The sequence below is a fragment of the Nomascus leucogenys genome, chromosome 5, assembly GCF_006542625.1.
Source record: "Nomascus leucogenys isolate Asia chromosome 5, Asia_NLE_v1, whole genome shotgun sequence".
Lineage (NCBI taxonomy): Eukaryota > Metazoa > Chordata > Mammalia > Primates > Hylobatidae > Nomascus > Nomascus leucogenys.
The window spans coordinates 89,876,835-89,948,923 of NC_044385.1; the positions used below are offsets into that span (position 1 = coordinate 89,876,835).

A 72,089-nucleotide genomic window follows, 5' to 3' on the forward strand; every position below is an offset into this window, starting at 1 on the left:
TTTCTTTAGGTCACTGAGTATCTGGACTTCTATAGGAAAAGTTCTAATTAGCATGGTAAGAGATATTATTTTCACTAATTATTGTGTTTCAATAGTAACTTTATAGCATTTTTAATACATGCATGAGAAATAAAGGGCCTCTTAGTGTGTTAGGTTATACAAAAAATGGTTCGTAGGTGAAGTCAAGCATACTACCTTCTCATCTTCTACAAGTGTGACAACCTAGGTTTTAGAAAATAGAGTTATTTTACTTTATCAAAAAATATAGCAAAAGAGCTAAAATATTATTGTTTTGTTTTTTAATCCATCACTTGAGACCTGACGTACAGTGTGGCAATAAGAAGATAGGCCATTATTCTTGAAAACTCGCTCCAGAAATGTCGTTTTTTTCTTTTTCTTTTTTTTGAAACCGAGTCTCGCTCTGTCGCCCAGGCTGGAGTGCAGTGGTGCGATCTCAGCTCACTGCAAGCTCCGCCTCCCGGGTTGATGCCATTCTCCTGCCTCAGCCACCCCAGTAGCTGGGACTACAGGCGCCCGCCACCACGCCCGGCTAATTTTTTGTATTTTTAGTAGAGACGGGGTTTCACCGTGTTAGCCAGGATAGTCTCGGTCTCCTGACCTCATGATCTGCCCGCCTTGGCCTCCCAAAGTGCTGGGATTACAGGCGTGAGCCACCGCGCCCGGACAATGTACTTTTTTTCTGATAAGATTTAGCATAATCTATTGTTTAAAACTCACTTTTCTGAAAGTTGAGTAGTTGGGTTCATTGCTCAACCCTATCACTTATTAGTCTAACACTTTGGGCAGTGTTCCTTATCTGGGGGAGGTCCCAGTCTCCTCATCTGGAAAATGAGGAGAATAATGAAACTTACCTACCTTATAGGTTGATCGAAAGCATCAAATGAGGTAGTATGAAATACTTAGAACAATGCCTAGTTCTTGGCAATGTGACAATTGCCACATAAAAGTGAGCTTTGCTTACCTTCATGCTGCTATTTTAGTTTGAAAGTCAGAGACAAATGGTTGCATTTAAGAGTGTATATTGTTTCACTGACAAATTTAAAATGACCCCTTGGGACTGGAAAAGAAATAATATAATTGGTTTTCTCTTGGGTTATTATCATGTGGAAGGTCTGGAGCTTCTAATTGTATAAATTCATATCCAGGGACTTAGTAGAAAATCTGTATAACTCAGCTATTATTTTGGCATTTCATGGTGATTCAAACACTGTATCTTTTTCCTGGATGGTGTGTATAACAACGTTTTCTCCTTGATACAAAGTTGGGGAATATTTAAAAAAATAGAACTAACACTAACTTTTATGATACAGTCTCAGGATTAAAATATCCCCTGTGTTTAATATGCAGATACTTTTTGATTTGGAAAATTAACCTTGCCAGAAATAACAGTAGTATTTATTTTATTTCAACAAACATCATGAAAAAATGATCGATATTTCTCAAGCGTTTGTTATCAATTATAATCCAGATAAACTAATCACAGCCAACCTTATTCTTTATGATTATTATGATTGAGGAATAACATATAAGCCAAGACAGAGAGCAATGAACACAGAATATAAAAATATATATTCTTCCTGAATATTTCCTACACCATGTAAGTCAGGATCCGTATCAACCCTATTCCATGTGAGCGGATTTCAAAGTATTCCTTAAATTTCTTCACTTACAAGAACTTCCAAAGTTGACTTGTGGAAATGTCACCTCCCTTAGAAAAAAACACCATGAGCTTAACCACATCTATTGGGATGATGGAATTTGGAGGCAAACTCAAGAAATAGATTGCTACTAACAACATTGTCTTTTTGTATTGGAATGTCTCTGACCTGAACCCATCCTTTGAGCTCTTGGAAATATAAGCTGTTTTTGAAATGCATAAGTCTTGAAAAAATTTAGATGTTTAGACACCCTGGGACCTACAACAAACTCCAGAATTACTAAATATATATTTCAGATTTGTTTGAGAGTAGTTGTGGGTGAGACTTAAATGAGCCATGAGCTTCAAGTCCCAATTTCCTGATATAGAATATCATACACATTTAAAGCCAATCTACTTTAAGTAATTGCAAACATTTTTGTTCCAATATTTTGATCGCCTTCTAAATAACATTATGGCAAAAGCCCATAATTTCCTCAAGTTCAGATAAGATGATAGTTATAAGCATCTTATGTTCTCTCCCTTTGATACATATAAAAGAAACATTATTTCTTTTTTTTTTTTTTTTTGAGACGGAGTCTTGCTCTGTCGCCCAGGCTGGAGTGCAGTGGCGTGATCTCGGCTCACTGCAAGCTCCGCCTCCCGGGTTCACGCCATTCTCCTGCCTCAGCCTCTCCGAGTAGCTGGGACTACAGGCGCCCGCCACCACGCCCAGCTAATTTTTTGTATTTTTAGTAGAGACGGGGTTTCACCATGGTCTCGATCTCCTGACCTCGTGATCCACCCGCCTCGGCCTCCCAAAGTGCTGGGATTACAAGCGTGAGCCACCGCGCCCGGCCAAAGAAACATATTTCTTAATTAGACATAAGTATTGTCTAAATTTTGTTCTTGAATATGAACACTTGGGAATTGCAAAAGTTATCAACAATTGCAGAAAGACACTTTTGACATTTAGCCACCAGTTCAATTGGTTATTTCACTGTGGACCCCTAAGATAATCATAAAAATAGTTCTTCTACTTGGGTAGAGACATAATTTGCAGAGTAATTCAAGAAACAATTTGGATCTTTCTTCTTCTAGTATTGAGAGTCAGAGATGTGAGGCTGTGAAATGGCAACACAAAAGTGAAACATTTATAATATAGAAAATAATTGCATATAAATAAGCACACAGCAATTTCATCAGAATAGAGGTAATTATCTAGATTCTTCATTGTAAATCCCAAAGGTAATTTTCATCTGTCTTGTAAAAACATGTGAGGCCACAGTTTATTTCGGAAAATGAATGCCTTTATTTTTGCATTTTACCTAAGGATGATTAAAACACCTTTTAAACATATGACCATAACTTCCGTGAGCAATCACAGTATATGTACTATTAACTTGGAATATTTACAGTCGTATGTGGGGACTCAAAACATTTAAGAAAAGTTTAGAAAAATGATACAATATTTTGGATATATAATTAATATTTTACTATTGAAAATTCCTCCTATTAAATCTATTATAATTTTGTCCTGATACTTCGGTTTCAAAATGGTTAATCTAATAAAATTGCATATCAAATTGTTTAAATATTAAATAACAATATAAGTATAATAGTTCTTATTTTCATAATATATGTAAGATAAGAAATAACAAAAGGAAACAAAAAATATGGTCTAAGATTCTAGAGCAGTTTTTTTCAGAAAACAGATCTAACACTAACTATTATGATAGATTCTCAGTAACAAGAATCTTCTTTTGTTTGACTTAATAGGAGTATCTTCTAACGAAAGCATATAATGTTCAAGGGTACCAATTATTTTCTTAACAGGATAAATAATGTGCATTAAGAATATTTTGTCTCAGATAACAAAATATAAAACCACAGAAGAACATTCAATCATTTTCTGGGTGTTAAGAGATCAATTTGGGCCGGGCGCGGTGGCTCACTCTTGTAATCCCAGCACTTTGGGAGGCCGAGGCAGGCGGATCACGAGGTCAGGAGGTCGAGACCACGGTGAAACCCCGTCTCTACTAAAAATACAAAAAATTAGCCGAGCGTGGTGGCGGGCGCCTGTAGTCCCAGCTACTCGGAGAGGCTGAGGCAGGAGAATGGCGTTAACCCGGGAGGCGGAGCTTGCAGTGAGCTGAGATCGCGCCACTGCACCCCAGCCTGGGCGACAGAGCAAGACTCCGTCTCAAAAAAAAAAAAAAAAAAAAAAAGATAAATTTGTGAAATCACTTTTGAGAAAACTTCAGTTTCTTCCATGAGCAATACAGTAGTTTCCTTCTACCTGCGTGTCTCATAATCTTAAATTTCATAGGGGATACAAAAGAAAAAATATTGTTAGATCAGATGAAACTCTGGAATAGGAAAAGTTATATAATTACAAAAGAGCCTTAAAAAGCTTTTTTGTATGATTTTCACAAACTTAAAATGTAATTTGAAATAATATGTGCACATTTCCCCTAGGAATTGTTTTACATTTATGATTATTTTATGCCTAACACTATTCTCTCTTTCAAATATGAACATAAGATTTGATCCTCAGCAAGCATCTCATGAGTACATGGTCTTAAATATTTGGGATAATGTTTAAATTTAATACATTATAACTACAAATATTAAAAATCAAAAAATAATTTTAATGAGAAAAAGGTCATTATTGTTATTATCCCTATTGTTTTTGCCAAAGCAGAATTTAGCTTTTTAATAAGATCAATATAAACAATGCATTATCAATATTTATTAAGTAATTAGAGAACTGAGCTATTCTATGTAGGATAAAATCATATTTTTTTTCTGCTCAAGAACTTTCAAAGGATAATGTTATTTATTATTCATTATTTAACTAAAAATGTTTGGCCTATTAAGGTCTAAATATTTTGTCAAAGATCACAAAGACAAAATGACAATGTCTAATTTTTAGCATAGGTCTTATCTCTGATTCTAGTCCTTGAGTATTAAATAATATATTTAAAACATCTACCTCAATATTCTCAATAATAAATTCTGTCATTTTATTATTTTTAATTTTTATTGTACAATATTTCATACACAGGAAGAGGATAAGTAGCATACATATTGATAATTGTAAGAAGACAAGTACCACTCAAAATAAAAATAAATTTTACACATTTTTCTGTGACACAGAAGAAATCAATATCCTGGCTCTTATGTAGACCATGACCTTACTTTATGCACACACTCACATAAACACACACATACACACATGCACAGAAGTCACAACTGTAGAAATTCCTAAAAGAACGAAATACGCTACTGAGTTTTAGTTGACTTCATAAAGAAGATGTCATGCTGTATGCACTTTTTGGGATTTACTTCTTTGAGCATTTTATTACTAGGATTCATTCATTTCTTTTGACTATTGTGTGATCTCTGATTATGGTGATCTCTGATTATGGCAATCATGGTGGTAACAAATCTACTCGTCAGATTTTTTTCTTAAATATTTTATCATTTTTATTAGGTATAATTTGATACAACAACATTGACCATTTTTAGTGCACAGTTCTACAAGTTTTGAAAAATAGTTGTGTACCCATCAGCACAAGCAAGACAAAAAACAGTTCAGTCACTCCAAAACCTCTCCATGTCAACTTCTTGTTAGTTTATAGTCAACATCTCCTCAACTAACAGCCTTTGGCAGCACTGATGGTTCCTGTCCTTATTGTTTTTAGTTTTCCACAAAGCCGTATCGATGGAATCATAATATGCATACACTCTGGAAGTTGGGTATTTTCACATAGCATCATGCATGAGATTCATCCATATTATTTCTCTTTAACATATAAATATGCTACAGTTTATTGATTGACCAGTTAAATGACATTTGAATGTTTTCCAGTTTTAGGTGATTATAAATAAAGCCACTATGAACATTCACTTACTGGGTTTTGTTTGAACATAATTATTTTATTTCATTGAGTAAATATATAGAAGTGAGATTTCTGGAATTTAAGGGTTGCTTATGGTTGAGCTTATAAAGATGCTGCCAAACTGTTTTCCAAAATGACTGTACTATTTTACATTGCCACCAGAAATATATTACAGATCCAGTTGTTCTTCATTCTAGCCAAAACTTGGGATGGTCAGTGTTGTTTTTGTTCTTATTTTTTTTAATCTTAATATTTGTGGAATGATATCGTACTATGGTTTTAATTTGCAGTTCCCTTTTGACTAATAAAGTTGATAATCTTTTTTTTCCTTTCTTTGCTGTACTTAATTTTTTTAAATTTTATTATTATTATACTTTAAGTTTTAGGGTACATGTGCACAATGTACATGTTTGTTACATATGTATACATGTGCCTTGTTGGTGTGCTGCACCCATTAACTCGTCATTTAGCATGATAATCTTTTAAGTGATTTTCTAGTTTCTAATCCACACATGGTGCATTATAGGCATTCAAAAAACATTTTAAATTAAAAAATACTATTTATGTACTGAAATCATATTGTACACCAGAAACATATGAAATTATTATTTGTGCATTAAAAGTTAAACTTAAAAATAATATTCTAACAATTTTTAGAACATTTTTCTCAACTTTACCTATTATAAGAAAGTAGTTTTTTTTCCATTTTCTCCACAGTGAGTCAACACTTCTCACAGTTTTGTACTAAAATGAATACCAAAATGCCATTAGTCAACTGTAGTGAATGTTGAAATAGTAGATCTCACCGTAGGAAGTATTCTAATAATATTCTACCAAACATATTATTAAACACTTTAATTCTAAAAATTGATATTTATGAGAGAAATGATTCATTCATGGATTAGAGAAAAATACTACAAATAATTAAGAAATAGAAAATATCTTAATAAACCTGAAATTTAGAATACTTAGTCAAAATCAACAAATTATGGTTGTTGAGCTATGCTAACATAGGGAGCATTGTAAAAATTGAATTTGTTTGAATTACACTGCTGTTGAAATTTTAGTATCTAGTGTTAATCTCCGGTTAGTAACCATAGCTATATCTGACATTTTCAAGTTGTTTACAGCCTGGAACATAAAATAATGCCCTATAGACTAATTGCATCAGAAGAACATTTAAATGCTGTTAAGTTCTGCTAGTTCAAGTTTGACCCACATTTAGCCCAGTAAAACTAATCAGCCACAGAAACTTAATCAGTGAATCTAAACAGCAAAGAACTAGACTATGCTTCTACACACTAGACTCTTTCACTAGAAACATGAAGTCGTATTTTAAGTGAGTTATAATTAAAAACAATAAAATATTTTAATAAAACTTAATCTAGTATTAGCCCATGTTCTAGAGTCTGACACCCATCAGATAAGAGTCAACCATATTAATACATTTTAAAAGACGTTATAAACTATTCTCTTTATATTACACATTTCATGTATATGCTATCAACCTGAGATGTTTTGAGAAAAACAGTTTTATTATGGAAATAAAGTGGTATTTGCTTTGTTGCTTTTTCTTGAAATATCTATCTCCTCAGCCACAATGCATTGCATAAATCAAGTGAAGTAATTGAATTACAAAAGAATATTTTTGCTTCATTTCCCCTCCATTTCATTCAACTCTAGTCAAAAAAAGTCTCTTGAAACTAAATGGATGAATTCTTTGAGGGTATATAGATAAATTAGTATTTAACAAGGTAGAAAACTGTTAGGTTTTAGATAAAACAATGTCAGAGTTTCACTCTATGTTCATAGAAAAATCATGTACATATAAACATACTTAAATGCAAAGATTGGCCACATCATCATAAATTCAAGGTAAAAATATTTTCTCCCATATTTATCATGAACATGAAAGTGTATATGCAGCCACAGTACTTGTTACTTCATAAGCCAATGGAGTCCTAGATAGTGAATGAGTCTAGTATAGAAAAGTACATAGTACAGTGATATATGCAGCAATATCACAAACTTAACAGCTTCATGTTGTCTATTATTTAGTTCATTTTGCCTCCTAAACTTCAAAGGGCAGATCCTACATTACAAAAATTATATTTAAATATATAGTTTTACTAGTCACTGCACAGTTTGAAACATAGCTGGCACAATAATTTGTAGAGTATTTGCTGAAATCAGTGGTAACATCTATTGGCCCAGAAAATATATAAACAGAGGGAAGCTGCTGAAAGTCTGTAAGTGTCAGAATTCAAGTGCACTCATAGTTTACCAAGTTTCTGTGAATTAACACCTAATAAAGTCCTCTTGTGTATATCAATATATGACAAAATATTTCCAGCAAATACTGCTTATTTAAGTCATAAATCTTCTGACATATCTTGCCAAAAATGTCTATTTACTATGGAGCCATTTCAACAAACACTACATCCCTAGAACCATATTAACCACATCATATATGATGAATAAGTTCAGGTCTCAATATAATTATATAAGATAATTTTTTCAATTTTCAATTACACAAGTGGTAGTTACTTATCTGCTTGCACATAATACTGAGTGACAAATATAGTCATTGATTCCAGGTAAATCTGATTATCAAAATCTGTGATTTTCTTACTATGCTACAATATCTTACTTTAGCCTACTATCTTCAAACAGTGATGAAAGGAGAAATTTTTGTGCAACTTGAAAAGCACGAGGTTGCAGAGTATGAAAAACAATTTTGAGTCACAGTTCCTGGATATATTAGGATTTCTCAGAGAAACCAAATAAATACCAACAATGTGCATGTGTGTGTGTGTGTGTGTGTGTGTGTGTATATATAAATTTATTATAGGGAATTAGCTCACTGGTTATGGAAGCTGAGAAGTCCCCTGATCTGCCATTTGCAAGCTAGAAACCCAGGGAAGTCAGTGGTCCCAGTCTGTGTCTAAAGGTCTAAAAATCAAGAGAATAATGGTATCCATTCTAGTTCAAGCCAAAAGGCATGAGAGTTAGTAGTATCTAAGACGTAAATCCCATGTCCCAATAAGACCAATATCCCAGCTGAGTCATCAGGGAGAAAGAGAGAATTCATTGTTTGTTGGTCTTTGTGTTCTATTCAGGCCCTCAGTGAATTGGATGATACCCACCCCACTGAGGAGGGTATTGCTCAGTCAACCAACTCAAATACTAATCTCTTTCAAAAACACCCTCACTGACACCCTCATAAATAATGTTTAACCAAATATCTGGGTATGTTGCAACTCAGTAAAGTTAACACATAAAATTAACCATCACGTTAGGTTAAAATCCTGCTTCTGCTTCCTTTTATTTGTGCAAGTTACAAATATGTAGATAGTGAATTAAAAAGGAATTTCTTAACTTGTTTGCACCTTACATTTTTCATATGTAAAATGGAAGTGATAATGAAAATAACCTAGCACAAAATGTTGTTGTAAAGGATAGTTAATATTTAAGTAATTAAAACTGCTTCATGAGAGAGAGATTTAAGTATGGTAGTTTGAGTAGCTCTGTGGACATATTTCTCTGATAAGCTGATAAAATTTATATACACTTTTAAAAAACTAAAGTCTGGAAATTTTCCTTAGTATATACAACAAACAAAGAAGCATTTATTCAAGAATATTTACTGCAGTTTGATAAAGACAACAAGAGTCTATGCTACTTGAACTGAGACCTCTCCTCCTTCCGCTCCCACTCAGTGAGACAGAAACTCTACTGATGCAGATCCCTCTGCCCCAAGTAACAATAAAAAGACTATCTTTCCAGGAGAGACAGAATTTCAGAAGTTCTCATCCTGGCCATACCTACCTGTTGCTGAAGCTATATATACAAATAATAATAAGTATTGTAGATACAAATTAATTTTTATTTTTAAATTTATTTTTAAGAGACAGAGTCTCTCTGTCACCTAGGTTGGAATGATCATAGCTCACTGAAGTCTTCAACTTGTGGGCTCAAGCAACATTGCTGCCTCAGCCTGCCAAGTGGCTGGGACTACAGGTGCACACAACCACACCTGGATATTTTATTTATTTTTTATTTTCTTTAGAGACAGGGTTTCGCTATATTGCCCAGGCTAGTCTTGAACACCTGGTTTCAAACGATCCTCCTCCCTCAGCCTCCCAAAGTGCTGGGATTACAGGTATGGGCCACTGTGCCTGGACCAAAATAAATTAAATAATATAAATGCAATAGAGAAAGTTATTTTTGTATTTTTTTAAAAAATGCTAGTTCTTAGAGACACACAAAATATTGACAAGCTAGATTAACCAAGGAAAAAAGAGAGAAAACATAAATGACTGGAAAGAGAAATAAAAGGCCATTACTCCTGACTTTGGAGAAATAAAAGTAATTATAAAGCAATAGTGTGAATAATTATATGTCTCAGCTTAAAAAGTATAGATAAATTTCTAAAAAGATAGACACTATCAAAATTAAGAAAAAGTAGAAAATCTGAATATAAGTGTGACAAATAAAAAGGCTATATGATTAAACAAAAACAACACACAAAGAAAAGCTCAAGCCCAGATGGCTTCATTCCTGAATTCTACCATATGTTTACAGAAGAAATAATACCAATTCTTCACAAACTCCTATACAAAATAAAAAAGACTAGTATCACACTGATCAACAGCGACATTATTAGAAATGTATAGACAAATATATCTTATGAATATGGATGCCAAAAAAATTAAATATCAGCAAAAGGAATCCAGAAACATATAAATAATTATATATCAAGATCAATTGTTGTTTATCCCAGGAATGCAATTCAATATACAAAAATCAATTGTATCTGTATACGCTTTCAATGAACAATCTAAAAACAAAACTAAGAGAAAAATTCCGTTTACAGTAGCATCAAAAAAAGACAAATAACCCAATTAAAAATGGGCAAAGGAGCTTAACTGACATTTCTCCAAAGAAGATATACAAATGACCATTGAGTACATGAAAATGCAACATCTTCATTTATCATTGTAATGTAAATCAAAGCCACAGTGAATTATCACTTCACATCCACTTAAATGGCTAGATTTTCAAAGTCAGATGAAAACGAGTTCTGGCAAGATTACGGAGAAATCACAACTTTACCATGCTGTTGGTGGGAATATAAAATGCTGCAGGCCCCTTGGTGAACAGTTTGGCAGTTTCTGAAACAATTATGCATAGAGTTACCATATGACTCAGTAATTCCACTCCTAGGTATATGTCCAAGAGAAATGAAAACATGCCCACACAAAGGGTGTACATGAATATTTATAGTAGCATTATTTATAATAGCCAAAATGTGGAAACAATCCCAATGTTCATTAATAAAGAAAGAAAATAAACAAAATATAGTATATCCAAACTATGTAATATCATTTGGTCACAAAAAAGAATAAAGTACAGAGACACATTACATGCCTTTGATGCTTACAAACTTAAGCTAAGTAATAGATATTGGTCACAGAAAACACACATTATATAAAATATTCAGAATAGACAAATCTGTAGTGATGGAAACTAAATTAGTAGTTCCTTAGGATGGAGGGGAAAGAATGGGGGAATATGGGGGTGATAGGAAAAGGGTATGGGTTTTGTTTATATAATTAAAATGTTCTAATATTGACTGGGATGATGGATTTACATATGCACAAATATGCTAAAAACCATTTAATTGCACATTTTATTATATGAATTTTATGACATGTGAATTCTATAACAATAACTGTTTAAAAAAATAAAACTGCTTGACTGCCAGCAAAACATCTACAAGCATTAGCTTTTGTTATTATCTGTTCCTTCTGAGATGTAGCACTTGACACCAACCATTAAATCCTATATCCAAGGCTTCTTGGAATTAAAACCGTATGCCAAGAGTTTTCCCTCTTTGGGATTTTGCCTGTTTAGTACAGTCTATTAAAAAAAAATTCAGTACAGCATATAACAAAAAAGTAAGTGTAGCTTTTCTCTGCCATGTGGAAAGGCAATTCAAGGTATCTAGATTGCAGTTTTTGAATAAAACAATGCAATATGTACAGACCTGGCTTTTGAATTATGTAACACGTATGCTAAATGTTTCAATTTCGTCAGGTGGAAAATAATTTCCAGAAACTATGATCCATAAAACGATTATGGGTTTTATGTTTGTCTAAAAAGGCAGATTTCCTCTGGGAAGTGAAGTGCAAATACACATACTAAAAGTTTACCTTGTATAATAGGAGAGGGACTTGCTTATCTCTACCAGCTCTTCCACTTATAGACTATTACTCCTAGAAAGGAAGTGGTGCTAAGTGAAAGTACAGCTGTTATTTGAATTTATTCATAAAAACTGAGTGGGCAGGTTGACAATCAATGTGCTCACAGACAGTTGAAATAATCTTTTTTTTTCTCCCTTAGAGCAAAATAGACACTTCTTGAAACTACACAAAGATTTTCAAGCCATTTGGCTTGAAAGCTATAACCTAAGTTGTACCTGATGATCTATTTGGAAACAAATCACAGTAATTTCAGCATTTAGGCGGAAATTGCTGGATTACTGCATATGAGCATTTTTAACATGACTGTATTTATGTATAGCTATGAGAAAAGGGAATAAAAAATAGAGGAAACAGAAAGCAAAGTGGTTATTACACAACCCCAGTTGTCCAACAATCACCATTCAAGTGTTTGTGAGAATGGCTAACATTGGGCTGGCTAAAATTTGTTACCATTTTCCTTGTCTTCCTTTTCATTTACTCTTTTATTTTCTCATCGATATACTCAAAATTTAGATTCTTTAAAAAACACTACTTCATTCTCCTGCCAATATTTTTTGTTATATTCATTTACATTTTTGATGAGTTGCTCTGAATAAATGCTTGCTCCTTATTCTGTGTCTAGATTTCTGTTCTATTCCCATTGCTTTTCCTTCCCATGCTTCTGTTGTAGACAAGCTGACAGTAACTCTGCAGTCTTTACAACACAAACTTGAAATTCCCATAAATTGTATCTCTACCTCTGAATTTCTACTCTCACCAAATTACATTTTCTCACATACTCAAGATTATACTCTCCTACTCATATATAATAATTGTCCCGACATTTTCAAGTTTGTTGTTTCTCTACATGCCTTTATTTTTATTTTCAATGATTTTATTATTTTTCTCTTTTTTTAACTACATTTAAATTGTTAACTTTTGTTGTCTTTCAATATGTGTAGATTAGTATTCCATAACAACTACCTGGATAAATTCTAATTGTTCTTCTGTAATACAGGTAGTTTTGAGTTTTGATGAACAAACTTATAAAATTGAATTGATTTAAACGTAAATTTTACACAGCTGTTTTATCATCAATATGAATCCTAGTAAAATTTTTAAAAAACTTTTTAACCCAATTATGCACACAACAGAATGTCAAGACTGTCATTCAATCCTTAACTATTACACTGATTAACTGAACCTCTTTACACCTACAAAAGTTTATTTGTATTAAATAAAACACAAATATCACTGAAGGGAGAATTACTTTACATTAAATTGAGAAATTTTTGTTTAGTATGAGACTAAGACATTGTAATTCAGGTCTTTGTATTTTCTCTTTATTAATGTCTTAAAATAACCAACTGAGTATAATCAGGAACTCCAGAAAGAGTAAAAGTATCCAGATTCTAAACATGGAATTGATTTTTCTGTTAGGGAATCTTATTCAGTAAGCAAATATACTTAAGTATAAAATTAAAAGGATATACATTTTGGAGCTTTGAGAAAGAAAAGAGTTTGAATTTGTGGTGACCAACCCAGTAGCAATGAGCATTTTCAGTGTCCAGTCCAGACCTGATAGAAAATAAGGATGGTATCAAACTTGTCACACTCTGATGTCATGTCAAAAGGATTTAAAAGTCAAATTTAAGTGAGCTCTACTAGCAAAAGAAGTAATTTGAGCTTCAGGAAGAACTACAATGGATTGAAACTCACTCAACAAAAAAGGTTAAAATTTATAATTTTGTAACAATATTAAGAGAATAACAAAAGCAATTGGTCACCTTCTGAGATAATATGGAACCAATCAACTATCTGGAAAATTTAAAAAATAAAAACAAATCAAATATTTTTTCCTTTCCTATTTCAGCTTTATCACTGGGTAATGAAATAATAGAAGAAAAAAATTATCTTATAATAATATTCAAGCTAAAAATGAAAAGAAACCAATAAATTGATGAATAAAGGACTTATGAGCATCAGTGACTGCTAACACTATAAAAAAAGAAAGAAAACCATACGTTACGTATCACCAGATAAAAGACTAAAACATGACCAATGGTCTTGTTAAATAAATACAATTATATCCATCACAACTCTAAAGCCAGCTTCCAATTTTCATTAAAGATAGAAGACAAAGAAGCATGAAAAATTCTACACTGAGGCCGGGTGTGGTGGCTCACATCTGCAATCCCAGCACTTTGGGAGGCTGAGGTAGGCGGATCACTCGAGGTCAGGAGTTTGAGACCAGTTTCTATTAAAAATACAAAATTAACCTGTAATCCCCCAGCTGCTCAGGAGGCTGAGACAGGAGAATCGCTTGAACCCAGGTGGTAGAGGTTGCAGTGAGGCAAGATCACGCCTGTGCACTCCAGCCTGGATGACAGAGTGAGACTCCATGTCAAAAAAAAAAAAAAAAAAAAAGAATTCTACGTTGAGTTTGTAATCTGCAAACTCCAGACTGTGGAACATTCTAAAAATCAAATAACCTGGTTGTTGCAATAACTATATTATCCCCTGCAAAAATTAATTTTGTGACGGCTTTTGCTTTATGTTCCAAAAGGGGCTGCTGATCTTCAAAGCCCAACAATTCCCCTTGTATACCGTAGCAACCCCCCTTATACATAAGGAATATATTTCATGATCCCCCACTGGATGCCTGAAACCACACATGGTACCAAACTATGTACAATATGTTATGTTTTTTTTCCTGTACATACATATCTGTAATAAAGCTAATTCATAAATTAGGTTCAGCAAAACATTAAAAAAATAGCCTGTGGTTTGTGGAGTGGCAAACTCCTGTAATTCCAGCACTTTGGGAGGCCAAGGCTGGTTAGATGGCTTGAGGCCAGGAGTTTGAGACCAGCCTGGTCAACATGGTGAAACTCCGTCTCTACTAAATATACAAAAATTAGACAGGTGTGGTGGCACACACTTGTAATTCCAGCTACTCTAGAGGCTGAGGCAGAAAAATCGCTTGAACCAGGGAGGCAGACATTTCAGTAAGCTGTGATCACGCCACAGTACTCCAGCCTGGGTGACAAAGCAAGACTCTGCTTCAAAAAAAACAAACAAAAATTAACAATAATAATAAAATAGAATAATTAGAACAATATTATATTTAAAAGTTATGTAAATATAGTCTCTCTGTCTCTTTCTCAAAATATCTCATTATTACACACGCAATTTTAATACCTTTCCACTTAACTAAGCACTTGTCATATACTGTGGCCATAACTTAACTTTCGTAGTTTGAGGTGTGACAGCAAAGCTAGCAAGAATTTATTTTTCCTTCTTCACAATGTTTGAGATAGAAGATTCATGCGTACTGTAGATCTTAGCAACCTCGCCATAGTTTTTTTTCTTTGCTTATTAGGTAATGAACTTTCACCTTTTCAATTGAAGGAAGCATTTTATGGCTTCTCTTTGGCATATCAGAATTGCCAGCATCACTACTCTTGCATTTTGGGGCCATTATTAAGCAAAATAAGGGTTACTTGAATACAAGTGCTGTGATACTGTGATAGCTGGTAACCAAGATGTCTATTAAGTGACTGATGGACAGGCAGCCTAGATAGCATGAATATGCCGGATGAAGGAATAAGTCACGTCCTGCGAAGGATGGAGCAGAATGGCAGCAAAATATTTCATTACAATACTCAGATCGGTGTGCAATTTAAAGCTACAAATTTTTTGGTAATTTTTATTTAATATTTTGGGAACAAAGGTGACTGAGGGTAACTGAAACCATGGAAAGCAAAACCTCAGATAAGAGGCGGGTTTAGCAAAAGGGGTTCCAGCAATATCCTTCATGAAGACAGCCAGGACAGTACCTGGTGCAAGACTCCCCCTTAGCCACATCCTTATTCCCTCCTTAATCTTGGGGTGGCTGTCTTTTGATTCCAGAGCTCATTGTTGAAATCACTTATGTGCTGTTACTAGAGATATACAGATGGTCGAAGTATAACCACAGGAGATTTGTAAGGCATAGTACAGTTGACCCTTGAACAATATGAGTTGTGCAGGTCTACTTATATGCAGAATTTTTTTCAATAAATACAGGTATGTCTCCATGTCTGTATTCTGCATCAGCAACAAAAGGCATATCAAAAATACAGTACGACAGGATGTAAAACTTACAGTTAAGAGGGCCTACTTTTCCAATATGTGAATTCAACACAGCCAGTTGTGGGACATAAGTATGCCCAGATTTTTGTATATGAGGAGGAAGGGGGAGTAGGGATCAGGAACAAATCCTCCCTCCATGAATACTGAGGACCTAATTTAGTAAGTGTCTCTAAAAGATGGCAAAATTTGCATTCAGTTGCACTAGGCCAACATTCTGGAAATTATTTTTCCCTTTCTTTTCTGTCTTGAAGAAAATGTTTACATCCATACCTATAAGACAAAAAGAAGAGGGGTATTTTTCACAATGTTTGTTATTTATGACTTTATGCAAAATTATTTTTTTTCTGGAAATCTCTCTATTTACTGACACTTCTATTATTGCTTCCAATTCCATGCTTGTGGAATGTCATACAATTGACTGAATGACACCCATTAGATCTCCTTTAACTGGTTCCTGCACCCCTGCTCTCCCAGAAATCTAGAGTTGTGTGTTGCATGTCTTACAGTCTAGTTTGTCCACCAACAAGACTGAAACCAGGAATTGAAACAAGCTCTCAAATTGGATGACTGGGAGTTCCTCTGCTTACTCTTTGGCTAAAAGTCTGTCTATCTTGTGTCCCCTTCTGTCTAATGAGTGGAAAATTTTATAGAGGTTGCTGACTTCAGACAGCGCCAACTAAAACCAAGTTAAGGCTGCAGGAGGCAGCATGGTTGTGTGGTGACATGGGTGAGGGCATATGTATGATTACTTTTCAAGTTGTGCTATTGTTTAGGAAAATATCTTGATGAGTAGTAGTACTTTAAATAATAATAACAAAATGTTTCACAACATAAGACAAAAGACAGGTCTTATTGAGTACTCAGGCAAGATAGTCAAATTTTGGAGATGGTGATTCTCTGTGGTTTATGGTTCATGTTATTGGGGGCTGAGCCCCAATTAAAAATTTAACTCTATTACATAGTTTAAATTACAGAAAAATTCAGCATAATAGAATTAGAGTGAGAGGATATATCTCACTATCCCATATGTGTTTATTAAAGCACTAGTCTGGAGAGATTGTAGGTCAAGATAAAGTTTAATATTTTTGGAGACAGAATGTCATTGTAAACATTTTACTTAGACTTTGTGTATTTCTATGAGAGTGTCTTATTTTACTTTTCAATAAAAGGAATAATCCTGCCGTTGGAACTCTTCTGAAATCTAAAGCAGGCAAAGAGCACTTCACAAGCCAGAAGTACTGCTTATTTCATGTGCATTTGATTCTGACATTAATTAAGACTCATTCATACAATGTTCATTCAAACAAAGAAAGCCATATTTTAGTCAGTGCTCTCTGCTCTCTAATTCATGCAAAAATAGATTCAATATTTTAAACTTTGCATATATTTTACCCCTTTGATGGTGGATCCGTTCCATTTAGATTACTCTATAGTGCACACAAATTAAAGATTTATATGGCCAATTAATCTTCAAAAGTTTTTAAAAGGAGCCAGGCATAGACACAAAAGTGGTATAATTGAAAGTTAACTGTTGTAAATCTTCCTTTTTGTCTTCTTTCTTAAAGAAGAGAAAGGCTTCAAAAAATTAGTCACACACACACAAACCACAGAGAGCCATCTGCCTTAGTTTATCAACTTCAGCCACTGATCAAATGCACATATAGGAACAATTGTCTGCATCTCAACAAAATTCACCAGTTAGTTGCAGCAGGTTCACAGTGGGAAGGTTGGGGAGACATGAATAAGTTTCTTGAGACGTTTCTTGAACCAATAGCTGATTTTCATTTCAGAAATAATTTTCTTTTTAAAATTTAGCCCTTTTTAGGTGATTCGAGTTCACAGAAGTGTGTAAACAACACAAACATTAAGAGTTTTAGAAAATAGGTTATACACAATGGTTGGATATGTAATATGAGCACTTTGTCATCTTTGCATTAGGTAGAGATCACAGCCACCTATCTTACTAAATTATGTTCTTATGATATGGGGTCATAGGGAAGGTTATCTAAAATATCAGGAGACATTAGAATTCTTAAGATGAACAAACTAAGAGGATAAACACAAAGATACAACCAGTGTTGTCCGCCACTTGAAAAAAGCCCATATGGTCAGATAATATAATAAAAACCAGCCTGTCAACATTGCTCGTAAAAAACCAAAAACAAAAATGATGCACATTTACAAAATAAAAACAGACTTGGCTGGGAAACAAAACAGCTTCAATCAACAAGAATAAATGATCTTCATTGCTTGGCTAGATATACTACAGGAGCCAAGAAAACTGGATCTAGGTGTGAGACATAAAAATTGCATTTTAGAAGCAACACAATTTGTTTTGTTTTATTGGGTAGATCTGCCAGGTAATTTTAATATTACCTCTATCAATGAAGGAAAAATCTAGACAGAAAAATATATTTTTATTTGCAAAGTTTTGCAGGAATATTCAAAATACTATGAAAACAAAAAAAGAAAAATCTTAAAACTTTAAAAGGAATGAAAAACACTGTAATGAATGAACATACAAATATTTTCATATTTATAATTATTTCAAGGGCAGTTGATTGATAGAGCCAAAATAATAGCAGTGCAATGTAGGATTTATAACTTTTAGAAGTAAAACATATGACAGCAATTATACAAAGCATGCGTAGGAGTGAAAGGAATTACACTATGGTAAGCTTCCTACAAATTTGCAAAGTGATATACTATTTAGTAAAGGATGACTATGAGAAGTTCAGGATACATATTATAATATCCAGATCCACCAGAATTTCTAATTTAAAAACTCATTAGAAGATATTATAGAGAATTCCAAAAATATTCAATTAATCTCAAAGACAATGGGAAAAGAGGAAGAACAAAAACAAAAACATAAGAATAAAATAGAAAACAAATGCAACATGGTAGACATAGGTTTTAAGGTTATCCCTGAATGCAAAGCATATTTTTTTCTCTTCCTGAGGTATGTGATGTGTTTAGCCATAGTGGTTGCAGGAAAGTTCCAGTTTTGTTTTTTAAATGAGAAGAATGTATGAATCATTGCCTATCTGAAAAGCAAAAAGAATTCTTTATCTCTTTCTCACACATCAGATTTTATCTCTCATAATAGATTTATATTTTAGTTAAATGTAAACTTGAGAATCCAAAATAATTTTCTCTTGCAAATGAAAATACAATGCTTGTCAGGCACAGTGGCTTATACCTGTAATCTCAGCTATTCAGGAGTTTGAGGCAAGAGGATCACTTGAGCCCAGGAATTTCAGGCTGCAGTGAGCCATAGTTATGCCACTGCACTCCAACCTGGACAACAGGGTGAGACTCCATCTTTACAAATAAATAAATAAATAGACGGTGCTTAATTATTTTCTACTTTACAGATGTGCCGGTCTAATGACCACCTGCTACTTGTTTTATGGAACAAATTCATAGATATTTTCAACCAGAAGACTGATGACTATCATCAGATCACAAAAATTTTCTTCTATTGTTTTGGGTGATTTATTTCCTTCCACTTTTTTCTTTCCTATACCACTGGATATTTTATTATAAAGATGTGGGTATGGATCTTTCAGCCGATATTTTCTGTTTTTGTACATTGTGCTTTACATTCTAGAAGATCGCCTCAGCCTTACAAGCTAAATCAGTACATAATGTACATTTTTAGCTGCAAGAATAATTATTAGAAAGGCCAAGTGGAAATTTTTGGAAGTGTGCTTCACTATTAAAAAAGTAAACCAAAGACCAGCAAAAATAGAAGTACTTATTGTATTACTACAGTGCCTGGAATATTTTAAAAGCCAAGTAAGAAAGTTCTTCTACTTTCCCACTTAATCATCTTTTGGATTTTTGCTGTGCATCTTGAAGAATTGCCATAAATTTTATCTCTCATAATAGATTTATATTTTAGTTAAATGTAAACTTACGAATCCAAAATAATTTTCTTTCATCTGATATTTTGTCTGATAGACAAAATTAGGTAGTGAATCCAATTTCAACTTATGTTTCATATACAGACTCTTTGGTGGGATAAATCAATAAAGCTAAGTATCTGGCAAATAACCAATGATTTTGTAAATGACTTATGTCTATAAAAATACACGGGGAAAAATAGAGGCAATCTCTTTTCTCATGGACAATCACAACAAAGTACCTTCATTCAAAGCTGTAACTTTGCTCTGGCCTTTATCAATTTTCCAGCTCTGCTTTATGTGCAAGGGCCTTCATTATGTTGACCCACAACACTGGTGATCTAAAGATGAAAGTATCATACATAAAAATTTAAAGGCCCCCTCATTGAAATGTCTGAGCTGCAGGTTTCTGAGGCATGTTAACATAGCTCCTTCAGAGTGAATAACAAATTGATTTGTCCTGAGCCCAGTATCAATAAGAAAGTGTTACAAGACAAGTCTCTGGATTTTGAGTCAACATGTACCAAATTTGCATGTATTGCTCTAGTTCATTCATATAATGATCATTAATAGTCTGAGCATAAAGAGATATCTAGAGCAAGAAAGTGTTCTCCAGCTGTTCTGGGATGCGGTGCTAACAGAGTTTTAACTTAGCCTGGATCCAACTGTGCCTGAAGTGTCTATTGCAGATGGTATGCTTTATGTAACCTTAGGCACACGCTAATAGAAGAAACATAGAGTAGGTTCTGATAGTTTTAGAGCAAAACAATCAATATCACCTTAGAAAATGAATATTTCCTTTTAATTAGGTAGTGAATTCTGGTAGTTTGAAATTGCTTCCAGAAGTTAAGACTAGAGCCTGCACTTCTAGCTATTCCACAAAAATGTTAATCACCTGATGCTTGCTTATGTATCCCTGTCTTTCCAAATTATCTATTCTGTTATATACCATGAAATCTGAACCAAGAAACCATGTCTTTATGGTGCAGCTCTAATTCCTACTCCTATAAAAGGCACATCTGAATTGACTCAATAGGAAATTTTATCTTCCTTGGTCAGCTATCACATAGTACTTAAATTCTACCTTTCAAAAACATTTATTATATTATTCTCATACGCATTAGTATTCTTATTTTATTGAGATGGTGAACACTGTTCCTAATAGAATCTCCTGCATAAACATAGTCCTATTTTAGTTCAGCGTAATGATACCCAATACTGTATCAAACTACGTCTAACTTCATATATATGAATTCCAAATCCAGTAAGTAATGTTAATAAGCTTTCTTTTAATATCCTAAATTGTTTACCACCAATTAGATGATGAAATCAGTTTTCAAATAAAACTACTTATTTTAGGAAGGAGAGAAAGAGAAATCCAAATGTTCTCCCCAAAATGCCTATCTCATCAATAAAATTAGATACAGTGAGCCTATTTTCCATATTAAGCATTATTTATTTTTTTAGTTTAGTAAAGATAAAGGAGCATGATAAACATTATATAATATTTATTTTCCTGAAAACATCAATTCATTGATGTTAAGGTATAATACTGAAGTGTGGTATATGTTGAAAAATTCACATGCTTGGATAAGCATTAAAATATTTTATGTTTAAAATTGTCTACCATAAGATGTTTTTGCTATTAAATAATAGAAATAATGAAAGAAAATTTTGTGATTTACTTGATTCTGAATTCTTAAAATAAAACAATTTGTCTGCATATTTTGCACATTCATTCTAAATCTACCATTGTAGTTCGCACATAGAAGTATTCATAGTAGTGGTGAGAGAATGGGTCTCAGGATTGCAGAACCAGTGTCTTGAGTAAGAATGATAAAACCTGGAAAAACAAAAGGCTTAGACATTTTTAAATATGCTCATTAATTTGCAACCCATTCTGCTCAGGAATTTTAGAATAGCTCTTGATATTTAGTGAATGGTGAAGTTATGTAAGAAAAAAATGCTGATCAAAATCTACCCTACTAGAATTTATTTTTATTGCTCTCTCTTCTGCCACTTGCTATAGATGCTGAGCTTAGAACAGGGACATCATCTTGAGTATGGAAAAATCGCTGCTAAAGCAGACATATTTCAGGATTATTTTTAATTTTATTGTTTTGGTGAAGGATGTACAAAATATGAAGCTCTAACATCAAATAAGTCCCTTATTATATTAATATTGAATAATAATTTTCAAAGGACCATAAGGTATTGATAACATCCTCCTGTTAAAAAGGCTTTTGTGATTCAAAAGACTGAAATTTTACCATTCATCACTTTGAGATGCTAACTTCAAAGATTAAGAAATCCTATTCATTGTCCTTAAGTATGAGATAAAAATACTAATTAAAAATAGAAACGTATAATTTTTATACTGTGAAAATTTAGAAGTACATATTCTGAGCTAATAATTGGTAGCATTTTATGTACCATTACCTAAAAGACATTATAGGAAACACCTTGTGAATCACTGCTTTGATTGCTTGGATATTGTCACAGATAGGGTAAACTGAAATAAACATTGAGCAATTTATGAGGACTAGTGAAAAAAAAACACCTCTTTGGAATTAATAAAAAGAAATAAGAGTATTTACCAAATGATCTTGCAGTCATCTTTTTGGTCATAGGATGCTTAAAATCTACATCTGAAAAGCATATTGAAATTGAGTGCTCTTATTTTGTGTACTAAGCCCTTCTGCTTCATTTAATTATTTGTACTTACATTTTAACTTTGAAATTATTCTTTCATTCATTCATTAGATTTTATGTATCATTGAATGCTCCAATTAATTCTTCTTCACTTTGTCAAATGTTACTTAATGATTAACATACTGACCTAGTCAATAATAATACTTACTGACCACTATGTGGTAAAAACGTTAAAAATATAAAATTGGTCAAGAAGGTATATCAAATATTACAAATGTAGACTGATACTACTTTCACTCAAATGCATGATACTGCTTTTACTGCACACTCTGGCATTTTTGTTGTCGTTGATGTCCCTATACTGGATATCTACAGGAACTAATCCAGACATTCTGACACATCTGCAAACCTGAATGTGGAAAGAGTTAACAGCCCATGAGGATCTCATGTTTTAATCTCTTGCCACCTTTAAGTTCTGAATAAATGATCATTTATTTTAAGCTTATTTTAAATGGAAAATAATCTATATTTCAATTCATATTTTTAACTCCTGCTTAATTTATTGGGATTGTCAAACTCATAATCTAGTTATTTATCTTATCTGTACTCCCACCAGACCTCATATGGGAATAAACTCCAAAATGGCAAGGATATTAGTCTTTCTGTTAATTTTTGTCTCCTTACTGTACAGAAAATTTCCTGGTATATAAATATTCAATAACTATTTGTTGAATGAATTAATAGAACAATATTGAAATGGCAAATACAGGAGGCATAAGTATTTGAATGTGAAGACAGGGGATATGAATGAGATAAAAAGTTGAGTTTTAGGCCTGATGTAAGGTGCTAATGGGAAGGTGGTTCTGAGTATGAACAATCATATCTGGACAGGAGATAAATATTTCAAAATTCATACCTTAGAAATGTTCATTAAAGTCATTGGAGCAAAGTAGATAATTAATCACAGCGCTATAACGGGGAAGAAAAGGAAATGAGCTTCGAACTCTGAAGAATACTATTATTTAGAAAAATCCATTGAAAAACTGCTTACAACTTTTCCACAAAGGAAGATAGCACAATATTGTAAAATCCAATAAAAAAAGCAATAAAAGTCTATCGAAAACTAAGAAGCAGCATCACCAATGCTGTTTGTCAAAAAAGATAGATCGTGAACAGTCAGGTATTTTGTAAAATGTTCACCAATGGGGAATTTTCTGATATTTTTCCTAAAATTAGACTTGGGTTATGGTTTTTTTTGAGGAATAGCATTGAGGTCAAACACTAGTCTCATCACCATCCTATCAAAGGTACATTATGTAAACATTACTTGTCACTGTTGATGTTAACCTTGATCTCCTATTCGAAATAGCGAGTGTCATATTTCACTACAATAAGCTATGTTTTTCCCCTTTTCCAAACAATACTCTTTGGAAGAAAGTCATTATGTGTAGCCCACAGTGAAGAGTAGGAAGTTACGCTCCACTTCTTTGAAAATAGAATTTCCTCATAAATTACTTGGAATTCTTCAGGGATGATTTCTATATTCTGTTTCATTTATTTTTTATTCTATCACTTATTTATATGAGTATGGACTTACTGATATTTATTTTATACTTTTGGTACAATCTAATACTTCTATATTTATTGTGTTGCTCAAATTTTTCCACCATTGGCCATGGGTAGCACTTTTACTTAGCTCTTACATCACTTTGACATGCACTCATCATTGTTTTGTAGTTTTTCCTGCTGTCACTATTTATTTTAGTGTCTGCTCCAAGATCTTTATGTTTATTTTCTATATTATCTTGTATATTTTCTGTTCTTGTCCTATAATCAACCATGAATCCAAGGAATTTTTTTTTTAATTGAAGAACGGTATTAGGAACTAAGATCTTCATCCTCATTGCTTCTGAGGTGGCTTTGTTTCTAGGCCTTCTCAGCTGACACAACAAGGAAATATATAAATGTAAATGTATATATAAATATAATTATGTGTATATGTGTGTGTATATATATAGATAGAGAGATACATCTATATCTATGCTAAGCAAAATATGAGTTTAAACTAATGTGTTCAGCTCTAATTCATTACAATATGGATCACTCTGGAATCTTTTCCTTACTTACATGTAACCTCTAACTGTCTACTAGTGAGAAACCTATCTCCCAATATCTGCCATTCTTTCACTTAATTGTTCAAAACCAGCAAGTATCTATAGCAGTCTCACAGTTGTTTACTGCACTCCCATTGGAAATAACTTTATCAATTAGAGTACAGTGTTTAAGTAGAGTTTCTTATGACTTTAGTCACAGACTCAGTCCATTTCTAAAGTTGCTTAGTTCAGCATCTCTTCTTTCTATCCTGTTCAGTGAGATTATTTCAAGTGTATTTAATACAGTTAGATTGTTTTGTCATATTCTGCATTTAACTCCGCAATCTGCCCCTGATTTTAAATGATATTTTAATATTGCATATAATATCTGCTCTTTGTGTAGTAAAGGTCTATGAGTTTTGGTATACGCATAATATCAGCTATTCAAAATTACTGTAGCATACAAAATAGTTTCATCACACTAAACAATCTTCTGTTCTTCACTTCTGTTGTTTTCCCCACCCTAAAAAGCTTTCAACCACAGATTGGTTTATCATCTCTATGGTCCCTAGCTGTTTTTTAATAAAATAATATTTTTGTATTTTTGTTTATTCTTTCATAACATAAATTCTCCAAATCAACAGCTGTGGGAGCCAAAATGCCATTTCTGAAATATATTTTACACAATATCCCTTTATGATGTAAGATATTTTCTACAAATAACACAAATTTAAAACAAATCAGGGATTTGCCAATGAAAACTACCCTACTTATTTTTAAATTATTCACAGACCTTTTACAGACTCTGAACTACATACAGATCATGAGTCATCAGGAATGCAGATTAAAATACTGAGAAATGTAGGAGTGACATATAGCTATAGCACATAAATATAAAAATTGGGCCAGGCATGGACTAATTTCTGTAATCCCAGCAATTTGGGAGGTTAAGGCAGAAGAATTGCTTGAGGCCAGGAGCTCAATACCAGCCTGGGCAACACAGTGAGATCCCCATCTTTATAGCAAATTAAAAAAAAATTATCCAGGCATGGTGGCATTTGCCTGCAGCACCAGCTACTCAGGATGCTGAAGCAGGAGAATTGCTTGAGCTCAGGAGTTTGAAGTTGCAGTGAACTATGATCGTGCCACTGCACTCCAGTCTGGATGACAGAGCAAGTCCCTGCCTCTAAAATTAAAAATAATAATTATTATAAAAGTTAGAAGAAAGAAACTGATACTGGGACTGTGTGGTTTTTAATATCCAAAACCAGGAAATATTGGACTATATACAAGACATACAGGATTTTATCCAAATATGAAATATCAAATATTCAGAGTTAACATGAATATGACATTAGTATAAACAAAGAATAGTTTTAACAATAGAAGATTGTGGCAAATTGGATATATGAAAGTTAGGAAGCAAAATTCCAGAGCATTATGTCAAATACTTACGGCTCAGAAGTAGGATATAATCTTTGTTTATTTATAAAGGCATCATTCCCAAAACAGGGCATTTGTGATGCTCCAAGTGAAGAAAAGACGGAAGAATTAATAGAACTTTGCAAGGGTTTTCTAAGGCACTGCCCAATCCTAAATTTATTTCAGTCTTTTTCTTTCCGGGTTAATTGCCTTTAAGAGGAAGCCCCAATATCCTTGAATCAATTGGCATGCCAATGAAGATTCCTGGGATAATAAACAATTCTTTTGTTTATATGGAGTAAAGAGGAGCGAGTACCCATTATGCATAGACAAAAAGTTACTGATTATCAAAAAGGTGCCATGAATTTTGCTAGGCACAATCCAGATTTAAAAGACATATTTTCAGCTTGTAAGAAATCACACACAAATTGTTATGGCAGGAAAATAAATTGACAGTTACAAACTAACATAATAAATACCATGCAAAAAATGCTGTGAGAGCAATTAGCTTAGATAGACCTTATTCTAGGAAGGTTGGATACCTTTAAATCTGAATTCGATATTTTTCATACTGGAGGATATCTATGTTTCAAACATGCATGCTACATTGGATTTTCCCGGAAGCACAATAACTACCTCAACCATAATTCATGCTTCCAGATTTAACTGAGGCTGTTGGGATGAGGCTGAGGAAAAACAAGACCAGTCTTTATTATTATTGCACCGGGTGATTATAACTGATGATTAACCATTGGATCATATGTAGGAGATCAGAGAGAGAATAAAAGCGTGTGAATATTAGCTCACAGTTATTCTGACTGTAAAATGAGGCAATGCTGAAAGCAATTTGAAATACAATGAAATATAAAATACCATTTTGTAAAAGTTTACATTAGACATTCACAAAATTTCTGTTACCTGACACTTAAAGGGAGTGGAAATAAGTGCTAACGAATAATTTAATATTTGTACAGTTAATTAATGTGTCTCAGGTGTTCTGCCTAATATCTTTTTCCTAGTTCTCCTTCTTATGACGTACAAAAAGAAAGTATAAAATATTGTTCATGTATTCTCCCACTACCTGCAAAAACTTTCGCCAAAAAATACTCTGTAACAAAAAATAATTATCTTTTTTCTCTATTAAGAAATGGAATTATTTCTGATGTTTAGTAATGAGTTATACTACTTGCCTTTATGTGGACTAAATATTATTATTTTTATATATATTTAAAGTGGGACTAGGAAAGATTTGCATTGAAAGTTTAGGGTTGATGCTCCTAACAATTTTGTACTAATGTTTTAGTGATATATATATATATTTTACCATTAACAACTGTGGTGTCAATTTATTCCTGTCAATATTCATTTTAAATAATAAAATTTCATTTTTGTTTGTAAGTGAAATAAATGAGATAATAAAAATACAAGATCATTACACCAAAAGAAAAGAAAAAGAAAAATTGTAGGGACATTTTTTTGAAAGAAAGTCTTCAAAACGGGAGAAGATGGGAGCTAAATGAGGGCTGAAAAATAACCTGGAGGTATAATGTTTGCTATTTAGGTGATGGGTACACTAGAAGCTCAAACTAGTCATTATGCAATATACCCATGTAACAAATCTGCACATGAATCTACAAAAATTAAAAAAAAAATCTTATGGCGCACATAACCTTGATTTTCTCTGCTTCGAACATTTGAATTGAGTAATTTGGCAATATTAGACCCCACTCTAACGTTGATAAATGTCGGAACTTCACTGTTTTTGCCAAATATATTCAAAAATTGTTTATGCCATATTTCCACATATATTCTGATTTTGCCCCACATTTAATTGGGTACTTTTTGTTGCCCTATTCTTTAAGTAGACCAAAAACAACATGATTGCCCTGACTGTAAAACTGTTAGTAACCTTGACAGTTATAAAATATCTCTGTGCTCTTTTGTCAGGTAGAAGTCCAAAGTTTTTTTCCAGTTTTATACATTTCAGCAAGAAATAGCGCTCGAGTAAAATTGCAGAGAAATGGTGTAATTTATTATATTCCTGCCGGACGTTAATGATGTGCTAGCAAGTAATAGCACTTTTACTCATGGCAGATGAAGATACCAGTCTAAAATTACCGGTGGGAAGAAAACATGATAAAAAGGTCTATTTCAAAATAACATATCCAAATTAGAAATCCTTTCAGTGATGTATAAGGCTGGTAGTGTAATGGTAGAAGCTTTTATTTTTTTTTTCTTAGCAGTTATGAGATTCAGTTACTGAAAGAGCCTTGATAAGATTCTGAAATTTTAGAGTTGTTGACTTATCAGAGAACCACAGCTTATCATGTAAATGTAATGCATGCAAATTTATAAAGATAAGAGACAGACACTTTTATAATCTTACTGAAAGAGATACTTGCTAGGTGAAATGAGAGCACCCTGAAACTTGTTTCTATTTATCGACTCACAGTAAAATATAAAGAATACAAATAAACTTTACTTGGAAATGAAGCAAATAAATAGAAACTGAAGATTTTTCAATCTTGCAGGAAGGAAAATTCTCTTCAGATTTAAGAAAAAATATCCTAGAAGGGCTGGTAAAGAGAACAAAAGGAATAAGAAAGTAAATGTCATATAATTTTAGGCCCTTTTCTGTAAGAGGAAAAGTTAAATGAATTAATCATGCAGAATTGAAACTGTGCCACTTGCTCTTCTTTGACTGTTGACCCTGCCAGGTATTCTTAGATCTGTTTCCTAAAGTGGGCATCCTCCATTTCAGCAAACTTCATCTCCATTTCAACAACTAATTCCCCACTTTAGACCTTGTTATCAATATTAACTCTTCGTGGGTTGAAATATAAAACTCCATACTTCTCTTGTCCTTGGATAGGCTTACATATCTCTCAGTCTCACTATTTTTGTTCTCATATATTATTATGCTCTTCTAGTCCCTTAGCTTTTTTTTCCCCTTGCTCTTATGTTTCTGTTCCCTCTGCCCTTTTCTTTCTTTTCTACCAACGTGTACACTTTGAGGCATTGCTTTAACCAGGATCCTCAGCTCTGACTGTCAACTCTCCACTCACACATCTGAAAAATTAATATTGTCCACATTTGTGATTATTTCCCTGTTCTTTTGTAAAATATTCCAAATGGTTAGCATTCTTTAATTCCAAAATCTACCTCTAAAAAACTATTTTCAATGACTATTTTCTTGGGGAAATAATGATCATCTCTCATGACACTAATCAATTAACTTTCTTTTAGATATTGAATTACTTTACATCTTTGTTCACAATTATCTGTTTTCTTATGCAGAAAGGACTACCACTTTCCAAGGACATCTTTCTAGACAGCTCTCCAGAACTTATCTCGATTTAGATGCTAAGAGACTTCTTAAACTTATTGTGTTTAATGCTGAACTTCTGATTTTCAGCCATCCTCACCCAAAACCTTCTCCACCCACAGTTTTCTTATTCACGCTAATATCAATGCTATTTTTCCATCTGTTTAGATAAAAAATGTTGTTGTCATCTTTGACTTCTCTCTTTTACTCATAATCAGCTTTAATTTGGCAAGAAATCCTGTTGACTCTACCTCTTCAATATATCCAGCGACGAAATTAATACAGTATCAAATACAATTTCATGATTTTGATTATTAAGCCCTGATTATGGAAGAAAATGACTTTGTGTTTTGGAAAAACACATGGAAGTATGTAAGGCACAGTGTCATTATATCTACAAATTATTCCCAAATCATACAAAAAGAATAATGATAACATTTTTATGCACATATAGATCAAAACAGGTATAGATACAGAAAAAAAAGGAAGAGAGAGAGAATGAAAGAAAATAAGGGATGAAGAAAGCCCAGTAAAGTGTTAACATTTGGGGAATTTTGGTGAAGTTTCAGGACAATTTTTGTAGTATATTTATTACTTTGAAAGTCTGAAATTATTTCAAAATAAATATTTGAAAAATAAAATATATTATCTTAAGAAAACAACAAAAATGTGTATATATAAATGTATCCAGAAACCATATTTTTTCTTAGTCTATTCACTGCTAACCGTCTTGACTAAGCGATCTTCACTCTCACAATTAGAGCAATGGTTTTCTTACTTGTTTCTTCAGACCTGTTTATCCTTCCCCCACAATTGCCACAGTTTATTATCAACATAGCTACCATAATGATCTTTCAAAAGTATAATTTACAGCACGTCAACTCTCTGCAATAAACTGCAATGGTTCCCCCATTTCATTCAGGGTGAAATTCAAAGGGTTACAATGACTTAAACCATCCTGCATAATCTCATTCCTCATTCTCTCTCTGATTCCATCTTCTTCTGTTTTGTATTTCTCTGAATCTATAGCAAGCTCAGTGGTATTGCACATAGAAGTGGTCTGCTGGGATGGCAATAGCTATGTATCTTCTAAAATCATCTTACATATCCTACATCTTACAGTGTGCGAGTAGTGTCACGCCGTAAGAAAAACTACATAAAATTGTTAAGTAGGTGGATATCCACGTTTGGTATGGCAAAATAAACTAATATATACTCCTCGAGTGCCCTGTATTTCCCAAATCATGTTATTTATTACACTTTTGTGTATTTTTAAAATTTATGTTTCTACTCTTAATTTATAAGGTCTTTGATACCAGGGATCTAGGCAAGTATTGTACAATTTACACTCATATTATTTCTTCTAAACTTCTTTAGACTAATGAATATTTTGAGAGCTCTTCTTGAATTTAGATTTTTTTAGACATCTAAGACTACCTTCATAAGCCCCTATTTAAAAGAGTCTGAGAACAAATAATAACGTCCTCTCCTTTACTTGAAACAGTGCAATAGATACCACAACCCATCTAGGTTTTACTTATTCAGTCCTAAGTGATTTAGAAATAAAGATTACATCTACTTGTTTGGGTTCCATACACAAATATCCAACTATTTCTATGTATTTCACATTGAATAAAACACCAATAAAAACAAAAAGTGAGTATCATGGGATGTGGCTGATGGGAATAAGAATTTTAAGTGTTATTAAGAAGGGTATATATTATATAAAAAAGATAAGTTATTTAATGGGGTTTCATGCTGTAACTGCAATGTGGGAAAGTATTGTTGGAAATCAAAATTTGAGGCAAATGTACTACATGGGAAGTTAAAATGCAATAGTTTACACAAGAATTTATTGTGGCCTGAACCAGGTTAATGGGATTTAAAAAATGAATAAATAAATGTGAGAGATACTTAGTATATAGTATTGAGAGATTGCCATAATTAGTCATAGGGATGAGAGAGAAGTTAAAGATGCATTTCAGTTCTCTAACTTTGTGCACGTTTACATTCAATGAAGAGTGAAGATGGAGAGAATAGAAAGGTTTTTGTCATGAGTGATGATATCTGCTTTTATTTTCTTTAACATTAGGCCAGTGAAAACAATATCTAAAAGACAATTGTAGATCTGTGGCTCAAATATATGATCTGTGATTAATATATTAGATTATGGAATTCTAACACACATATGGGATCTTAAGCAGTGAGAATGAATGAGATGTTTGGGGAAAAGTGTAAATTGAAGTTCACAATTGGTTGTTCAGATAATGAAAACAAGCTTCCCAGAAGTAAAAGTAATAGGGATGGTTTGAAAGCGAAGGCCACATGCCTCATTTAATGAAGCCAGCTGGTCTTTAACACTAGGGAGTTACCAGAGCATCAAATTTTGAAGGGAAGCCAAGAGTCTATTTTTTTTTTTTACATCAACTGTTGTATGTTGTAGTCATTCTTTTAACAGCAATTGAAATGGTCTCTGAATGTCTTACATGAACAGAAAAGTTTTTGTAATTGTATATATCTTCACATAACTTATGAGAGACTAAAAAGTGTTTCATCTTAGAAAGTAGACAGGAATCAAGGAGTCTAAGGAGGTTTGGCCAAATTGTGTATCAGGACAAACCTCATACACAATTTGCTCAAAACATCTTCAACATACTGTTGACTACAGCTTTGATCCATTTCTACTCACCCAAATCTGTATTCAAAGTTCCAAAAAGGGAGAGAGACTGATTAGGGCCAATATCCTCTGCTTCATATACTGTGAGCAAGAATAAAGTGGATTCACCTACTTATGACTGTCCCCGTACTCTCCTGCAATTTACATGTCTCCTTTCTGGATGGTGCCAAAGGCATTGCATCCTCTTATCGCTACATAGTAGGGAAAGTCCCTCCAAGAAGAGTGGAGAATCTGTCCTGGACAGCTAAATATCTTTTCTACAAGAAACATTAAAGCTTTATTTTTAAAAATGTGGATAAAACACATATTTCTGGCCCAGTTATGATTCACAGGCCACATTTTGTAGCATTTTATATCAGAGGGAAAGAGAGATACAGAGAGAGAGAGAGAGAGAGGCAGAGAGAGAAAGAGGGGGAGAGTGAGCGACTGTGTGTGCAACTTGGACTGATAAAAACCAAGATTGAAGAAATATGTCTAATAAAAAGGCTTCAAATCAGACTACTATTCCTTGCAAAATTTAAAGAAAAATATCTGGTATTAGGAAGCCCAACATGTTACTCAGTTGGAAGAGGTAGACCACAATATGCCTAAATGAATGAGTACCTTAGATCAAAATGTGTGTTTTGAATTTAGTAACGTGGCGATTATTATCATAGTTCCAGGTGTACAAATCAAAATTAAGGAAAGTAAAAAAAATTAAAAATATGAAAATATGTGGAGGACAAATATAGACAACTTTTTGAAATATTTGTCTGTAAAGTGAAATAAAAAGATAAAGTAAATGCAGAATAGGCTGTCGACCTCATTCTCAAATGTGAGAGATTTGGACAAGTTTAAATGATAAGATGGCATATTTAGAAAGGGATATATTAATAATATAGAAGTAAGGAAAAAATTATTAAACTGTAAGGCGAGCAAAGGAATGGCCCAATGGTGTAGGTAGAGAGATTAGACCTAGGGAGGAGGGTCAATGACAGTTTTGGTCAACTGGTGACGGAAAGCCAAGAGTGTTTCTTCCAACAAAGTGACAATCTAAAATAGGAGAGAATGTCACCTCCTGAGAGTTAGGAGATGGTGACTAAATCCAAGTTTTGAGGAGACTAAATAATATTTAAAATAGTTGTGAGAATGAGAAGATTTCTATTTTTTTAACTTATTTAATAATATGCATTGTCTCGGCTGTCAATAAAAATTGGGAATCTTGTTCATGATTATAAGTTTTCTCATCACTCTCTTCCAATTTGTGTCCTTGGTTTCTAAATTCTGTCAATACCACCAAACAAATATCTCTCAAATCCACATCTTTGCATATTTTATACCATAATATTTTTTCACAGCATTCTCTCATCTGGGCTTTTACAATATCTTGCTAACTGAAATCATCTACCATTTCTTTAACCCTTGCAATAACTTTTCATAATGTTTTCAGTTATCTGTTAAAACAAACTTATCTAATTGGTCCATATGATAAAGTGGGAAAGTATTAGCATGAGAAAGCCTATGACTGGTACCTAACTAGATTTCTGTTCTAATCTTCCCCATACTCAAATAGCATGCACAAACTGAAGCTCTCAAAATTTCCTTAATTGAAATCAAGATGCCCACTTAATTGTTAGTTCATTTGTTGTTTATATTTTACAATATACTTATTTTCTGTCTTTATTAGTGAATTTCCATTCTTTAAGGTCCTGGTAAAATATCTTCTCTTCGGTCAAACATACTCATTTCTTCCTTTATTTCTTATGTTCCCCAAAATTTTCCCTTATGTTTCCAAAATAATTTGTACATATATATTAGATTGTGCTTATTCTACTAAACGTTGCTTAAAATGTTTAAGTGTCTATCATTTTTATTCCAGTGTCTGCTACTTGACCAAATAGTCATTAACTTCTGAGTAGATGTTATTTTCCAGTAAATATTGTTATATATATATATATATAAACATAACAGTAAATATTTTATATATATATGTAAAGCATAATACCATATATATGTGTGTGTTTGTGTGTGTGTGTATAAAATGAAATGTAAGATTTCATTATTCTGATTTTGATCTTTTTGATTCATTAATTAATTTATTTTTTTGAGATGGAATCTCATTCTGTTGCCCAGTCTGAAGTGCAGTGGTGTGACCTTGGCTCACTGCAACCTCCATCTCCTGGATTCAAGTGATTCTCCTGCCTCAACCTCCTGAGAAGCTGGGATTACAGGCGCATATCACCATGCCTGGCTAATTTTTGTATTTTTAGTAGAGACGGGGTTTCACCATGTTGGTCAGGCTTGTCTCGAACTCCTGACCTCGTGATCTGCCTGCCTCAGCCTCCCAAAATGCTGGGATTACAGGTGTGAGCCACTGCGCCCCACCTATTTATTTATTTTTGAGACAGAGTCTTACTCTGTCTCCAGGCTGGAATGCAGTGGCATGATCTCAGCTCACTGCAGTCCCCACCTCCCAGGTTTAAGAGATCCTTCTGCCTCAGCCTCCCAAGTAGCAGGGGCTACAGGTGTGCACCACCACGCCCAACTAATTTTTGGATTTTTAGTAGAGAAGGGGTTTCACCATGTTGGCCAGGATAGTCTTAATCTCTTGACCTCGTGAGATTTTTAAAATATTATTAGAAAACAGCATAAGTTTAGCATTATCCTATCTATGGCCTATATGGCAAAGAAAGATTCTTTTACGTTGGTATTGGTTTTCTTTTCTGGAAAATTGATGTCAGGGTAGAATACCTTAATCCATTACAGGTCAGCATATAGGTTGTGAATGCACAGTTTTTCTGCAAATGTTTTTACCCAAAATATTTAGATATTTGAGCAGCCCTGGGGTATATTTATTCAGGTAGAATCATTATTCCTAAAATCTCATTCGAAAGTGTATTTACAGACCCTGAGAAACATGTAGAAAAGTGTCAATGTCAGCAGTAGGATTAGCTGCTAGGTACAGTTTGGAAATTCTTTAAATGGGGCCAAATCTCTTGAGTAGAGAAAAAAATGTTTTCCCATTTGCTTTCTTAGAGTTAGTTCTCATGGAGGAAATATTAGTCTAGACATGGTTAGATAAATTTAAAAATCATTCTGGATAAATAATAAATGGATTATTTTATACAGCTAAGTGGAAGCTAAAAATCAGTCCATAGTATTTAGTGTTACCAAATGTTTCAGAATTTTAAAAATAGTAATTTATAGGTTAATATTATAAATAATAAAAATTATGTTTACTCATTCAAACCATTCAGTACTGTTTCTGTTATTTAAGATCAACTTATAATCTTATTATATCAGAAAAAGGAAATAATAAAAATTATATTAATATCCAATACAGTATTTACTCACACTTACATTGCTTCAATAAAGGTTTTGCTTTGACATATAGTAGCTAATTGATAAGTCCATAGAAGTGTGTAACAGTGAGTTAGACAAATGAGTCATAGGGTACAGCTTCATCTTCACTCTGTGCCTGTTTTTAGACACTTTCCCCATGAAACAATCTAGTCCAAATGTAACAACTTCTTCAATTTTCTCAAGTATTAAAGAATACTCTGGTCATTTTCAGTTAGAAGACTATTTGCCATCTAATAAATAGGTCTAGTCCAATACAATAACTAAACTCCAAGCTTTATTCCAAGTTAAATCTTTGCACCTTGTCCAGCATGAGCACAGTTCTAGTCAAACCTTTTGGAAGGAAAGGGATCTGGACCAGTTTCTTCTCTGTCTACCTATTTAGTATCCTATTCCTCCTTCCTTATTCACTAGGCTGCTTCTGGTGATCTCAGAGTTGAAAGAAGAGAGCCAAGCTGAAGAGGTCAGATGCAAAACAGTCTCCTTTCCTGGCATCAATGTAGTTAGGCTTTGTTACCCCTGGTCTTGAAGTCACCAGGCTAACACACCCTTGGCTTGGCAGATAGTAAAATCAAGCTCCTTTTTTTGGTCATGGGGGTATGCAGAGGAGCTTATTTGTGAGTTCTTCAGAGATACCCACTGGGGATATTTGACTAGACTTTCTTTGACATACCCAATATATTTTCTTCCTGGTGATCACTTACAAATCTCCTTTCAGACCTGAAAAATTTGGCATTCTAGCCATCTTCTTATGTATTTGTTTAGGGGTTGATGGGTATTCCCTTTCTAAGCAAGAGAAAGGGAATACCCTTTCTCTTGAAAGGGTATTGATGATTAATATTAATATTAATGATTATGGGAATCATTCAAGATGCCTATAGGTTCCCATTCTCTGATAAGTGACATGTATTTGGCAAAAAAAGAAAATAAACAAACCAGCAAGAATAGAAAAAAGAAAAAAATAAGAAAATGTATGTTTTTTTTTCCATAGTCAGTGAAAATAAAAGCTAGAAAGGGTTGACTCCAATGCAAAATTTAAATATAGATACCCTTGCTTCAAAAAAAATGAAAAGATTCTGTTAGAGGTAACAAATTAATTTAAAAAAAAGAGAATCTCCTCTTCCACAATCTCTCTACCTGTCATTTTTTTAAAAATTGCTGTTTAATGTTGAGTTCCCTCACACATGGGGATACTTAGGGAATGTATGCAGATCCTCACAGGTACCTGGGGGCCTGCAACACAACTCAAGGAAAATCCCACTGCCTGCTGGCTTTCCTCTCTTTAAGCTTTTAGTCAGATACACAGTGTGCTGGGTTGGGATGGACCCACCACACCTACCCAAGGCAGACAAGCAAACCACCAAGGAATTGCAATCTCTGTACCAAGCTGTAATAAAACCTTGGATCAGGGATAGATAACAACTTGCCCCTTCAAGTCAATGTTTGAATGCACTTTGGCACTAACAGCCCAGATCAGGGATAACTGCAGCATGCCTCATCCCAAGATGCCACAGTATGTGTCCACCAAACCCTGCAAATTTCCACGAATGTGTTCAGGTTACCTATTAAGGCAGACAGCAGTAGCAGACCACAGGGCTTCCCGTGTCGGTACAAGCTGGAGTTCATTCTGAGCAGTCAGTGACAGTGGAAGCTGGGCAGAGGTGAACAGTGGTAGGTAAAAAGCTAGCTACCAAGAACCCATCTCAAGCAGGCATTGGAAGGCAGGGCCACATGTGAAGCTCCAAAAGCACTTTCCTAGGGACTTACCTTTAAAAACATAAATGTCACTATTACGAGTTTCAACATGTCAATCTCACAGCATTAAGCCCCTGGTAGTTCAGGTATCTCTTGAATGTGGAGCCCTGTCAGACTGCACTGGTTGCCACCCATGAAGAGGCCCCTGACTACAGGTATCTCTCTCTCATGCATGCTCTCAATCTCTTTCTCTTACTCTCTTCTCACTTGCTTTCACTCTCTTGCTCTTTCTCATTCATTTTTCTAAATTTCTTCTGACACCTGAAGATTAGTTTCTTGTCTTTAGATTGCCTACACAGGTATAAGTTCCTAATCCAATACATCCCCCACCACCACTGCAGGGTTTAACACTTTACCTCAATAAGGGATTTGCTTAAGCTGCTCTTAAAACACCTATGGGAAAGAAGGAAGCAGGAGTAGTACTCACCATCCTTCCCTCATGAGAATGGACTGAGATGGTGGATAGACAATAGACTCAGTGAACAAAGTGAGTACAATGCAACATTGAGTCCAGCGAGGGTGACACACTGAAAAATCTCCCCAAATAAATTCCTCCCTTTAATTTCCAAATTGCTCTTCCAATTGTAGATCATTGATGTGTAGTCAAATGACTGATCATACTACTAAAAAGCACCTCCTTTCTAAGACTACAATGGTCATCGCCTATGAAGTGGCCTGTGACTGCAGGACACCTCTCTCTCTGTCTATCTCTGAAGTCACTTCATACAAAATGGATATACTGTTACAGGTGGACACATATATAAGCAATCATAAAGTAAATAGGGATACGTGTGTGCTGCATGTTTTATAACCATAAGCTAAATTCTGCAATTTAAATAATAATCTCCTCTGGAAAATTTAAATTCTGCAATTTAAATAATAATCTCCTCTGGAAAAACCACTGAAGTTTGCAGACACATTCTTGAAAATTCAAATAGTTATATATACTATATACTATATACTATATAGGCTATACTCAGAAAAGCTAACAAGCTTACATATTTTCCTAATTAACCTTAAATTATCAAATTAAACATCAATGGCTGAAATAACTTAGAGAAATTCGTTAGTGTGTATATTTTGTTCTATTTTATTTTGAATGGCAGAAGTTATTAGATATTTGTTTAGTCTGTGTTTTTGGTTTTTGGTTTGGGTTTTTATTTTAGAGATGGGTTCTCATTCTGTCACCCAGGCTGGAGTATAGTAGTGTGATCACAGCTTACTGTAGCCTGGAACTCCTGGTCTCAAATGATCCTCCTGCCTTAGCCTCTCAAGTAGTTGGAATTACAGGGTCGAGTCAAAGGCACACCCAGTGCATTTAGTCTGTTTTAAAATGAGTTGCTGTTTCAACTTATCTTGATAGGAGCGCTTCAATAATTCATTATTTCCATATACCTTATACATCTGTTTTTCTGGCTTACATTTTCCTCACCTAGCTCCCTATTTCTCACTTTCTAATAAAATTCATCTACTTTCAATAATTCAGTTTAAATCTTTTATTTTTTTTCCAAAGTCTCTATTATCCTCTCATTGTGTTCATTGTGTAGTATTTCCTTCCATAAAAATGCCTAAAAATCCCAATATCTAAAACTATCATTTAGTACACAATAATTGTGTTGTGGACCCACTTGAATCAGTCTTAATTTTATTTTATTCTTAAGAAATGTGAGGCTGTAAAATATTTTTCTCATTATAGGTCACAATCTCTTTGATGGTAAGTGCTATAAGTGATTATTCTGTGGAAGTAGGAGGGAAATGGAGTTATGGAATATAAATAAACAAAAATAAATAGATGAACTGATAGATGATTAAATAAACAAATAATTTCAGGAGTTTCACATGGTGCATGCTGACAATATGGCATAAACTAAGGATAAGGATTTATTCAAATTTTCATACTTAGTACCAGAATGCAAAATGAATTATACAAAAAAGTAAAACAAAAAAACTAAATAAATAATTTGTTTAATTTTCAAAATAAAATCAGGAGGAAGAACAGAAGGGTTTAATTACTTTTCTCTTTTTCACAAGACCCTTAAAGCTTAAAACTTCAGGCAATGCATATGATTTTGTTTTCTATTAGTTTAAGAAATGTGTCTTTAGTTATCACTCTTTCTGGCTAGAGGAAGAAACACTAGCTGCACATTCTTAAACCTGGCAAGATTAGAATTGAGAGAACATTAAGAAGCACAATAATGAACCAGGCACTATGTATGGGAAAAGAACTGTGAGGAGGGTCTCTAATACATAGAAAAATAAGGCATAACCTTGCCAAAGCAGGTATCAAGGCAAATATAGATAAAATAAACAAAGAAGATTATTAAAAATAGTAAGTGGAAATCACAAGTGGAAATAAATGGAAAAATAATAAGTGGAAAATAATAAGTGAAAAACATAAAGGATAGGGCATTTGTGAAGAATTGCTTTTTTCGTCTCCTGGTGTCTGCAAAATATTTGTCTGAAGCTTGGATGAATAAACTCAAGATTTTGTAGAACTTCTATAGCTGAGAAGATGCCATTTCTTCTTACTACTTTAGGTCTACTGCTTAACATACATTAGGTGCTTAATAAATCTGTGCTAAATAGATCAATTTTTTCCAGATAATTGAATATTGAATAAGTTAGCCAATTAAATACTTTTTTAGGTTTTTAATTAGAGACAACTTAATGCAATATGTAATTTTTATTATGTATATTAGAATGTGAAAATAAAAAATAAAGATCTACACTATACTTATTTACTATATTTATACTATATTTACTTACTCAAAAGATCCTACAGATAAAAAAAAGCATGCATCTTTAAATCTCACATTAGGAGGGCTTGACATGTTTAAACAACTATTGCTGACTACTTCTTATTTCAATGGTTTTTCCCTGTTGGAAGATTTTTAAAGATTTTATACAAATTGGAAGCTTTTCTTTCTCTGTTTCATAAAACAGACCCAAGTATAAAAACACAAAGACTAGAGAGTATTCTAAATAGTGAGATTTAGAATTCATATAGCCCAAGAGATGCAACATAGACAGAAGTAATTTTCTGCAAAAATTGGCAACCGTAGCGACTGTACAGAACATATTAAAGAGGAATACAAATCCTTGTAAATCAATGTTGTTTAAATTAAGCAGTATCTAGAAGAAATAGTGCTAGCTGGAGCTACAAAAATATAATTTAGTAAATCTCTCCCCTTAATGTGTGAATTTAAGAAAACAACATGACAATGATTTGATTAAAATGTATTGATAGAAAAAAGAATTATATTGATACATATTGATAAAACTTGTATAAAATTGTTTAGAATTGTATGAGAAAAAGCATAGAACATAGACATATACAAATAATTGAAAGTGATAAAAGAAAAGATGTTCAAATAAGATTTGGGTCAGTTATGCAGAAAGAAAAAAGTAATTCAAAATTATGAATATATCATAAGCTATTCAGAAATTTCGATTCATAATATTAATATGGAAGGCAAGTGTTGGGAAGGGAAGAGTGTGGTCCCTTTAAAAGATACGGAAGCGGGGAAAGGAAGCCCTGGGTAGAGAAGTGTATGGTCCCTTGCTATGGCTCCACCTTCACAGACCTACGTGAGGACAGGCATTTCCTACCTAAATGTTACATTTCCCAAGACCACCCTGGCCTGCCAAGCCTCCATCCTGTGCCCATAAAAACCCTGAGACCCTAAAATGCAGGCATACAGGTGGCTGGACATTGAGAAGAGCACAGAAGTGGAGGAACACACAGGCAGCTGAACCTCTTGACAGGCACCTGAACCTCTTGACAGGCACTGGCATGCCGGAAGGCCACTGACCGGCAGAAGCAGAACGAAACAGTTTGGCTGGGCAGTCAGATGAGAGCCCAAGACGCTGAGTAGCCCAACTGCAGGGAAAAACCTTCCCACTCCATCCCCTTCTGACTTCCCTTGAACTACCTCCATTCAATAAAACCTCGCAATCATTCTCCAAGCCCAGGTGTGATCTGATTCTGCCGGCACACCAAGGCAAGAACCCAGGATACAGAAAGCCCTCTGTCCTTACTACAAGGTAGAGGGTCTAATTGAGCTGGTTAACACAAGCCGCCTATAGATGGCAAAACTAAAAGAGCAAAACTAAAAGAGCATCCTGTAACACACGCCCACTGGGGCTTCAGGAGCTGTAAATACTCACTCTTAGACATTGCTATGGAGTGGAAGCCACACAGCCTGCCCGTCTGTGTGCTCCCCTAGAGGTTTGAGCAGTGGGGCACTGAAGAAGCGGCCCACATCCCCATCGCAAGCTCTGTGAGGGGCACAAGGTAACCTTTCCCGTTTCAGTACTATCAAGGTTCTAAAAGGATAAGGAGGGCAAACTCTTAGTAGTCTAATGTGAATGGAGTTTAATTACAAAGCTAATTACTTACAAACATATAGTTTTAGAGGAACCACAAAGATACTGTAGTAACTGAGCGCCGGTAATAACAAGGAATTATCATCTCCCAATCCAAAGGAAAAAGCAGGGCAACATATTTAAGAAATCAGATATTACAACATATCAGAAACATACAGAAGACAGAAGAACAGAACATTAAATAGGGTCAGGGGTCTTGAGATAAATGTAATTTTTGCCAAGCGTAGAAGTCAGAAGCTTAAAGCAACTTAATAGGAAGGTAGATGAAAAAATAAATAACTTCATCTTCTCCCTCCCTGCAGTCTCCTAATGAAGCTTTCCATTGTCTGACCCCAGCTGAAACCAGAGACACAGAGACACAGAGCACTATTGATGAAATACTACAGATCAATTTCCTGGGCAGGAACCCAAGGAAAAGGCAGACAATGAGGGAAAATTGAGAGACACAGAACAGATAGAACAAGTAGCCACACTTAGGTTGTTCAGTGAATCTTCACCACGGTCATTTCATGATATTTTTTCCTAAGTATTCCTTTTATTTCTGTCACTTTTCTTTGTTTTCTTGATAAACTCCAATGTTAAAATATTCTCTCAGGTCCAAATAACAGTGCCATTGATGATTCTTGTGCTCCTATTTCCATAGACCAGTAAACCATACCCTATTAGAAAGTGTTGTCTTGTATCACCTTTTATGCTTTGAAGTACATGGTGTTGGATTCCTCAAAAGTTTTGAATCTGAGAGAGGATTTGAGATACATGATTTGTGAAGGCAATGATCCCACAGAAGAAAGAGGAAAGACAGTGAGAGAATTAAGGCAGAAAAGGGGAACTCTTCCCGAATAGAAATGTTTATGAAATCAGTAATTTAGTTTCTTAACTGAATAAACAAGGCATAGGGGAAGAAATTTGAACACTGGAGACACAAATACATTAGTAATGACTTTAATTATTACAACATATTCAAAGACCGCTAATATATGTCATGATATTACTGATGCAGAAAGAGCTACATTGTTTAAATTTTTGAAATGTAAGAAAAAAAAGAGGAAGGGCTTTTTAGGTCATCTTTCATTATAAAAATATCCCTGTGTTTTCTTACTCTTTTTAGAGTATGACTTCCTTTGTTACTTACTCAGCACTCTTGCCAGACACAAACACACCCTTCCTTCAAAAATTTCTCTAAATTTTCCATTTATTTTGCCACCATAAATTGGGAGAACAGATATCAAATTGCATTTGAATTCAATTTCAACTAAAAATTACACTTTGTATTAGGCAATTCGAGAGTGGGAGGGCTACACTTAAGACCATGGGTTCTCTTGTTCCACCAGAATATATAAAAGTTCTGAAAGAAGTGTCTGCCAACTTTCCCATTGAATGATCAAGTGCAAAACAATCCAGCATGAGAATTTTATGATGATTAGTTTTGGAAGATTAATAACTTTTTCTTTCTCATTTACCTCTGCTCTTTCTAAGATGTTAGAATTGAAGTTCTCATTTACAGACACATTAAAAATATTTTACAATGTATTAAATAATCTGCTCAATTTAGACATTTTGGAAAACAATAATATCATAAAGAAAAATATGTAAATTAGCTGAAATTGTATCTCTTTGATAGACCCATGTTAAAATTCCCTTGAACTTTTTTTTTTGATTTTTTAGTTTCAGGTATAAAGGTATCTCACATATACATAGGTGCATATATATGACTATACATATATTTTGGCCATGCTATATAAGGAGACTTTTAAATTACACCTTATTTATTTAAAACTAAGTTGCAACAATTTTATTAAAACTCTAATTATGATTTGCTTTAAAAAAAAAGGTAACAGTCCAAATGTGGGGTCCAAAATTTCTATTATTAATTCAGGATAGATTCCTGAAGTAGAATCACTTGGTTAAAGGGAATAGTTTTTTTTTTTTTTTTGAGATGGAGTCTTGCTCTGTCACCCACGCTGGAGTGCAATGGCACAATCTCGGCTCACTGCAACGTCCACCTCCCGGGTTCAAGTGATTCTCCTGCCTCAGCCTCCCAAGTAGCTGGGATTACAGGCGCCCACCACCATGCCCGGCTAGTTTTTTGTATTTTTAGCAGAGACAGGGTTTCTCCATGTTGCCCAGGCTGGTTTAGAGCTCCTGAGCTCAGGCAATCTGCCCACCTCGGCCTCCCAAAGTGCTGGGATTACAGGTGTGAGCCACCACGCCCGGCCAAGGGAATACATTTTTAAGGGCTCCTGATGCTTTCTTTCCAGAGAGTTTTGTATCCTAGATAGTAGTATAAGACTGATTATTGCTTGGCCGAGCACGGTGGCTCACACCTATAATCCCAGCACTTTGGGAGGCCAAGGCAGGCGGATTACCTGAGGTCGGGAGTTTGAGACCAGCCTGACCAACATGGAGAAACCCCATCTCTACTAAAAAAAAAAAAAAAAAAAAAAAAATTAGCCGGGCACATGTCTGTAATCCCAGCTACTAGGAAGGCTGAGGCAGGAGAATTGCTTGAACCTGGGAGGCGGAGGTTGCGTCGAGCCGAGATAGTGCCATTGCACTCTAGCCCAGGCAACAAGAGCAAAACTCCTTCTCAAAAAAAAAAAAAAAAAAAAAAAAAAAAGATTATTCCACAGTAACTTTCTAGCAATGAAGATCATCGTTGTTGGTTTCCCAATATTTGTCAATTTTACACACACAGAAAAAAATGGCATATTACTATTTAAACATGCAAATCTTCTATTTCTAGAATATTTGAATATTTTTATTAGCAATTTATATTTCTTCATTTATGTCCTTTGCCATTTTTCTATTGACATGTTAGTGTTTTTCCTTTCCTTATTAACTTTCATAAAATAATGACAATAATATATTAAGTCTATGTCTGTCTTTTTTTTGCATGTATATTTTTACAAATATTCTATAGTATAACGTTATGAATATTGTCAATAACGTAAAAATGTTTGGTACTAGTCAAAAATATAAAATGTTTACTAACAGTATCCAGAACTGCTGAATTTTGCTCTGATCTCTAGCAGTTCAGCCATCACTTACAATTCATATTCACTTGAACTTTGTGTATTCTAAATCTATTGTTACCAGAGCAACTTCAGGAGCTTGTGCCAGGCCCACTTAATTTCCCTCCACATGAGTCTACCTACTTTTTTTCTTGAAAAGCCTTAAAGGATAGTCAGGGTCAGACCAATTAAACTAAATGTTGTCTGGGAACTAGCAAGAGGTTAGAAAGTTTGGTTTGTTGATGACAAAATAGATTGTTTCCTTCTTTAATGAATACACATAATGGCAAGTACTTTAATGAATCCATATCCTACGAGCAAAAGCCAAGAAAGTTGCCTTAGGGAGGTCAATTATTTTTTATGTCTTTTTAGTGCTCATTTTATGGATTTGTATGGCCGAATTAATTAGCACCAGGACTATGTAGGAAAGTGGCATGAAAACAGGCTCTTTTACCTAATGTGAGTAAGCATGACATAAAATAATTAAAATGGAGTCATTTCTTGAGTGTCGTCAAATGTTATTTTATCTATTTTGAAAGAAAGCTTAGCTGCAAAGTACAAGATATTATTAACACACATTAGTAAACCTTTGTATATCATATTTACTTGTCAAAACTCATCATTTTCTTTAGTCATTCTGTTTCTTTCCTATGTGTGGTTGTACAAGGATGTTTTACTCACTTTCTTTATTATTCACATAGAAACAATATAATAAATCTCTCATAAGGTTGTCCCTCAGTAACCAAGGGTGACTGGTTCTAGGACCCCCCATGGATACCAAACTTTTCAGATGTTCAAGTCCCTGATATGAAATGACATAGTATTTGCATACAACCTATGCACATCCTCCTTTATACTTTAAGTTATCTCTACAGTACCCATAATACCTAATACAACATAAATGCTATGTACATAGTTGCCACACTGTATTGTTTAGAGAACAATGGCAAGGAAAAAAGTCTGCACAAGTTCAGTACAGATGCTTTAAAAAAAAATGGTGATCTGTAGTTGGTTAAATTCATGCATGTGGATCCCAGGGATAGGGAAGGCCAATTGTGTTATCACAGTATCATGATAATTCTATTACATGTAAAGTTCAGGTCATCTAATCCAGCCCACTTTTTTAAAAATGAAAAATTCGATATGTCCGTTGAAAAAATCCTATGAACTAATTGCTCTACTTTATAGTAAAACAATAATTAACAGTCAGTAACCACTTTCGGTATCAGAGGGTGTTCTTATTTGTAAGCATTTCAAGCAACTCTTGCTGGGTTAAGCTAAAAGGGAGTTTATTAAGAGGATATCAGGCAGCTCACAGAATCATTAGGAAGGCTGGGAACTAGGCCAGATGCTAAGCAGTAAGAAAAGTGCCACAAACCTTATTTTAATGACCAGTGTAAATATAATGGTATATCTTGGTTAATATCCACATTTCTTGTAAGAATACCCCCAAAATTGTTTCTGGTAATGGATGTGTTCCCTGTTGCTGCTCTTCCTATTATAATAACTTTTAAAAACATCATTTCTCGTTCCTAACCTTTACCTGTCAGTGGCTCCGAATGCACATTGGCATGATACAACTGTCTGCAATGCTTGGGTCCTGTGCTTGCTTCCTGTTGGAACTGGAGGGTGAAAAAGCAGGCACCAACACTGTGTGCCTCTGTAGTGGGAGGCAGTGTTTGCTGCCAGCTAACATTCATAGCATAGAGGGTTTCCCAAACAGCAAATGGAGGCCTAGTAGAACAAAAAGCAAAAAGCCAAACATCCATTTAAACTGTCTGTGGGGCAGGCATTGTGGCCAGAGCTTCATAGGATAAATACAATTCACTTTTTTTATGTGAGAAAATGGAGAACAAAAGGAGATCATAACTTGTCCAAGATCACAAGGCTAATAATTAACGCTGTCAATATTTAAACCAAGATTTCCTAAAGGCTTGGTTATAAAATCTCTCTTTTATTATGTTTTAAACAAACAAAGACATAAATTAGGTTGAATGTAATTTTTCTTAATAGCACTATTTATTATATGACAAAAATATTTAGATTTTTATTGAACTTCTAATTATTTCCACATGCCAAACATTAGAATATAGGTACAGAGGTTTCAAGGCAGCTTTGAGGGTAATGAAAATAATCCATATAATCCTAAGTTATTAAGTTCATTTCAAGATAATTTTTGCTTTTTTCCCTAATTAGACACATCGGTAGACTTAAACTTTTTAAAGAAATCAAACACTTATTTTACTACAAGTAGAAAAACTTTATACTTGTGAAACTATATTATTATATGAGAAATGCTCTAAATTAGATATATGAAATAATTCCCAGACTAAATTACTGTTCAACTGTTGCAGGTCATCAAATATTCATACACATTTGCTCCTCCCAAAATTATAATAAAATCATGAAACACCTCAGAAACTATCAGAATAGTATAATTAAAGTCCTATTTATATTTTAATGAAAACACATCAGATTTGCAAATATAGAATTAAGGTTAAACACAATGCAATGTTGACCTTTAATAAAATGCAGTGTTTCAAATGGTAAACAAGCCATTGGTCTGTATTTCATTGAAATCATTCCCTGTAACTACACAATCTCCCCTCCCCTTATTATAAGGAGCATTACAAGAGAGTATGCAGGAGATGAAAAGTGAACATCTATAGTAAAGGTAATGATCTTTGAAAATTTTCTCTAATGAGTAATTTGTGGCTCAGTGGATTTCAAGAGATTATTGGTTTTGGAAATGGATTCTATCAACTAAGGAGATAATGAAAATCATTAGGGCTGAGTAAAATAAAATAGCAAATTTGTAATGAACACAAGCATTCTGCAAGCTTCTAGTTGCCACACAAGTTGAGAGTCTTGTTTAAAAACACAATTATAAAAAATTTTCTATGTAGGCCAAATCACTTCTGTGTAGTACAGTATACTTACATTTATAGCAAGGAATAATACAACTTTGAATGCTATTTTTTAATAAAATATTTCAAACGCCTGCAATTTAGGATGTTGTTACATAACAGCAATTCTTCTTTACCTACTTGATATTAAGTAATCAATTAATTTACATATAGATTACATTAAAATAGTTTGACCCAGGGTACTTTTCATCATATACTCAATATAGAAATAGCTCCCAGTATCATTTCTGCACAATTTGCCTGACATTGTAAACCAACTCTTCCAAACCAACTGTTCCTTAAGCTTTTTAATCTTCCTTTGTTGTTTCTTGTCTGTTTTGTCTTCTGTTGTATCTTCAGGACTTAAGTCAGTGCTTCTTACACAGGATTAACTCACTTAAAATTTGTTGAATAACCATTTAAATTAATAATACATACTCATAAAGATAAATTACAAAAGTTTTGAATAAGCTGAACATGGTGGCTCACACCTGTAATCCTAGCATTTGGGGAGGCCAAGGTGGGAGGATTACGAGGTCAGGAGTTCCAGACCAACTTGGCCAACATGGTGAAACTCCGTCTCTACTAAAAATACAAAAATTAGCTGGATGTGGTGGTGTGCGCCTGTAATCCCAGCTACTCAGGAGGCTGAGGCAAGAGAATCGCTTGAACCTGGGAGGCGGAGGTTGCAGTGACCTGAGATCAAGCCATTGCACTCCAGCCTGGGTGACAGAGTGAGACTCCATCTCAAAAAATAAACAAAAATAAAGTTTTGAATAATATAAAGTTTAAATGTTTAGCACCACAACACCCTTGAAACAGGTTGATGTAATTGTAGTAATTTATGAGATAATAAAGAGATTATACTAATGAAGACAATATTTTTAAAAGCTTAGTTTAATAATTTATAGCAATTAGGTGGAAATCAATTATTAATAAGAACCTTGAACTGTTGGTGGGACTGTAAACTAGTTCAACCATTGTGGAAGTCAGGGTGGCAATTCCTCAGGGATGTAGAACTAGAAATACCATTTGACCCAGCCATCCCATTACTGGGTATATACCCAAAGGACTATAAATCATGCTGCTATAAAGACACATGCACACGTATGTTTATTGCAGCACTATTCACAATACCAAAGACTTGGAACCAACCCAAATGTCCAACAACGATAGACTGGATTAAGAAAATGTGGCACATATACACCATGAAATACTATGCAGCCATAAAGAATGATGAGTTCATGTCCTTTGTAGGGACATGGATGAAACTGGAAATCATCATTCTCAGGAAACTATCGCAAGGTCAAAAAACCAAACACCGCATGTTCTCACTCATAGGTGGGAATTGAACAATGAGAACACATGGAAACAGGAAGTGGAACATCACACTCCGGGGACTGTTTTGGGGTGGAGGGGGTGGGGAGGGATAGCATTAGAAGATACACCTAATGCTAAATGACGAGTTAATGGGTGCAGCACAACAACATGGCACATGGATACATATGTAACAAACCTGCACATTGTGCACATGTACCCTAAAACTTCAAGTCCAATAAAAAAAAAAGGCATTCTGAGAGACCTTGATCAAGGGACCTTGATCAATAGACAAGATAGCAAAAGGGAAAGGCAGTCTGAGCTGCTGTCTATAACGAACAGTTGTTTTATTAAAACTAACTTTGATTAGCAAAAAAAAAAAAAAAAGAACCTTGAGACAGCTTTACAGTTTGTAAATATGTAAAAACAGATCTACTTAGCTATTTGTTTTAAAAAATAAAAATAAATGAAGGAAGTGTCTATCTACTTCATATAGTTCATCAAATTTCAATAATTTCTTTCCATTACTTTTTCTCATTTATTAGCACTGCCTTAAAATCAATTAAAAAGACTTCCTTTATTCTTATTTTGCAATGCTAAGATGCTAAGTGTTCATTGTGAATGCTAACAGTGTATGATATTGACAAATATATAAGCAAGCTGTGCATTTGTACATGCTGGTATAATGCATTCCTAGAGTTCTAATTATCTTCATATCAAAACTGACCTGCTAGAATACGAAAAATATTAAGAGCTCACTAAAAGTAAACATGATATTACTTAAAATAATACTTTATTCCTCTAAAAGGACATATAAACATATAGATATAGACATGGTCTTCATCACATTCATCTGCTATGTAGAAAAATAATGTAAAAATAACATTAAGTATTCAATTATTTACAATGTTTTATGCAGTGTATTTGTAAAAAACAAATATTAGAGTCCAATAAATGCCCTATATCTTATTCATATGAACCTATTCTTTTAGTATATATATTCACCTACTTCAGCAAAAAGGCACCGAATAGTACAACTCTGCTTTTGTCATAGAGATATGAGTTGAAATAACAAATACTCATTATTAAAAAGGCAAGAAGTGAATGAAAACATATTGCATACTTATAGTACAATAGGAAACAAACTACATGGCTCTGGAGCAGGTATTTCTAATGGCTCTGCTGCCATTAATCCCTCTTATAACATCACTTTACCATTTGATTAATAGAGTGATGCCATTGTATCTTATAAGTTTTCTGAACCTTGAGTAAAATATGTTCCATGATCTCTCATAACATGAAGAAACTTATATTACCTTCATTTTTAGTTCAACTTTCGTTATAAAAATGAGCATAATTATATGAAAACAGAGACATTTTCAGAAAAAATTAATTCCCAACATCTTACTTGTGTCTGGACAAAGAAAATTTGAGGCATTATTTTCTTAGTAAATAACAACTGACACCAGTTAAAAATGCAATGGCATCTTGCACAAAATAAAACCAGGTCAGCCATAACTTCTAAAATCTATGGCATTCTCCCTCAAAGTGTTTCTAGTAGATTCCACTTTTAATGTACATTGCTCTCTGAAGGCAGATAAATCACTACTATAAAACCTTTAAATGTAATTATGTCCATATTCCTGAAAATTAAAAGGGATAATATACTGCAATGCTTTCAAGTACAGCAATGCTTGATGTGCTAATAACTACAAAAAAAATCAGAGAACTATCTAAATCCTAATTTAGGACAAAACAAGTAATACATGAATCAACAAATAGTTTTAAATCAAAGTTTTATCAGACATGTGATATTTGATTATCAGCAAGACAGATGACAGGCTTTAAACATGACCTTCTAAATCCTATATTCCATACATTTATGGAAGCAGAGTAAAATGTCAGAAGAGATTATAATATAGCTAAGTACTAACTGTGTGACTTCATCTGGATTCCAGTAAATTTTTTAGTTATTTTGCTTGCATTTGTTCATCGCCTATTATTGATCCCAATAAGTTACAATCTGCAATTTATACTCTGATGAAAATTTCATCTGTCTTAGTATTAAGGATTAAGGAATATAGAATTTAGAAGGGTCATGTTTAAAGTCTGGCATCTGACTTGCTAATAATCAAATATCACATGTCTGATAAAACTTTGATTTAAAACTATTTGTTGATTGCTGTATTGTTTGTTTTGGTCTAAATTAGGACTTAGATAGTTCTCTAATTGTTTTTTGTAGTTATTAGTACATCAGTCATTGCTGTACTTGAAAGTACCCCTGTATATTACCCCTTTTAATATTAAGTCAGATGAAATTTTATAACTACTTTGAAGAAACTTACATTGATTGTATGTTTCTCATGTCAAGACATAGTTCTGGTGGTATATATATGCCTGCCCTAATATATGGCAGAAATATGTACAAAAGTTTCAACTCCTTCTTTCTAGAGTCAGAGTAAGCATTTCACAGACAATAAACTCTGATCAAATTAAGATGTATAATATATCCCTTTGTATCACAGAAGATAATTCCAGAGACATACTCTACAAAGTCATTATGGATTGCCAATCACAAGTCTTAACCACTACCTATAAAAAAAATCTAGGATTTATTTGCCACATGCTATATTCTTCTATAATAAATTCAAAATAAGATGCAGTTTGGTCTATCATAACTAGCCATGTCTTTATTAAACAAGCCCTAGAAATATCACATACGTGGGGACCAATATGAAATGGTGGGGTTATACCTCCTATGGGGATATATCTATATCTAGGGAAGAGGGTTATTGGGATACAACTCTCACTAGAATCACTCATGTTCCTTTGTAACAAAGGCATTTAGAAACAGCATAAGAATTATATATTGAGACTATCTCCCTTACCAAAGACATTCCAGGACACTAAATCATCCCCTCTCATGCCAGAGAAGACTTGCTTACATTTCATGGTAGATAGATATCTCCGATCTCTGCTTCTAATCTTTAATTTCTACTTCATATAGGCTTCTCCTTTGTGTAGACCTCAAGTCTTCCTCTTCCTTTCTTCTATTAGCGCACACTATTGGATTTAGGACTCACACAGATAATCCAGGATGATCTCATCTTGAGACTCTTAACTCAATTACATCTGCAATTAATTCCTTTTTAAAATGGACCACAATGACAAGATCTGGGTAGACATATATTTGAGCAGGGCACTGCCCAATTCTTTTTTCTTTCATTGATGCCAATGTCCAAAAACATTGGCATCAATGAAAGAAAAAAAATGAATTTGGAATATACTAAGCATTGCTGTAGAATTTTTAAGAGGTTATGGCAATTATTTAATGTACTTTCATATCACCACTCTAAAACTGATAACTACATCTTTTTAAATCTTTACACTAAAGGCATCTATTCCCTTTTAATCTACTCGGGAAAAAAATGGCAGCATACTTCCAAATAGTTTGAGTTACATACTATTTCTGGATAAACATATACCTTGAAATACATTTCAAGCGATTATTTTTCATCTTTCACCTATGTAGTCACCTACATCTGCAACTATATTCATTTAGCCAGCCTTTACTGATAACTTTTGGTGTCTTTCCTATACTTATTACAATGGGACATACAAAGGAAAGGCAGGACTACAGATACAGTCTTTAAAAACTTACAGTACTGTTGGGGAAAAAAGAGACATACACATTAGACAACAAAGAAATAATGACAAAGTGAAATCCACTGAAATAGAGGAGAAAATTGTGTGCCTTCATGATGGTCTGCAGTTTTCTTGAAGGCAAAATATGTATTTCTTCAGCTGCCTTTATTCTTTTTCCTTTTAGATTACATTTTTTATTGCTAATCTTTCTTCTTGTCCAGCCATTTATATTCACAGCATGAAGTTAGTGAAAACAATTTGCATCTCTGTTCGTTTCTTTTTGTATGAACAATTGCAGAAGTCTTGGGACAAGAAAAACCAGTGATAGTTTAGCTCCTATTTTTTTCTTAAAATTTTCTTGAAAATTATATTCTACATTCATATTGTTATTAAATGTCATTACTACACCATAACTGTGTATAAAATCCTGTGAGAAATATCAGTAATACACAAAGCTTAGTTTATTTTATAATAATAAAATGAATACTCTGTCAATTAAATACCATGTGATAGAGTTTTGAAATTTCCCTTTTTCTAATTAAGAAGCCCAGCTTTGAGCAGCTATTGCCATATTTAAAATTTATACTTTGCTTTTTCTTTATCAGAATCCATATTTTTTTCTAAATTTGTCGTAAAACCAAGTAGTAAAGTCATAAATATAAATAGGCCTAAATTTTTTGGAATTGTCATGTTTCACTGAATCTCTGATTTTCTAAATTTATAGGAAAGACCACTTATATTTGTCAAATTCAAATATAGTATTTCAGAAAAAATATGATTTTCAACTTCACCCTTTTATAGATACCCACTTTATCACTCTTCAGTGAGTACCATATTATAGAGTCTTCTTCTTTAACCTAATGAAATGGATAAAGTATTAGAATTCTTTTTAAATTACCCCTTGTACATAAAGTAAATCTGCTTTGTATTTTAATTCGCCAACCTATCACATATAATACAAATGTGACTTGTATTCAGATAAATCCATTTAACATGGATACAGAGATTACTTATAAAATACATGTAAAGAAAAAATATTTCAAAAGAAATTTCTTCGTATTCAAAGGAATCCTTCAATTATTTAGAGAAAATGTTAAATTATTGTTATTTTATGTTTATTATATTTGAGATTCAAAATTTGATGAAATAATGTTTTGCATTTGCAAATAAAGGGGGTTAAATTTAATGCAAAAATGTCACACTAGATAAATGAGGGTGAACCTAATGAGCTTCTCACAAAATGTAAGAAACATACAGCCAATAGTATTAAGGGCTTTCCATGTGCCAAAAATTGGGTTCAGTTACTTGCTTTATTGTCTCTTTAAAGAACATAAAATAAATAATATTAATTTTGGAAATGAGAAAAGCTTAGAAAAAAAGTAGCCTGACCAATCAAGATAACACTGCGTTTGGATGAATCAGTTAGAGCCAGATTCTCAGGTATACTCTATCACTTATTAAAGAAAGCTCCAATTCATGCTCCTGCATTTCTCCCTAGCCAGTTTGGAGTGGAAGCAGGCAAGCAGCTAAGATCACTTTATTCAGAGTGCCGATAAGAATTACCAGGAAATCTGACTGTGTAGCACAATTCAACAGCTGGAAACTTTCAGTCCAGTTGCCACTGTCATTCTAGATATGTATGCAGTTCCATAAGTTGGGCTTAGGTTTCATTTGGAGCTGTCTTCAATATTTATCGATAATTCTGTAGCATCATTCAAATCAAGGAAAACTCCACCTTGCCTGGTCAAACTCACATTACCTGCTTTTTGAAAAAAGGAGAGAAATTCTTCTCTCTCTTCTGACATTTGTTCTTAAAAAAAAAAAAAAATATATATATATATATAAAGAAACCTCTTTCTTCTTTTTTCTTTCTTCTCCTTCTACACATAGTAGAGGAAGAGTATACATTTCATCTTGCATTTGTGCCTAATTTACTAGCTACTATATTGATAACCATTATTAAAAATACTTTTTTGAACATGTTACTTGTTTTTACAAATTAACTTACATTATATGGTTAAAAAATGAATTTTCTTAATGTTGTTTGATCTTGTAGGATAAAACTTTTTACTGCTCATTGACCACAGGTAATGAATGACTATAAAACATAAACATATATATTTATGCAAAAATCACAAAAATTAGCAATCACAATTTAATTTTTTAGCCAATAATATCTGTAGATATGTAGATAAAATCTTTATTTAAATTATTTAAAACATCTCCATTTATCTTAATTTCTGGTTTTCTATAACCATTTGGACTAGAGAAATCATATACATGCTATCATAAAAATTATAAACTCCATTATACAATCTTATGTAAATTTATCTTAGAATTATATTGATGTAGCTCATTTTACAAAATAACTACAGAATCACACTTGTGTTAGAAAACCATAATATTAAGAAAGGTTTTGAGTTCTATCTTAAAAAATAACAAAATAGGAAAAGAAAGAATAAAAAGGTGGTAGAATGAGAAAATCATAAATTATCCATAATAAACCTGTATGACAAGTCAGTGGTATATATGCTCTATCATGAGGGAAGAATTCTGTAAAGATCCTCATGGGTTTTCTAAATAATTGAGGGTTATAAAAAGAAAAAACAATGAGTTTTTTCTTTCTATCTTTATTAAAAGAAAAATGTCTGCATAAAATAAGTAGACTACCAGTAGTTGATTTTGTTTGAGGTGTGTATGTGTGTGTGTGTGTGTGTGCGCGCACGCACGTGTGTGTAGGTGTGTGTGGACTCAATTTTAGATTCAGGGATAATTTGAAAGAACATTTAATAAAAGTCTTAAGTCTTTATTAAGATTTTCTGATTGATAATGCTTAAAATGTGAAGAGCAGATAGGAATAAGGGCAAAGTTCTGAAAAGGTGCTTTTCTCATTTTTCCGTTTAATTTTTAATGTTTCAATGTTTTCAATTCTCCATGAGGGAGTCAATTCACGAATGTCCATTATTTGAATGATACCCTTAGCTATGAGAGGGGGGTGGATCACCTGAGGTCAGGAGTTTGAGACCATCCTGGCCAACATGTTGAAATTCTGTCTCTACTAAAAATACAAAAATTAGCTGGTAGTGGTGGCAGAAGCTTGTAATCCCAGCTACTTGGGAGGCTGAGGCAGGAGAATCACTTGAATGGGGGAGGCAGAGGTTGCAGTTAGCTGAAATCACACAACTGCACTCCAGCCTGGCCAACAAGAGCGAAACTCCATCTCAAAAAAAAAGAAAAAAAAAAAAAGAATGCAATAAGAAAATTAAAGTACCCTTGCTTTCAAGCAGTTGACAGTCCAATGTAGAACCCATGCAAGTAAATGGAAAATTATAATACAACCTTGGTCTTGCAAAGGGAGGTTACAAAGGGGGGCCTCAGGAACCCGTAGGAAAAAAAAAAAAAAAACCTCTTAATCGTATTGAAAGATCAGGAAACATTTCTTGGAGAAAGTGATATCTGGAAAATAAGCAAGAGTTCTCTACACAAATTTAGCAGGATGAATGCTGAGAAATGGGAAACGATTCCAGATGGAGGAATAGTATATTAAAGTCTTGACAATTGAACTGTAATTGATTTTCCAAACTTAAGGAAAGAAAAAGGGTTCAATTCTTAATAAGAGCTGAGGCAGAAATATAATCAGAGGCTAAGACACAAAAGTTATTTTAAGTCAAATTTTGAAGTCTAGACTTTATGTTGAGGAAAAAGTTTCTTACAACTTAGTCAGATTTGTGTTTTAGAAAAATTAGGCAGCAGGCACAATTAATTATATGATAATAAGACCATAGGCAGAAAGGACTGTAAGAAAGTGCTTTCTAGTTCTAGATCCCTGAGGAATTGCCACACTGAATACACCATGGAATACTATGCAGCCATAAAAAATGATGAGTTCATGTCCTTTGTAGGGACATGGATGAAACTGGAAAACATCATTCTCAGTAAACTCTAGCAAGGACAGAAAACCAAACACCACATGTTCTCACTCATAGGTGGGAATTGAACAATGAGAACTCATGGACACAGGAAGGGGAACACCACACTCCGGGGACTGTTGTGGGGTAGGGAGAGAGGGGAGGGACAGCATTAGGAGATACACCTAATGCTAAATGACGCGTTAATGGGTGCAGCAAACCAACATGGCACATGGATACATATGTAACAAACCTGCACATTGTGCACATGTACCCTAAAACCTAAAATATAGGCCGGGCGCGGTGGCTCACGCTTGTAATCCCAGCACTTTGGGAGGCCGAGGTGGGCGGATCATGAGGTCAGGAGATCGAGACCACGGTGAAACCCCATCTCTACTAAAAATACAAAAAATTAGCTGGGCGTGGTGGCGGGCGCCTGTAGTCCCAGCTACTCGGAGAGGCTGAGGCAGGAGAATGGCGTGAACTCGGGAGGCGGAGCTTGCAGTGAGCCGAGATTGCGCCACTGCACTCCAGCCTGGGCGACAGAGCGAGACTCCGTCTCAAAAAAAAAAAATAAAATAAAAATAAAAATAAAACCTAAAGTATAATAATAAAAAATAAAAAAAATAAAAAAAAAAAAGAAAGTGCTTTCAAGTAAACTGGATGAGAAAGTACTGGTGGTTTCAATGAGGGTAATTTAGAAGGCACATGCTGATATTCACAAGAAAGTTATTATCTTTTATCTGTGAGATCATACCTTTTAAAATTTCACTTAAGACATAATTGTTTAATACATAGCTATATATTAGGGTAGTTTTTCTTTAATTATTTAATACAAAACATTTTAGAATCTTTGAGTAAAACAAGAACAATTATGTTGTATATTGTTGACATGGTATACAAATCACACTATAGCTGGTGCTATTTAAAAGTGTTCTCTGAAAACCAGCATCATTAGCATCAATTAGAAATTGTTAGAAATGCAAATTAATGGGACCCACCCCAAAACTACTGACTCATACTTAAAGGCAGAATAAATCTAAGGAGAAAAGTAATGCATGGCCTTATGTTCAAAAACTACAAAAAATTGTAAAGTAAGAGGGAAATATCAAATATCCCAATTTTTAATAAAATGAATGCAACTTTGTTGGCATGCTTATTATATCATTATTTTAAAAAATATCATTTCAAATTGTGTAACATATCTGATAACCCAAATAAAATATAAGTATTTTGTACAGCACATTTAATCTCTATTGACCATGGTGATCTTATTAACTTGTAGCAGCAAGAATGAAATAATCTCCAGATTTATGTATTTGATCATTTAAAATTCTGAAAAAAAAAAAAAAAAAAAAAAAAAAAAAAAAACATGTTCTGGAAGAAGTATTAAAAACTGCTATGGGTCAAGGCTGGGTGCGGTGGCTCAAGCCTGTAATCCCAGCACTTTGGGGTCTGAGGGGGGTGGATCACGAAGTCAAGAGTTTGAGACCAGCCTGACCAATATGGTGAAACCCTGTCTCTACTAAAAATACAAAAATTAGCCGGGTATGGTGTCTGTAATCCTAGCTACTCAGGAGGCTGAAGTGGGAGAATCATTTGAACCTGGCAGATGGAGATTGGAGTGAGCCAAGATAGCGTCATTGCTTTCCAGCCTGGGTGACAGAGTGAGACTCCATCTCAAGAAAAAAAAAAAAAATTGCTATGGGTCTGATATACAGGATTGCTTGAGGCCAGGAGTTGGAGAGCAACCAACCTGGGCAACATAGGAAGGCCCTGTTTCTTAAAATAAAAATGCCATGTGGGAGATAAGTGTTGCTATAAAAGGCATAAAAATTTACATTACAATTATTATGGCATTCCTAAAATTGAAAAGTTTAATGAAAGTTTTCCTTCATATTTTTTTCTTATTTGAAATAATTTTTGTCAGTGAAGTAAGCGTAGCAGTGACAACTTCATAAAGACATAAAGAAGACTAAAATAGTAAGAGTGACATATTCAACACAATTTTTCATTAACAGATGTATCTTCATTCACTCTCATTATTGTTGGCTGAATTTATGCATGAAAATTCCTACGAATCACTTTAAAAATTGTTAAAGCCTTATTAAATTTGCTTGTGAAGCTTGAAAGTTAATGGCGATAAAAGTAAAGTGGAGAGTGAAATAAAAATGCAATAGTAGAGTCTAATTCAGATTATTCTATGTAAAAAGTAAAGCTATTAAGCCATTAAAGATTAAAAACCTAGTCATAGAAGATGATGCCTAGTATTGGTATCAGCTGCAAATATTGACCAGATTAAACAGATAATTGTAAAATCTCTATGCAAATATACCATTATAATTATAGCACTTGTACTGACATACTCCAATTATACGCTGATATTTTTTATTTAACACATTCAGAAGAATCTTTTGACAGAAAAATAAAATTTCTCACCTTATAGTCTATAAAAATTACAAAATTGTTTGCTGAATGATGCCTGCTTGCTAATTTACTTAATAGAAAACTTTCATCCATATAAGAATGTTTGGAAATAATCTTAATGTGATAAATGGCTTCTATGAATAACCAATAGCCGATATGGTACTTATTGGTGGAATACTGAATGTTTCTCCCTAAGATCTGGAACATGGATGCCCAATCCCATCCCTCCTTGTCAATATCTTACTGAAAGTTTCCTAGATTGTACAAGGAAAATAAACAAGAGGAATTCAGATTATAAATAAAAATAAAATTCAAAAGTAGTCAAATATTTCAAAGTGAGACAGGCAAAGATAAACAGCATAACAAAAATACAGATTGTACAAATAAAAAATAAATATTGACATAATAAACCTAAATTTCAACAAAATTAAAGTTACATTTCCAAAATTTCTAACATATTGAAAAGAGCTTCATCAAAATAAAAATGTATTCATTGACTAAATTATGTACGGACACAATAAAGTTCCATACAGCTGTGTAGTTCTATACAGTTGACCCTTGAACAACTCAGGCACTGGGCCACCAACACTTGTACAGTCAAAAATCCACATATAACTTTTGAGTTCCCCAAAACTGATAACATGGACAATTAAGACATATTTTTTATGTTACATATGTCATGTACTATATTCTTACAATAAAGGAAGCTAGAGAAAAGAACATTTTCATTTTATTAAGAAAATCATAAGGAAAAGGAAATATATGTACTACTCAGTGAATTATCATAAAGATCTTCATCCTTCTTTTCTTCATGTTGTTTAGGCTGAGGAGGAGGAAAAAGAGGAGTTTGTCTTGCTGTCTTGGGGGTAACGGAGGCAGAAAAAAAATTGCAGGTAAGTGGATCCTTGCAATGCAAGAATGTGTTGTTAAAAAGTCAGCTGTAGTATTACACTGTTCATTTACTCCACTATCTTACCTTTCATTGGCTATAAACATTTTGAAAAATTCTAAATAAAAATACCCTAGGTGAGTCCTTAATGTTAACACAGAAAATCCTAGAGGATTTAAATTGATTAGGAGCAGTATAAATTGCCTTTTAGAATTTAATTAAAGAAACTTCTCAATATTTAAACAAAATCTTAGTGAAATGTGTTCACATCTCACAAAACTCATTACTTACACAAAATTATGTTCTTATTCAAAATGCAAAGAGATTATGCCTCCTTGGTATTTGCAATTTAGTTAAAAACAAAAGAAATTTCCACTTTGCTCATATCTTTCCATGTCTTTTTAAGCAATATTTATCATTTTTTTCTTTTACACATATTTACTTTTATTTACTTTTGATTGTATATATTTTGAATGTGCAGTATGATGGTTTAATATAGATACAAATAGTGAAATGATAACTATATTTTGGTAAGCCAATAAATAGGTACATCACTTTCCATAGTTTCGTGTGTGTGTGTGTGTGTGTGTGTGTGTGTGTGTATTAAGAGCACCAAAACCTATTCTCTTAGCACATTTTCTGTATACAATACAACATAATTAACTATAGTTTTCCTGCCATACATAAGATCTCCAGATTATTTATCTTATGTAATTGTAAGTTTGCACCCTTTGAACTACTTCTTCCTATTTCCTTCCCCTCCCCACCCTGGTAGCCACCATTCTACTTTGTTTTTATATAGTCAATTTTTTTTCTTTAGATTCCATATGCAAGTGAGATCATGTAGTATTTTTCTTCTGTGTCACTTCTTTTTTATGCATAGACTTTTTCAGTTCACAGTTCTCTCTTTTTGCTTTGAATTCCATGCTTTCCATGATTCTTGCCACTCTTTGAGGCAAAACACCATTTGGTAGCATTACAATAACAAAGAAGTACTATCCATTTTTTAAAATAACATAATATCTTAAATATTTTAGCACAAGAAACATCATAGTAGGTCTTTGTTTAAGGAAAAACTCTCTCAAACCATGTTTTTCCTCTGCTCTCACACCAATGCAAAAACAATCATCGACACAGAGGAAGACTTCCATAACCAGACACCAAGCAGCGGACACAAGCTGGGTGTCCTTCAATTCAATTCTGACACTGCCTGGAGATGGAGTCACAGGTTAAGGGCTTAGTCTTCTTAACCTGACAACAATTGAAAGTCAGGGCCTCAGGAACTTGTGACAGACTGGCTTCAAGTTAGGGTTTCCATGACTCCCTCTATGGGTTTGATTAATTTGCTGGAATGGCTTACAGAACTCAGGGAAACACTTAAGTTTACTGGTTTATTACAAAGGATATTGCGGAGTATACAGATGAAGAAATGCATAGGGTGAGGTATGCTGGAAGAGGTGTGGAGCTTTCATGCCCTCCCCGGCACACCATCCTTCAGGAGGCTCCACACGTTTAGCTCTCCAGAAGCTCTCCAGAAGACTCTATCTGAGATTATGAACCACAATCAGAAAGTCTTGTAAAGATTAGAGTCCTTCCTTGAAGTAGGTGAAAGAAGGGCAGGAGAAGGCCAGAGAGATTCTGTTTTCTGAGGCCTTCCCCTGAGGCCTGTCATACCCATATTATAACAAAAGATTGTAACAAGAGGTGTGGGAGTTATGAGCCAGGAACTAACAAGGAAAGCCTACATATATAAACCACACTTTCCAACCAGATACCTATATAATTGGATCGATGTAAATTATTCACACCTTACTATTTATTAAAATGCATTCACTTGTGTACCTTTTACATGACAGTATTATTATCTGGAGAGCATAAAAGTAAGAATAAAGATTTAAATTTTTATTTTCACAGCAATTTAGAATTATTATCTGTATAAGTGTAATATCAAATATCAATAATTTGTGTTTCAGGATTTTATAGCACACATAAACTTTTTGCTTTTTATTTTAATATCTTCCTCATTCTAATCTCTGCCTTTGAACCGTGGAATTATGTTAAGAAGTTCTCTTCCTGAGATTTCCAAAAGAAGCAGAGAGTTTCATATAATGGTCTAACGCACTTATTTAATAAAAGTAGAAACTGCATTTTTTGAGACTTTTAATGCTTATCTTTGTAATATTGATTTCCAAATAGACAAATATATTATGGATACTTGCTTTTATGTAGAGAGATAGGTTGAAGCCTCAATTTTGTTCATTCAGTATGGCAACATGGCTGGGTATTTTTATAACTCAAATTAGTCCAAATAAATATTGTATTCATAGTAAGCATTAACGTGTAAGAGTGATAAAGATGCCTGCCTATTCTCACCCTTTCCCCTTTGCGATCACGGCACTTTAATTGCCACTGAGGATTCAGAGGAGTTCTGTGTGTTCACAGACATTGACAGCTCTATAATGAAGATATGTTAATAATAAAATGGCAAGGCTTTCAGGGCTGTATATATTATGAAAAGGTTAATGAGTAGTGATATCCACAGCGCCCTGTTTAGCTGACTTTGAAATTTTATTGATGAGAAAACTTTTGAGTTTTTCTTCCTGAAGAATATGTTGGCCGATGATTCTTATTAACTTCATGAGGGAATGCACACATTTATGTCTTTTTTTGTTAATCCAAATCACATTAGTCTGCTAGCACTGCCATAACCAAATACCATAGACTGAGTGGATTAAACAACAGAGCTTTATTTTCTTACAGTTTTTGAGGCTAGACCTTATGAAATAAAGGTGCCAGCATGGTTAGGTCCTGGTGAGAACTCTCTGCATTGCAGAAAGTCACCTTTTTTGTTGTTTGCTCACATGATTCACATGTGCATGGAAAGAGAGAAAGCTCTCTGGTGTCTCTTCCTACAAGGGCACCAACCTCACCATGGGGACCCCACCATTGTGACCTCATATAACTCTAATTACTTTCTAAATTATTATCTCTAAATACCACTATATTGGGAGGTAGAGCTTCAATACATGAACTTATTTAGGGGGGCAGGGGTACAAGCATTCAGTCAATAGTGCAAATAATTTTTAAATCGTGGAAATAAGAATTATTATTTCAAAATGTTTATATTTTCTAGTGGCTAACCTACTTGTTGTTAGATTAAAAAAAGAGAAAAAGAAAAAAAACTTAGAGGCCAAGGAAAAGCTTCCTCTTTGCTCTCTGAAGGTTTGCTGAAAAGTCAACTCACAAAAAGAGATCAACAGGACAAGTGGCATAAAAATGTATTAACATGCACACAGAGCCGAAACGTAGAGTGTTTTCCCCCACCGCCTAATGGGGTCTAGAAGTTTATAGACCATTTTGAGGTTACAGGAAGAATGGGGGCTTAGAGTATGGCAAAACAGGCTCTGCTGGGAGGGGGAAAAGTGGAGACCTGGCTAGTAAAGGTGGTCTTGTTACATAGGTGAAACTTCACAAGTAGCAGCCCTCAGAGAGAATGCATAGTGTATGTCTCTTTCAGACATTTAAAGGTGTCAGACTCTAGATTAATCTTTTCTAGGTCAGGACAAGGCAGGGCCTCAGATAAAGCCAAGCTGCAACAATGCAGATTTTCTCTACTGATAGAAATCTTTCCCACAAAAGACTACTTTAAGGGGCTACTTATGTTTGCAGGCTCTCTGAACAGCCATCTCAAAATATGCCAAGGCGTATTTGGGGGTGATATATTCTGTTTTTTTTTTTCTTTTTCAAAAACTAGGGCAAAATTTTTGCTATTCTTGCTATATTCTGTTGTATTTTTTTCTTCTTCCCCTTACATAAAGGCTGAAAAGCAATGATTAATAAAGATAATGTTAATAAAACAATAATAAAAATAAAAATTTGTATTCTTGGTCACAGCAACAGAAATAGGCTCTGGCTATTTTAAGCAAAATTTTTATGTATTGGATGTATATTGAGGGATCACGAATTGATTGTAGGCTGGAACTACACAAAAATGAAACTATCAGAACAGTTAGCAACAGGAAAATGTTCCCAGAAAATTTCTAGAGTTCTAACTTCACTAAACATTGTTGCTATTGCCAGTATCAGTAAATTTAGACTTTATTTTTATTCTTGCACCAAAATTTCTAGATTCAGATCTGAGAATTTGATTGACTTAGCTTCACCACTTCAAGCTTCCGATTTAGGAACTAAGTTATTACTGTCCACAATATGGGATTGGAATCTATTGAGAAAGAGGTTGTTTTAAGCCAAATAGCAAAAGTGGCAAGTGATCACTATATTTTATTACTTTTGCTGCTCAAAACCAAAATTCTCTTTTCTGTCCATTTTTATATGTCTAAGTAATATAATAATATATCTATCCTTGTGGAGATATTATTTTACCTAACAGAAAATACCACTAAATATTATCCATACTCATCTTGTTCTAATTAGAAGAACTTTGGGTAGCATTATGAAGATTCATTGTTAAGAAATTAAGATGTTTTAGCAGTTTAAATTTTACCAAAGTAAATGGAAAATACAGAGAATTTTGTCTATACTCTGTCGTCTCCATGCCTCCCACACCCAGTTACCCTTATTCTTAATATTTTGCATTAGAATGGTATATTTGTTACAATTGGTAAGTTGATATTGGTACAATATCGTGAACTAAAGTAGATAGAAACATTATGACTCATTCTTTCTACAATACCTTCTATGGGTTTTGACAAATATATAATATCAGTATCATATACAATAGTTTCACAGCCTTACAAATTCCCTGTGATCCAGTCATTCATCTCCCCCTGTTTCTCCCCAAATCTGTTAAAATCACTGATTAATTTTCACTACTCCAACAATGTTGTCTTTTTCAAAATGTGATACATTTGAAAGCATACAGCAGATAGCACTTTCAGACTGGTTTCTTTCACTTAGCAATACGAATTTAAGCTTTCTTCATGCCTTTTCATGACACAATAGCTCATTTATTTTTATTGCTGAATAATATTCCAGTGTATGGATGTACCACAATTTCTTATCCATTCCATGTTGAAAGACATCTTGATTGCTTTCAAGTTTTGACAATTATGAATAAAGTTGCTATAGATATTCAGGTTTATGTTTGTACATGTTTTCAACTCATTTGCGTAAATACCAAGGAGCATGAATGCTAGTTCATATAGTAAGAATATGTTTAGTTTTGTAGGAAATTTCCAAATTGTTGTCCAAAGTGGCTGTACAATTTTGCATTCTGACCTATAACAAAGAAGTATTCCTGTTGTTCTACATCCGAATCAGCACTGGGTATTATCAGCGTTTTGGATTCTACCTTTTCTAATAAGTGTGTAGTGATATCCCATGGTTGTTTTAATTTGCAATTCCCTAATGAAATTGTATAATCTTTTTATATGCTTATTTGAAGATTTGTTTTTATCATTTCACTTATAATTAAATTGTGCTAATCTGCAAATTATGAAGTCAATGTTAAAGTTGTCCATGATAAACACTGTATATTGTTCCAAAACAAGGAGGAAATATTACAAAGCTGGAAATATAATTAACTCCACTATTTTTTTTCTAGCAACTCCTCATGTTTACATATCAGCATTTATTTATTTATTTATTTATTTATTATTATTTATTATTGCCCATGAGAATTTTCTCATTTGGGATTCCTTACCCAGTGGGTAACTCAAACCCTTATTTTAATAGTTGTGTTTTTTATCGTTATGCCTTTTGAAAGATATATTATCTGTTGTGATATTTAGAACTCAAAATGAGAATATGAGGAAGAAAATGAGCCCTGGTGTTGCAGGACTTTTCCTTAGTTCAGCTAAAGGCGGGGTTCTTGCCCATCCCATGGCCATGAAAATTTAAGCTCTCAGACAGCTCAAAGGGTGAGTAGAGCAGGATTTTATTGGGTGAAAAGAGGAAAAAAAGGGGGGAACAGGGACTCTCGAAAGGCCAGAGTCCCTCCACTAGAGCGCTTCCCACTTGGCAGTTTGAATCCCAGGTTCCACCCAGGAAGAGGGGTCAGGCTCCTCCCTGCTGCAAACATCATGAATTTCCTGATGGAAATTCCTGGGCAGGCTGATTGGAGTTTCTCCAGGGACCCCCTCCCACCTGGCTGTCTCCTTCCCCCACTTCTAAAGAAGTACATCTAACCGGCCCTAGATTAAGGATAAGGGCCAAGACCTATCTTAGCTGCTTCCTGCTGACAGGGGCTGCTGTTTTGAGGAAACGGCAGTCAGAATTCCCCCAGTGGCCTATCTAAGGGTTCCCAGCAGATGGGGCCATCGTCAGAAGCTCTGATTGCATGACTGTTTGGAATCTGATGGCCTGAAGGCAAGAACAGACAAACAGGGTTATTAGAAAACATCTATCAAAATGAAACAAAGGGAGAGGTAAGAGCTCAAAAATTCTGAGGTCTTTTACCAGTTTGCACAGGGAGAAGGAGGCCAAAAGCCCCACTAGCAAAAAGGAAACTTTACCCTTTTGCTGGCATATTGGGCTTCTGGGTTCCCTTCCCCTGAGCCCAATCCTAAGTCAACCAGTTTAAGGTTTGGGAAATTAACTCTTTCCAGTTTGGAGGATGCATCCCAGGGGAGTGTCCTATAGTACAGAGACACAATTACCTATCAGTGAAGAGAGAACTGAGGAGAAGAAAGGAAAAGGCAAGCATTTTTTAAAGGAGTCCCAAGGGTTTAGGATGCATTCAAAAGGGGAACGGACTGAAGATGATGGCTACCCCTCTAGAAAGAGGTAAGCAGGTGTCCCTGGTTCCCTTCTCTTCCTAGCAGATACTGGGGTACATGAGGGAGAGAGAGAAGAGCGTGCTGTTCCCCTTTTCCATCCTTGTATTCCCGTTTCGGCAACCTTGGCAGGTGCCACCATGGGCGTCAAAGTGGCTTGCACCCATGAAGCAGGGATAGCCTAGAGAATAGGAATTATTTGCTCTCACCCATTTCTCTTTCCCACCTACTGTCAGTGGCCTTCAAGTTTCCTAGACCTCATTTATGCCATGGATATTAATGTGACCTTTTTCCATGAAACAGGAAGCTTGGGGTTGGTTTAATTGGCAGGAATCAGCCACACTGGCCTACACTGTGCCTTTTAACCTCTGTTGCTGTCTGTCTCCGGATCCCTTGGATCCATTTTTCTTTCTAGGGCTTTGACCCGAAGCTTGGAATTGAGTATGGGACAAAAAATGTATCTCAGGGGGGTTGCATGGACTCCTTATTATAAGCTGAATGCTAAGGTGAAACTGTGGAACTGAATCCTCCTCCAACAAGGGAGAGGAAAGGATGTCTTGTGACTACACCCAGATAAATGGTGGCTATAGTCATGCTTGCTAGGATTTGGGTGCATGGTGCTTGGCTTTGGTTAGCTTCCTTGGTCTTACTTTCCCAACGGTAAAACTCTGAATGATAGGCATCCTATTTATTCCCATCACCTGGGAAGGATTTGTTGTATAATTGCTTGGAACCAGAATATTAAACCAGATTTTTACATTACCCATCTCATGTTTTTGTTGAGATGCAGCCACAGATTGCTGATTGGTTAACAGTAACAAGCAGGGTTAGTCTAAAATGCAGGTGAAAAATTGTAATAACTAATGAGTTTAGAACTTAATGACAGATATATGATAAGTTTTGAAACATAATTTATCTCTCCCCAGTGCTCAGTTTTGTAAAAAAAATCATCATAGGACTGAGTGGGTTGCAAAATATACTTTAGTCTTATAATTGGCCTGATTATTTGCATAAAGTACACCAAGAATAATTCTTTCTACATAGGCCTTTTATATTGGCTTTGATGGAAGACTGTTCCACAAGAAATCTCAAATAAGACCTTTTAAAGCCAAGCCCAACCATGGGTTTTTATCCTCAAACACCTGTGAGTTGGGTGACTCTCTCCTTCTCTCCTCTTAAGGTCCCAAGATAAACTTGTAGCCCTTAAGCCTGTTAGAAAGTGACATTTTTAACTAACCACAGGTCAGGAACCCTGTACAGGGACTGCATACATGAGGGTGTGAGGCCAGTTTCCCCCATGGCTCTGCAAGTTGAGATTGACTCCTTAAAAAAAGCATATCCTTCCAGTCAAAGCCTTGGTAAAACAACCACTTTCTTCAATTGTGTTCTGTTGCAAAAGAAAAATGGATTCTTATTGAACTGATGCAAACAACTATATTGCCATGAGAATACTCACAGATAGTTTCTAAATTTTAGAGGAACCAGGCAGAGAGAAACAAACATGCTTCAAATATTGATCACAGGGCATATATCTTACTCAATTATTAAAGTCTGTAAATAGCTCAAAGTAAGTTTCCTTGACTCTGAAAAACAAAACAAGGATCAGCAATATTCCAAGCAAAAGTCAAAAAGATTTGCTTCAGCTTTCTGAGTTCAGTCCACTTAGTTAACTCTTTTTGCTTGATATTCATGAACTTTTCTGCTCTTCATGAGTCCTGTACATTTTCCTTTATTACAATGTTACAATCGCTAAAGTTAGCACAAATCTGTATTTGAGAGCACCTGTCATATATATGTGTATACATGTACTTTTTCAAAATTTAAAAATTTATAATCTGGTTTGATAAAAATATAGACATAAGAAGAGATAAATCAAAATAAGTTTTTTCACTCAGAATTTTCAAATATACATTCCGAGAGGTTTTTTTTTTTTACTGAAAAGAAAAATAAAATTTTCACCTATAACACTTGATATATTTTTCAAAATTAAGATTTGAGAGAGTAAGAATTTTGTTAATTTGTTCAATAGAGAAACAAGATATATTGATAAATGAATGAATACATACATAATTAAGATTCAACATATAGTCATTTACATGGTTAATGTTATTAGAAAAAATTGTTAGCAAATGTGTGGGGGACATTTTGGTGGTGAGGTTTCTAGCAGAAAAATTAATATTTTACCTGTAAAGCTCAGAACTGAAACTATTAATAATTTTAAATATCACTTTTAGATTTGACAGGTAGGTGGCATGCGAATACAGTGGATAGCTAAAATATAGCCCAAATCTAAGGTGGTTAAAATTGCAATCAGTCTCTGGTTTCACAGTGAAATTTAAAAATTCTATTCTCAATTAGCCCCAGGGACATGTTAAATACCTATAAAATGGTGGCAAATGTCAAATTCTCCAATATAACAAAATAGAGAAATCTTCTGAAGTCACACCAAGACAATACAAAGCAGGTTTCGGGCAATACATCCTGATGTATGCTTAATGTTTTTGTAAAACCTGAAAGGAAAACTAGGAAATGAACCATCAGGACAACTTGCCAGCTCAGAGCTATTTACACCACAAACCTCAAAAGACAGGGCCAATGAAGAGTAACTCTGAGGCTATGTAGATTCACAGCAAATGGTGAATTATTATTGACATAAAACCATTGTATACATGCTTTCTCCTTGTAATAGCAACAAAGTAATCACTTTAAGCAACAATGTTGATATAACTGCTTATTGAGAATTATCTTTGTGATTGGTGATTTACATAAGCTGTTATATTTATTTAGCCCATCCTCAAAAGTAAAAAAAAAAAAAAAAAAAAAAATATCGTGATTGAAGGCCAGGAGGATGCAGAATATACTCCAGAAACTTGCATGCATGGGGCACCCACATACTCCCTCTACTGCAGGCCTTATGTAGACCTTCTGCCTACTACTAGATGTTGGAAATGAATGCAGGTGGAGAAGATACAGCCCTGATAGACACTGCTCTATAATGATCCATGATCTTTTTTTTTTTAATGTTATTGCTTTATTTTTTTTTTCAAATTATCCTGGTGCAATTAAACCAGGGAAGAGTGATTTTTCCCATCTGACTCTATTCAACAATAACTTAATCAGAATGTTTTAGATTAATATTCTCATTATCTAGAGAAACTATTTTCTTTGTCCCAGAAAAAAGGCAGTGAAAGAGTATTGGTCTCAGGATGTCATCCAAGCAGAAATGGGCTAAGTTCTTCTCTGTGTTCCAATTACAAACCTAAGCTGGCTGCTAGGGTGCTACACGTCATTTCCTATCCTACTTGTCCTGATGTAAGCAACTCTCTGGAACATCATGTTGCATAGGAATAAGTGGGTTTTGTTTTCCTGTTTATCTGATGGTTTAATTTCTCATATGAAGTTATCATAAACATCAGTCTATTCATTATTCTAAGGATGAAGCTTGATAAGAATAAATAGATAGATAGATAGATAGATAGATAGATAGATAGATAGACAGACAGACAGTTCTGTTCCCAGCATTGACAGAATCGGGATCAGACTAGTCATCCCAATATTAAAAAACCTTAACACTTATTGACCTAAAGAAAGAAACTAAAGCAAAATTAATATAAGTAAAGAGTTTATTTGGGACAAATTTGAGGACTGCAACGTGGGAGACACAGGTTGATGTTATGCTCTGATTAACAGCAATTGCTAGTAGGTTTTAAATGAAAAAAGAAAGGACACTTCCTAAACTGAACATAAACTATCAACTGGCTATACATCATTCTTTGTATTGCAAATTCCAGGCACATAAACATAATGGGTAAGACTCACATTGTACAACTTGTGATGGAATTTTAAATAATTTATCAGTTAGTCTAGAAATTCCGAGTAAGGGAAGAAATGTCTTTAAATAATTGCCCCAATTTCCCCAAGGGCATGAGTTGAGGGTAGGTGGTGAAGATACCTTCTCTTGTTTTCTGGGCCTGAGAAATGTTGTATACCTCACATTTTTCAGACCGCTCTGAGCTACTTTTCTTTATCATAGTGTATGAAATATATAAGTTAACTCATTTTAAGCCTTGTAGAGGAGATAACCTTTAAGATTTTATTCCTTAGGGATTAAAAATTCATAAATCAAGGCCCATGGTCATACCAGCTCTCCCTGGAGACAGCTTCCTGACCACAGTGCAGTGAGCTGGAAACTAATGAGAGCATGGCAGTACCACCAAGCTGAAAAAAGCAGTTATCAGTGATTGGGGCAGCTAAAGTAACCAGACTGCACGGGGCAGGTCACAAGAGAGAAATCAGCTCCATGGGGTGTGGGAAACAATCTACCCAGAAGTTAACCACGAGACCTTGACCTAAGACTGGGCTTCCAATATGGAGAACAAGAGTACAAAAGGTTTATCAGAGAGCAACTGCTAGAAATTTGAGAGGAAAATAAAGATAATTGAGATTAAGCAATGCTGGCAAATATTTAAGATCTGTCACTACTCAAGTATGCAAATTTGTAACATTTTTTATCACTCCAGCACTGAAACTGAGACGCAGTGTATAGCACCTTCTCTAGACCTGCCCTAAGGATGTCTAAATACAAGTTTTGAGAAGAACTGATGGGCACAGTTTGGAAGATGACAGTCTCACCCTGTTACAGGGGCATGGAAAACATCATGAGCTTTATAGACACGTCTGCCCTATTTTTGTAAACCAAACCTAGTTCATAGTGATTAAAAGTAGATGACACGTCTAACACTTTCTAGATGAATGTAACAGAGCACAGAGTTTCTACATATATTATTAGCAATGTTTAGTATACAAACAATCATTCCATTCATGTAAATTAATATAAATATGTGACCCAGTCTCATGAACAATGCAAAGTCAGAGATAACCAGGTCAACACATTTGTGTCTTTCCACAATGTTGGACTTTTACTGATGCTATTTCCATCATAAAAGCCATGTGCTATTTGGAGTTGCAAGGAGGCAATTCCCCTTAGTACGTCCCATTCACTTCGGACTCAGAGGCAAGCGTGCATAAGCCCAAGCCTTTCCACAAGTCAATCAATATTGCAAACCATATGTAATAGTACATTTAATTAATATGTAAATGTTATAGATTATTCTACAAACAAACAAAGTTACACTTAACATCAAGGGAAGAAGAGACAGAAAGACGGGTTAACAAATCAGACCCGGGAGAGTAATGAAGAGAAAAAAAAATATCTTGGTCTAGGCCAGGAAGTCCCTGGGTCTTACATGGAAGAGACTTTGATGTGGGCAGAGCCTTCAGTGGCAGATGTTGGTGCTGTTGAAGCCCTGTTATCTTTATGGTCACAGAGTCCTCTGATGAGGACCGATATAGAAAAATGTGCTTGTTTATGTCCTTATCTGGTTGGATGCAGTCTTTTTTAGTATTATTTTATTAAGCAAAACACCTTGTCCTTCTTGGCAAAGTACCCTATGAAATAAAAGATGGAGTCTCTTTCTAAGGTGGGTTACTTATGTAACAGGTGCTCTGTATACTCAGACTCGAATCAGTCAGTCAGTCTATAAAACACTGCCCCCAAGATGGTTGTTTCCTTTAGGAAACAAAGATGTTAAATAAGTAATTATAAACATGCTAAAATAAATAAAAGGAGTATATCATAATGATTGGATAGAATCTCAGCAGATAAATGGGAAGAACAAGAAAAGAAAAAATCTGTGACCTTAAATAATGGTGAATAGACATTTTCCTATATGTAAAGCAGAGTGGAGTGAAAAA

The 72,089-nt window shown here is 34.1% G+C and overlaps 1 long non-coding RNA gene across 1 annotated transcript; it reads right to left on the reverse strand.

The window, feature by feature from the left end:
* Positions 1 to 13,780: 13,780 nt before the first annotated feature.
* Positions 13,781 to 46,243, reverse strand: LOC115835106. The gene is made up of 3 exons (XR_004030026.1): positions 46,053 to 46,243; positions 14,749 to 14,869; positions 13,781 to 13,805 (listed from the first exon to the last, which is right to left on the reverse strand). It is a non-coding gene; the product is annotated as an uncharacterized LOC115835106 (long non-coding RNA).
* Between the last annotated feature and the right edge of the window lie 25,846 nt (positions 46,244 to 72,089).